This window comes from Chamaea fasciata, unplaced genomic scaffold (genome assembly GCF_029207755.1).
Source record: "Chamaea fasciata isolate MVZ Bird 193981 ecotype frontalis unplaced genomic scaffold, bChaFas1.0.hap1 SCAF_7, whole genome shotgun sequence".
Lineage (NCBI taxonomy): Eukaryota > Metazoa > Chordata > Aves > Passeriformes > Sylviidae > Chamaea > Chamaea fasciata.
In genome coordinates, this window is record NW_027094092.1 from 15,574,815 (window position 1) to 15,645,828 (window position 71,014).

Genomic DNA, 71,014 nt, shown 5'->3' on the forward strand with positions numbered 1-71,014 from the left:
TTTTTTCCCCTTGACCCTCCTGGCAGGGGTAGATATGCAGTTTGACTTTAGGTATAAATCTGTTTGATGGACCCCCAAATGCCAGGTGATGAAGGTAGCAGTAATTTTGTGCAGGGGGTGAGGGGGATGGCCTGGTGGGGAGTGGAGTGGGTTCACCAGCAGGCCTGCAGCCAGTCACGGGTTTGACGGCTCCAGCCAAAAGCCGCGAAACACACATGGCCCGTGTTTTTCCAAAACAGCCTCTGAGACTTCTCCAGAGCTCTCCCTCTTCACTCCCAGGCTCTTCCCTGCTGTCCCACACATTGTTACATCTCTCAGTGGACAGGTTTAATTCTTGCTGCCAGTCGCTCATTCTCCCAGAAGAGGAACTACACAGTTAAGAAATACACCACTTTTTGCCCCAACTGTATTTCACTAACAGAGAGAGCTGCAATGACACTTCATGTGAAAGTTGCAGGATGTGTGTGATCTAGCTATGTATTCACAGCAGCTTCTGACCTCACCTGCTGTCAGCTGTGCTGGCCAAGATCTGTGTGGGGCATCTTCCACCTCTAGAAGAGGATTATAGCCAGCTGCTTTTCCAAATGCATTACTTCTGCAACTGGTTAGAAAAACATCTGTCTGTCTACTATTACTTTCAAAAATATTTTGTGTGTCTGCAGCTTATAAACACAGCTTTACCTTGGCAGGAGTTGGCTTCCTTACACTTCAGCTCTACAAGGGTCCTCCCAGATTTGCCAGCTTCTAAGGCTTTGGAAGGACTTGCTCAGCAGTGTCTTCTCTAGGAGCACGCTGCAGGCATCAGTCCAAGCTGCATAGTGAAGGGGCTGTTGCACAAGGAAGTTGTATTTCAAGGACAGTAGGAACTCACAAACACACAGTCAAAAGGGCAGGAAATAGCAAACCAGTTGGGAGTCAAGACAACACACCACAAGGTTGAAAGATTTTCACTCTCCTCACCACCAAATCCCAGTAGAGAGTTACTGTATCACTTAACCTGTGCTTTCCACAAGTGCTCTAAGCATCATCCACTCTCATCAGAGCAGGTGCTGGGAAAGCTCCCCTGGCTCATAAGCAAGCTGTGGATAGTCCAGCCATGAGCATATGGTGAGTCCCATGTAGGGTCTCCATGGAGTTTAATGGCCCTGTTGGCAGAGCAGTGCCTGAGCAGTGCATGGGCAGTGAAAGGTGGAGAGCCGCACAGAAGGTGCTTGCTGCTGCCACAGGCTAGTGTTCCCCAGCCCTGCAGGCTTATAGGTAGCCCCAAAGGTGGCCACGCAGGCCAGGGCAACCTGGCCTTACGCTGGTCCCTCTTCCTGTGTCCTCAGATGGAGCTGGGGATTGTCTAAAGTAAAAGGAAAAAGGTAACTCATGAGCAGAAGCTAGCACATGGTCAGAGAGAGGCAGACTGCAAGTGCCCAGATGACCTTAGTGGAAATAACTGATAATTGCTGCAACTTAATTGACAAGTAGCTGGAGCCAATTCACAACTAAATATTTAACTTTGCACCTTTGGTCTGAAAATTCTATTTTTTTTTCCTCCCATATATGCCTACGTAAATAGGATTTCTTTCCTAGCAGAGTGTGAGTGTTGACATGCTTATAACAAACAGCTTCCTCTAGAGCAAACCCCAGGAAGGCTCACTGCTCTGCAGGTGTTTCCTAGTTGGGCTGCTGGCTTGCATCCCCAATGCTCAGCTCTATGCTCTTCTCAACACTGTGTAAATCTTGGCACCACTTATCAATAAGTTCTTGGGTGTCTGGGTTTTTGCTCTGGTGGCACAAGAGCTGTAATTTGCCCCTAGCTAGCAGAAAATTAGGGACTAGTAAGAGCAAAAACATTCATTGTAGGACAGGGATTTTTTGTTGGCAGAGGTGTAAAAACACTGCTTAACACTCACCCACCCCACAGGCTCCACCCAGCCACCCCTCAGCGCTGCCACTTCTACAACTGTGAACAAAATGTTAACACTGCACATTTCTGTAACAAGTTTCTAAATATCAAGGAGCTGAAAGTATCCGCTTTTCTGCTTCTGAAAATCACAGTGGGATGCCATCGCAGGGTGGCAGGAGCCCCTGCTGCTGCACACAACACAAACTCTGGGAGAAGAACATATCCAGCTGAGCATGGCTCTGTAACCTCCTTGTTGAAGGTGCTGCTCCTTGCAGGGGAGCTCCAGCAGCCAGTGAAATGGCAATAAAGCTCATGAGATGGCCAGTGGCTGGACAGGCTCTTTTCTTCTTTTCTCCTGCTTCTCTGTAATTACATCCCTCTGTAATTTTCAGGAGCAGAAAAGCAGATACCTTCACCATATAAATGCTACTCCTGTCCATAACTATGCCTTTACATTAAAAACTGACCTGGGAAGGAGGTCAGTTAGGAGCACCTAAAGCTTTAGCAGTCTTTGTGGTGATGCTTTAACAGAGATGTTCTGTACTCTTTGATGAGGCTTGAGCACGTAACCCACACCAATGACATTGACTCCACCAATTTGTCTGTGATGTTTTTTGGTATGGTAGAATATCAGCAGCTAAACAGCCAAGGCAGAGCGGTGTGCAAGACCTGACTACCTAATCCTTAAAAAAGTGGAACCATAGACATTTCTTCCATATAAATACTCTGGCCATTACAGCTTAAACATGTCCTTAAGCATTTTTTCTGCCTCTGCTTGCATTACTCCCTGAGAGATACCTGTCTGCTGTCTCATCAGCTGGCTGAGGGTGGAAAGAGTCTGATGAGCTGCTCCTTTTCCCCCAAAGGACCAATGTCATCCTCTCCCTCCAGCACACTGCTGGGACAGGCGAGCACCAGCTGCCTGGGGAGTATCTTTTCCCAGCACTGAAAGAATTACTGAGTCCCCCGATGATGTAAACCCCCAAGCAATGCAGGCAGCTTCATGCATGGCACAAAAAAGAGGAGGAATGATAGCCTTTTGCAAGAAATTAATCTTTATTGAAGCAACCATGACTCATGAGCTGCCAGCTGGCCTGAGGAGTAACAATAGCAGTGGCCTGACAGTAGCAGCTGGAGCTCACAAGAGAGATTGTCTCTTTCCAGAGATCAATGTATGTGATGATACATATACATGTATAAGTGAATACTTCCCCACTAGAAAGTGTATATGCTGGGAAGTGCATATCACATCCAATTCCCTGCCAGACTGAGGTGTGTTGGTGACTGCCAGGAGGTAGCTTGAATATTACGCTGGGGCAGTTTGAACTTCAACCTGCTTCCAGAGAAGTCAACAGTGAAGACCTGCTGGTTCCAAGGGCGTGGAATGAGAAGTGACAGCCCTCTCAGAGCCCTACAGAACAACTGTTTCCAATGCAAGTTATTTGCAGCCCAGGTTAAAATGCCAGCCAGGTGCTGTAGGCTGTACTGCTGTTCTTGTACATGCAGCAGCCCCTGCCTGAGGGCCAGAACCTGTCCCGAACACCAGCACAGGGTTGTCCATGTTTATCTCAGTAAACAATTGCTACTTACCATTTTTCATGCCTAAAAGTCACTATGTATGAGAGGAGTGAAAGCTGCTGCTGCTTCAACAGACGTTCCACACAGCTGTATAATTTACAGCAGGTGCTACATATATTGCAATGATGGATTTCAGCTCAGAAGTGACTCTGCCTCCTTGACATGAGGGAAAAGCACTCCAGGGAGCTGTTGTTTCAGCTAGACTGACAGCCTTTTACAAATTCTGTTTATTATTGATAAGGTGATGTAAAAAGGATGTAGAGTTGGACATTGTATTGTTTGACCTGGCTGGAGATCAGTCCTGTTCTCTTATGGATTTAAACTTCTGTTTGTGTGTGTAATATCAAAGTCCTTTTACCACAGAAGCACAGTGGGTTAGTAAAGCCGGATAAATATACAGCTGGGGCCAGAAGTTACAGAATCACACAATCAGCCAGGTTGGAAAAGACCTTGGAGATCACCAAGTACAACCTATGGCCTAACACCACCTTATGAGCTTAAACCATGCCACTGAATGCCATGTCCAGTCTTTTGTTAAACACCTCTAGAGACAGTGACTCCACCTTCCTGGGAAGCCCATTCCAATGCCCAATCACTTTTTCTGTGAAGAATTTTTCTCCATGTCTAGCCTAAACTTCCCCTGGTACAGCGTAAGACTCTGTCCTCTCATCCTGTCACCAGTTGCCTGGGAGAAGAGACCCACCACCTGGCTACACCCTCCTTTCAGGCAGTTGTAGAGTGATAAGGTCACCCCAAGTCTCCTATTTTCCAGGCTAAATAACCCCAGCTCCCTCAGCTGCTCTTTGCACGGCTTCTGTTCTAGACCCCTCACCAGCCTTCTGGCCCTTCTCTGAACATATTTGAGCATCTCAACATCCTTCCTAAATTGAGGGGACCAGAATTAGACACAGGCTCAAGGTGCAGCTTAACAAGCCCCTGAAATCAGTGAAATCAGTGTGGCATCAAGATTTAGGAGGCTGACTAAATCTTAAAAATTAAAAAACAAACAAACAAACAAAATCCCACGTTGTATTGCATTAGCAAGGAAGAATATCAGAGAAGTATGTCCTTCTGTTGGTCAGTCGTTTCAAAGCTCATTCACTACTTTCTGACTTTTTGTCCTGATCTCTACCAAAAGTTCTACAAATCTGGCAATGTTTGAAAATGGGAACACTAGCTGACAGTCATTTGATGCCTATGTGCCCCAGCATGATCAGAAACATGCCCAAAGTTAATCATTGCAAGTGTTCAGGCTGGGAGAGCCCATTTCCCATCATTGGTGACATACTTCCTGGAATTTATTTACTCATGCTGCAACATTGATCCTGGGCTGTGATCCTAAGCCATCTTCCTGGAAACATTGCATCTTTGGGGGTCACAGGGAACTGCTCAGGTGACAGCACGACAGAAGTTTGGTTTAATGCTGTGATTTTTGCTGGGCTTTTCTCTCCATTTGGTTGTAGAGAATCCTTGGTGTCCTTGTGGAGCCACAGCCCGTATGTCTCCCATCGAGGAAATCTGCATCTCTAAGTCCAGTAGTAGTGCAGGAAAGGGAAATGTGTGACACACATCCCACCACCTGACCCCACACAATACCTTCCCAGGGCATTTTGTGGGTGACTTCAGACATCTTCCAGTGCAAAGAGCTGGCTCTGCCTGGTAGGGATACCCAGGCATCAGGTTTCTACCTCTCTCGCAGGATGTATTTGCCTTTCCAGTACAGGTTGCTGCTGAAGTGGATGGAGAACCAGAGGAATGAAGTTAGGATCATCCCGTAAACCTAAAAGGAAATAAATGAGACAGGCATACAATTAAGTGTGTAAGTGATTATGATGCTCCATCTGTGCAAATAAGCAGTCATAAACATTGCCTGTTGTCACATTTTTCTGAAGAGAGATGGTTTTCAGTGAAGTAGTGACCACCGTTTCTGACATGGGAGATAGAAAAAAAAAAAAAGGCAACACATGGTTAAAACATCTGATTGGAATTAGCACAGCACAGCTCAAACCTGGCTCTAAAAATACCAAGAAATAAGATGAAACTAGGAAATTCAGATTTCAATCCACAGAATCTTCCTCTATGCAAACAAACAGATCTCTCTGATAAGAGCAGCCTTTTGTAAAGATAGCATAGGGAGAAAAAACCACAACACCCAAGTGTTGTTTGAAGTAAAAACCCCAACAAAATAAACAAACAGACAAACCCCTACAACAACCCCTAACAGGTATGAATGCAGAGGACAGTGTACTTCCTCTCTATTGTGATACTCTGACTGGTGTACCACACACCAGGATTAACACAGGCAACATATCCAAGGTAAGGCTGCTGTGGGAAGGATAATGAGGGCTGCGACAATATGCTAGTGCCTTTGCTTTCAGCTTGATCTGGGGATGTGTGTGCATTGTTGGCCCAGGGACAGTGACATCAGAGCAGCTATAGCCCTCTTTACATGCTTCCCTCGCATCCTGCCATCACAATAGTGAACCGTAAGGCGAGATTTCCTCTAGCACAGGCTTCAAAGACAGCTGCCTTATCTGGCTACAGCATCAAGCTGTGAAAAAAATGTATCTGTTATAAAAGTGCTCCCGCTTTTATCTGAATATAGCTGCAGTGAAATGCTCCCTATACTTGAGAAAAATTGGAAAGTGACACTAAATATTCACACATGACTTTACAATTACAGCTCCACAGCAATGCCTGATGGTTTTCCTAATTTACTGCTAGCGGTATAAAATACAAATTGTTTGTTCCTCTGGGTTTTATTTAGATGGAGAACAATCTTCAAATCCATAATTGTGCCAAGGTGGACACAAGGCATGAAACAATCTCCAAATACACTTTCAGTCAAAACAGGTCATCCCAGCTGGGGAGCAGCATGGAGAAATCACAGCAGATCAAACCTGCCTTCATGGTGGAGAAAGGAGTCTCCTGGCACATGCTCTTTTCTGGTGTGCATCAACACGTGCTCAGAGTCCTTGTGAACAGGTAATTAGCGATACACCACTGCCAAGCAGTGGATGGGCAAACAAGAAGGTTGGTTTTAATTAGTGATGCTCTCCAGCTCCAAAGAGACCATCCCCTGAGCAGCCTCTGAGTCCCCTCACCACTGAAAGACATGTTCCTCTTGCAGCACTTAATTTTCTCTTTTGTTCTCCCTCAAATTAACTGCAGAGCCTTTCTACATGAGCCATCATCTGAAGATGATTTCACCCCTCCTCTGAATGTTACTCCTTCAAAGACAGAATCTGGGAGCTCAGACAACACACTCTTCCCCTCTCTTTTGCAGCCTCTTCCTTATGAGCCACACATTTACCCACACATTGCCGGAGAGGAACCTCATCAGGTTCATTAGTGGTCATTACTAGGATGAGACCTTCCCCTTCTGCACAGCTCTCCAACTCCAGTGCTGGTGCTCAGTAGCTTTAAAGACCTTCCAGCTCTGGCTGCACAAGCAACTTCCCAGGCTGATCCAGGAGGCAGCAAGTTTCCTAAAATATGGAGGCTTTACTGCATCTCTTTTTCTACCATTGCTACTGGCTTCCTGCATAATCCACAAGCCTCTCGCTCCCAGGAGAGGTCATGCAGGCAAGCCTGAGTGGATGAAATGCAACTGCTGCTGCATCCTATTCCCCACTCCCAGATGCCATGCCTCATTAGGGCACAAAAACCATGCAGTGAGCCAATTCCTGCAGGAAAACCCCTCCACCTATCAGCCTGACTGGATTCCTGACCCTTTCCCAATTTCCATGGTGAACTCCATCACTGCTTGTTTCTCTGCTGCCAGCATCCAAAATCCTAGCTTCTGGGGGCCAATTTAGGATATTTTTCTCCTCACTGGATCCTGCCTTTCAGGGCTAAAATGTGAAAGGACAGACACTGTTACCGTGAAGCCAATGGCGATGCCCAGGAGCGAGAAGACAAAGTCCATGTGCTTCTTCAGAAAGTCCTGGATCTCTTGCAGGCAGTCCTGGGAAGAGAGAAACAGCAGCAGCTTGGTGGGGGGCTTTATCCCCACAACAGCACTTCCACAGCCTGAGAGAATAGGAGGCAAAAAAGGGGTGCAGCATTGCACAGCTGGGCAGTTCTCCCTTTTTCTGCTGCTGCTGCAGCTTGGGAAGACAAACATCTGTGGTATCTTTTCCGTTACTACAACACTCCTACGGTTTTATTGGCACGATGCATTTTGGACTGTGGGGGATGTGTGCTTAAGTGTGGTCATGCAAAAGCTTTTTTCTTTGCACCTACTGAAAAATGGAAAGAAGGAAATGGAAAGATAGAGAAGCAGAGCACACCGTGGTGCCAAATGCATTCCCCAAGGTTACTAATGAACAGCTTGATTTTGCGAGGTGCTGCAAGCATTAATAAACGTTAGCCTTAAGCATGCCAATGGCCTCACAGAAATCCCCGAGGTGTTAGCCAAGATTGCCATTTCAGAAATGCAAGAGCATGCCCTTCACTGAGGGATTTGCAGAATGAGGAAAGAGTGCTCAAAGCCAGGAGTGAATGTAATGTGGCCACCAAACTCAGCAGTTTCCTGTGTTATACAAAGCACATCCTCCCAACTCACTTCCCCGGCTCCCAAACGAGGGAATAAGTGGGAGGAATGAGTCGCCCATACGGTGCTCAGCTTTGTTCTGCTCTCCCTTCCTGCTCTTTGAGCCGAGTTCGACCCTGCCCTGGGATGTGACATTCCTGGTTCGAAACGCTGCCCGCGCGGGCTGACTGTGCCTGTGCATCACGTGTGCTGTTAGCACTTGATATCTTCCCCTGGCAACGTGCTTGTATCGCTGTAGCAGCGTGGTTTCGTTTTTCCTAGAAACAACATACGTTGATGCTGGTGGCTTTAGCTGCTCTGGTGGAAGAAAAGTCATCGTGCAACAGATTTGCTCAAAGAGTATGGAGTTGTAGCTTCAGTGCACAACGGTCTAATACTGGTGGCTTCTCCAGCAGCCTCATTGAGGGACTTGAAAGAGCTGGAATGAAGAGTACTTGAGGAAGTTACTGCTGGGCATCAACACCCTGCTTCATGAGCTTCTCATTTTAATACCTATTTAATGCCCCAGGAAAAAAGGAATTACATCAAATTCCACATTTGCTGTTACTGGAATGCATTTTACGTGTCAGAAATTAGTGTCCCGTGGGAAAGCCAAACAGCTTTTTTTGTGCTCTGATACATGCCTGTGATATCTCACATTTTCTGCAAGCACAGGAGATGACCAGGAAGCTGGAGAGAAGTGAAAGGCTGTAAACAAAAGCAATTTGAAAGCTTTCCAGAGCAGTGAAGGAAACTGCACTGTGGGTCTGAGACCTGCTGATACGCCACAGGGCTCTTCCTCCTAATTCACAGAATCATAGAATGATTTGGGTTGGAAAGACTTTTAAAGATCCCATCCAGTTCCAACCTCCCAGCCATGGGCAGGGACACCTCTCTAGACCAGATTACTCAGAGCTCCATCGTGTCTGGCCTTAAACACTGCCAGGGATGGGGAATTTGTAAATTCTCTGGCAACCTGTGTCAGTACCTCACCACCCTCACAGTAAAGATTTTTTCCCTAATATTTAATCTAAAACTACTGTCATTTCAAGACATTCCCCCTTGTCCTGTCATTACGCCCTCCTGCAAGAAGTCCCTCTCCATCTTTCTTGCATCTTTCTCCTTTTCCAGAACACAATTAGGTGACCTCCATGCTGTCTCTTTTCCAGGCTGAACAAAAGCAATCCTTTCAGCCATTCTTCGTAGGAGAGATGCACCATCCCTCGGATGATATTGGTGGCCTCCTCTGGACTTGCACCACCAGGTCAATGTCCTTCCTGTGCTGGACCCCAGAGCTGAATACACTACTCCCATACTGTGTCCAGTGTTATTGAAACAACACAACCCCAACAAAACAAATCCCAACCCATTTCAACCCCAAACCATGAAAAAACACAATTCTCATTAACACTTTAGCACCAGTGAGGTTTTGATAGCTAGAAAGTAGAGGCACAACTCCACTATGGTGTGGGAGAAACCTTTTCCTTACCTGTCCTTCCTCGTGCACTTGGCCTGGTGGGCATGTCATGTTCTCAACAATGGTTGTGTCCCCAAAAGGAGAGTGCTTCCCACAGCACAGGAACTGGAAGAGAGGGAGAAGTTTGCCAGCTGCTTTCCAGGGCTCTCCCCTTGCTACCAGCTGCTACAGCAGGAGGTGCTGACAATGGGCCCCTGCTGCCCCAGGCAGGGCTACCCAACCAGGGTGGCAAGGAGCAAAGCACGTAGGAATCAACAATGGCAGCAAATGCAGGCTAAATTCAGGGGAGGTGGGTGGATCTGGCTTAAAATGTGCTCATGCTCCTCCAGGACTGCTCTCTGGGACTGGGGCCGAGCCTTCCCTTTGTGGTCACACTAATGCTCACAGCAGCTGCTCCAGAAAGCCCTGGGATGCACAGACTCGTGTTTCCAGTGATTGTCATGGGCTGAGGGAATCCCCAGCAACACCCACCATGGAGCTGGTTTCCTGTGTGGTGCACTGGACAGTTTGGAGCTCTGGCAGAATGGAAAAAAAGAACAGGAGTAGAAAGACTGCTTCTCCATTAAGTCAAGTGGCAACTCAAGTAAGCAACTGGTGAAGCCAGGCATTGTGTCTGGTTCTCTTTGTTGAACAGGACCCTGGGAATGCTGCTCCACAACTCTGAGAGCATGCACTTCTATGTCTGGGCATGGCTCTGAGGGCCACCACCACCACTGCAAGGAGGAACATTTGCCCTCTTCTGTGTTTTGAGAAGCACAGATGGAAACAGCATTGAAAAGTACTTGTTATGATGATTTAAGAAAACATGGAAGGACACAGGGAGTTGTGTGGGAGGTGTCTGGAAACAGCTGAGCAGAGCTGACCTCCCCATCCAGCCTTGCTGTGTGCCATGAACTCACTCCCCAAACAAGCCCTGCTGTGCGAGAGAACGGCATCTCCTTTACTCAGCAGGATCTCAGGAGTTTCTCTCACTGTGGGGGACCATCCTCACTCATCTCCTATGGCTTTAGGGGCAAGTGTCCTCCCTGTGCTCTGGGTAACCACCCTTGCCTACCTGCTGAGCTGCAGAGAAGTCCCCTATTTCCACAGCATCCTGGGTAGTGGTTTTAGGGAGCCTGATAGCAGTCTCCAGCTCTGTAAGAGGCCACGTAGCCTCCAGTACTCCTCAGACACAAACTTGAGGGTAAATAGGAACAACCACTTGCAAATACTGCTGCTGGACTATGTGGAATTCCTGCCCCCTCCTCTCTACTTGACCAGGTGCATATCCACACTCTTGTACCACAGATAGGGAGCAAGTCACAGGTGCTGCTGAGACAGAAAACACTATGGCAGCTGCAGGGAGGAAGCTTTGTAGATCTTGCACCACAGTGATGCTGAGAGAGGTGACCCTTTCTTCCTGTTGATAATCTGGTTGGTCAGATCTGAGAAAGGAAGAATAGGAAGGGAGGAGCAGACTCCACAGCAGGTTGGAGGACTCAGTTCTTGAGGAAAAATGGCATTGCAGCATTCACAAGACAGAGCACAGGTGTCAGCCCCAGCCTGCCAAAATCCTCAGGAAGATACCCCAGGACAAGGTTTTCTCCTGCAGATGAAAGACAACTTACTGCTTCATGGATGGCAGTCAGCTCATGCCTCCTGAAGCTGGAGGTGTTCCTCCTCACCTCCTCATACACGAAATCATACACATCCATCATGCTGTCTTCCACCTGCAATGAAAGCAGAGGTCTGTACGTACAAAACACTGATCACAGTCGTCTCTGGGGGGAATTGTGCTCTTCTTGATTTCCACAGAAGCTCTCCCAGGTGTAGCAATACCATCAGTGCAGCTATGAAATGACCCCCAGGTAGCAGTAGGAGCTGGTGTGTGACCCACCATGCACTAAGGAGCCGGGATTCTCACCAGCTGATGGCTGGAGCTTTGGCCAGTTTTGGACTTCTTGTCAGGGAAGAGCTTAGGTGCCTGTGACCAGTGTGCCTCTGAGTCCCTCTGTCACCCAGGGCTGATGTGATTTCCCCATCCTGAAGGTGGTACTGTGAGGACAGGCACACAAGACCATGAGATGCTAGAATACAAAGGTGAGAGGACCTCAGAGGGTTGGTGTTATCTAAGCAACAGAGCCACTTCTCTGACCAGAGTCAAAAAAACAACTGGAGTGATTCAGTGGTGAGTCAGACCCTAAATATTTACCAAATCTCTGAGAACTTGAAGCCTGACAGATCCCAGCCAACTCCCACTTGGGTGTCAGAGGAAAAAAAAAAAAATGACAGTTGCCTTCAGTACGTGGAGTCAAAGCCTTATTTCTTCCTTTCATTTTCCCTTGCTTCCTCAGCAGCAGTGGTCCGAGTGGTCAGTGACTGACTGGCCTGCAGTCAGTGCTTGTCCATCAGGAGGGAGAATTGATGGGAGAGACAGGCAGAGCGGGTGGCCACACAGGGAAGTCTCTGGAATCAGAGCCATCTCGCAGTGAGGCTTTGCAGCTCAGTCTAAGGGTTCACACCTGGAAATTACTCTGAGGAATAAAACCCCAGCACTGTCTGCTCAGGGGTGAAACCAGGATCATTCAAGGTGGTTACATCTATTACTGCACTATTGCTCTGTCCTGCCCAGCTGTCCAAAACACAAGTAACAAACAGAGGGTGATAACCAGGGAGGGGGAGGTTGAGAAAATTATTTGTATCCAGATTGGCTCTGTGCCTCCAGGAATAGAGTTTGAAGGCACACATCAAAAGATTTTCTATGGCTATCAACGTGGCATAAGAGTGTCTGTCCAGTGATGGACAAAACTCAGATATTATGGGCCAAGAAAAAAATACTCCGTAGCAAAATGTGTGACACTGAGCTGTCCCACGCAGGTGAGGAAGGAGGATGCTCCTTTTGTCCCCCTGGTGTATCAGAGTGCATAAAGTGGGGTGGGTGCAACCATAAGACCAGATTTCTAGACAACTTCTGCACCAATCTTCCCCACAGCAAACCTTATAACCCAATTAAAAGGAAAACATTCAAGCCTTTCTAACTTCTTTGGGCCATGAAATAGCTTTCCCGAAGCAGCAATTAAATAAATGGATTCAATAAAAAGAACGTCCATTTCCACTGAAAGAATTCGATTAACAATAATGAAAAAAGAATAATATTTTGAGCTCCTCTTGTGGAGACAGGAACAACAGAGCAGCAGGTTTCTTAACATAAGAGATTATTACATTTTGAACATCCTGATCCCAGTCTAAGATGTAGGAATAAAAACTATTTTGTGCCGTAACAACATACATATATGTTTTGGTAAGGGAAAGAGTGCTGCATGTGCAATATTTGTCTTTTCATATTTACCATGAAGGTCAGGATGCTGAGCTTTCTTCCAAAAGGCCTAAATTTGGATGATGTTGGGGAAGATGAATCAGGGAAACCTTATAAATGATTGTTTAGCAAAAGATTCTATGAAACCTATAATTGAAATAGAAATGGAAGCTTACTTTGAGTTGTAGGATACCGAGTCTTAGTTACTATATAACTTGAAAACAATAGCCTAGCCAGCTGGAGGAGAATCCCTTTTGATTGAACAATACTTTTCTGCTGGCTAAGGGATCCAAAGGCCAATGTAGCAAAACAGAAAAGTCTAGAGAGTAGTTTTTAGAGTTTAAAATATAACATAGCATGGTAATGTAGTAGTTCTTATAGGCTATATATTGATTCTATAGGATTTTGTGTCTTGTATTGGTTGGTCACTGTAAATTAGAATAGTCATCACAAAAGAAGATATAATGCATTGTAACAAGGACCTCGCTCTCTTACTTCTTCCTCTCTATTCTTAGCACCTCTTCTGCTCTTGCTCTTACCTCTTCCCCCTGCTCTCTGACCCCTACCACCTTGCTCCCTCGCTCCTTTCTCTCTTAACTCGTGCCCCCTTGCTCTTCCTCTCGCTCTCTCTGGGACTTTCCTTCAGCTGAGGCTGGTGGCTGAAGTCAAGGCCCTTTTTACCCACGACCCATGCAATAAAACCACGTATTCTAGAATATCTCAGGTCAGCAGAATTCCTTCTCCCTGCCGTCCGCGGATGCTCCTACGGGATGACTTAAAAAACCCCCCAGAAAACAAAAAGGTTCAAGCAAGTGGCTGTTCAAGCAAGGGTTCAAGGGGTGAAAGCAATCCAGAAGTTTAACTACTTTTTAAAGGTCTCTTTAAGTCTGGGCCAGTAAATATGGGGAGAGGTAGCTGTTTGAAGGATAAGAGTGGATAGGAAAGAATTGAAGGAACAAGATACCCATAACAAAACAGTGGCTGAAAATTATTTCAGCTGTTGGAAACAATAATTGAAGGAACCACAAGCAGTCATCATTTCACAGCGAGCTCAGCTACAGCGACGGGAATGATGATGGTAATCTCCAGGTACATAATGACTACTAAAGATTTCAACTGCACCATTTCTGAGCTTGCTTGTGAGCTGACTTCTCAGTTACCTACTGATTTTTTTATTCTCATTTTGTCAAGCAGCCTCCAAGAGCTGAAAACACAAGTCATTAATGGAAAATGTTTAATAGCAATAATTTCCTTTCAGATTGTGTGTCTGGGCAAGCCTAAGAGTACAATTTGTTGATTAGTCATTCTCAGCATTTATATCTAGCAATTATATCTAGCATTTATATCCAGACATTATCTGAATAGGCTATTCAGATCCTAGTAGGGGAATATCCGACTCTAAATCTATTTTTTAAAGAGTGAATTGGTTGTAGCTGCGCCACATCATCTTTCTGATTTTTGCTAGGATCATTTGATTTTGGAGGGAAAAACTGCTGTTTTCATAAAACATAGGGGTCTGTTTTCAGAGACTACTGCAGACAGCTTTCTCATTGAAATACTTCAGAGGTAGGTAGATAGTAGGAAATCTCAGTATTTATCACTGGCTGTTTCCTTCTCTGCAGAAGACAGTGCAACAGAGCTTACAAGAGGTCTGGTTTAATAAGAGAAGACATAGGAGAGCAAAACATCACACTTAGCTGCCTGAGATGGAGTTATGTTTGTACTCAGAGCTGCAGCCAAGCTCTGAAGCATGGGTCATGCACAGCAGCATCTATCCAGCCCAAAATATTGTGCTTTCTCATGCATGCCTGATGATGTAAAAATTAAAACCTGAAAGTGCAAGGCAGTCACGAGGTAGTTTCAAGACTTATTTGCAACATTGCTACATCCAGCAGAAGTTCATCCCCACATTTTCCATTGATCCAGCTCCTAACACAGTGAAGATCTAGACTGCAGCACTGCTTGGTACTCAGTTGCCATCCTCAACAGATTCCCATCACACACTCCCCTGATGGGCAACTTTGAGTCCATTGCCTCAAGACAATTTTCTTTTTCTGTATCTTACACTGACTGTTGGGGAAAAACATATTAAAAATAATCAGGGTTCTTTCTCTCATGTTTAAGCAACAGGATGACTGTTGAGTTTGAGTGCTTACAGTGATACTGCCAATAATGTGCTTTAAGATAAAGAGCTGTGTCCCACCACTTAAACAGTACTTAGCATGCAATGGGCAGATAGAGCTGGAGAAGAGAAAGTCCATCTGTTTTTTGCAAGGCCTTTCACTCCTCCCACACATAAGCATCATAATAGTCAAGTGGATTTACCTGTTCCTAGTGACATGTTCCACTGCTGGAGGAGTTCTGCTGGACAAAGAAAGCTCTCCCTTGGAGGGAGACTGAACCCGCAGTGCTCATGAGTAAGAAACACCAAGAGCTGAAGATAAAGCATCAGCTGGGCTTTGGTTAAGAAAAATTTCCAGCTTGAGTGATATGGAGGTCATACCTTACAGTAATTCTTTTACTGGAAGAAGCTGGGTGAAATTTTCCAGCTCTAAATCAGGTAAATAATTGCTGCCTCCCACTTCTGTCTGCATTCCTTAATGAAATATTCATTTAGGAATGATGTTGATGGGTTGCTGGATAAAACGAATGGAAAATCACCACTGAAATTGATGCAGCTGACTCCAACTGACTCGGTAAGTACCATTTTTCACCTTAAGTAAAAGAAAAAAGGAATTTTGAGATTGTTTATTATCCTCTAAATCCTTTATCCCCCAAAAAGCAGAATGTATGACTGCAGGAAGACATACACTCTAAGCTATTAGAGTTCTTGCCCTTGGCTATTAGAACTAAAGCAAATTTCCACCTTACCTCCCTCTAGAGGAAAACTGACATTTTTGACTTAGGTTATTATTATTATTTATCAGGATAATTTTTTGGAACAGAAAGATGGGACAAGGTCTGCCTTCAGTTCCTGATGCCTTTTCAAGCCAAAGATGCCAATGTATCCCAATTCTGTTGCCAGTGAATGCCTGTGTCTAGGCAACCTGAAAGTGTCTCTTAGATGGAAACTAATGTAGATTTGGAGTCTTAGTGTACCACCTTTGCAACTGCTGATGGGTAAAAATCCCTCTGCAAAGCTTAAGGAGAATATAGTGAAAGGAGATGCCAGGATTGTCTCAAAGACAAACCCACCTTCCTCCTTCCCAATAAATAGGAACACTCTTGCCATGGCAGAGGAGCAAAACAAGCATGAGAAGCAGAAGGAGGATCCTCCTCTCCTGTGGGTCTTTGTGCCTTTGAGGAATCAAACTGAACAGATGAAGTGCAGGCTCAGAAGAAACTGCAACCTCAGCACTTCATGTTCTTTCAGCAATCACCACGGAGGATGCACTCACCAGCCTCACTCAGAAATGTCTCTCTAGGGGTGGCCACTGCAGACTCCCACATTCAGCTACGCACCGCAAGCTAGTCAGTTAAGAAGTGAAACTGGAACAAACTAGTGAACTCAGCCAAAACTCTTCCTTGTTTCAGGAAAAAAAACCCCACTTCTGCATTTTGCTGTCTGCAGTGCGCAGAAATGCATGCATTCACAGTGTGCCAGAAACGGGTGGAGGCAGATGCAACAGCTTGGGTTTGGGCAAAGCAATGATGCAACTGCAGTGAAACAGAGGAGAGAAAGCCACTTTGGGGGCATTAGCCAGGCTGAAGAGCAACTCCCACCACATGGATAAAACACATGGTAAGACGAGCTTCCCCCATTCATGCTTAACCAAGTCCCATCTAACACAGTCCTTGCAACTTGCTGAACATTTTTATTTTCTCCATTGCACATCAGCTCCTCTCCTTTAGAGCCTTTTCTAGCTAGTTATTCCCAGATGCAGAAAGTCAGCCACTGCTGCAAATCAGAGCAGCCTTTGAGGTCTCCCATGGAAAAATGGCACAAGATAAGAAGGTGCCGTTCTCCCTCTGACTGACAGTGATCAATGGAGACCACTGAGTCCAGAAGATCCAGATGAGAATTTTAGCCAAACAGTTCTCACCTTTTTTTTCCCCAGATCTGTATATACATACAGATTTTGTATCTATCTATACATACATACATTAAAAAAAAAAAACCCAAGCCAAATCATATGAAGTTACCCCTACTTTCTGCTGTATATACAGAAAGAGGCAGACCAAAAACTGCTGTGGAACAAAAAATTCAGGAAAAGCGAAAACTCTTTCTCTCCAGCCTCAGCACTTCCATCCCATTCTTGAACAAAACACAACATGAGAAAGTCCTGAGCTGTTACACTGCTCACCTCCTCATTTCCTATCTCCACATCCCCAAAAGAACAGCAGATTCTAGCTGTGTGGGTCCTATACATCCCTCTTGGCCCATGGGCAGGGGGACATCAGAGCCTTGTCCTCAGCCAAGCCATAAAACCCAGAGGCCACCTCTGTGCTACTCAGATGCAGCATTGCTCTGTGTCTGTGACAGAGCACCAGATGCTTTATAGAGAAGTGCAGAGAACCCAGGCAGGCAGTTAATCAATATCAACAAGGATTTTTTTCCCCTAAATCCTCCAGATCTGTGGCTGCACACCTGTGAGCATCACCAGTATATCAAGGTCCTCTTGGGTTTTTTTGGATTAGCTTTTTTATGTTTGTTGCTTTTCTGTTTAAAAAAAAAAAAAAACCATTAATTTTTTGTCCATTTTATAACAGAACTGCAAAGCCAACAGCCTGCCGAGGGCCCACACTGACCCTTTGTGTCCCGTCTTTCAAAACACACAGCCCAGCAATTTATGAACATCCCCTCCCCAAAACTGGGGTCAAATTATCCCAGCCATCCCTGTGCTTTCACCTGTAGCACTTGAAACCAGTGCCAAGCAAGACTGCTTCCCAACAGAAAGCACTGAACAGCACTGAAAAGAGTTTTGGCTTATAAACCAGTAGTGAAACACTGAAAACAGTTTTAGCTTATAAAGCAGTGGTATCAGCAATAGAGCCAGTCCCAGGGCAGCCCTGTCACCTCCGAGTGGGTGGTGGCTGTGCTGAGCATCCTACAGGTGCATGAAAGTTGGGTGTGCTGCAACGATAGCAACTCTATGAGTGGCCTCAGGTGTCAGGGCTGGAGACGGGAGCTCCGGCTCTGCCACAGAAAGCGGCAGAAACGGGGCCGGGTGGGTTCAGCGCCGGGGCAGCCATAAATTATGGAACCCGTGAGTGCAAATGCCTGTGTGGAGGCTCAGACAAAGGAGAGCAGTGTCTCGCTGGGGGGAGTGGGCAGTCGCTGGGTGGTGAGAACATAAACACTGGGAAAGAGGCACAGTATTAAAAAATATTAAGGAAGAGGGAGGGGTTTCCCTCATTTTTGTTTTTCCCATGGAGTTCAGAGACTGGGAAAAGCTTGGTGCTTTTAAAGAGATTGTGCCTCCTAGATTACCAGCAAGAGCAAGGAGCATTTCAGACAGTTCACAGCATTTTCACAGCAACATCAATAATTTTTGTAAATGTTCTTGGAAGACCCCTGTAGGGGGCTACAATCCTGATCCAGCCCCCTGAATCAAAACCCAAAAGGAACCTATCTATATGCTTCAGGTCTGGTTTCAGAAAAACACTTGAGCACACCTTCAGCTTGTGTTTAAGTCCCATTAAAATCTCTAGGATTTCAGTCTGCATTTAAGCATTTCAGTCCCTGCAAGACTTTGCCCCAACAAACACCAGAGACGGCAATGGCATACACAAACACACCCTAGGAAACCCACAGAGGAAGGACATCTACACTTAAGAAATTTACTGGGCAGTGATGGGCTGTTCCTTACATATCTGCAGAAACAAGATGCATGAGCTGGTTTTATGCATGGTAAGAGATGATTTCCCTCCTGGAGACCCAGGCAATGCTGCCTCTGGCTGTGCAAAGATGCTGCTCGGGAGAGAGACCCACAGACAGAAGACCAGAGCTGGTTCCATACGCAGAGAAGGGAGCAGGGAAGCTGATTTGCTCAAGAATAAGACCCAGGCCTGGTAATGTTTGTTATTTAACACTGCAGCTGTTAATTCCAGCCTTGTACCCCAGGCTTTCTAACAGGTTAGAAAATCGCCATCTCAAAAGGTACCACCTTGCTTGCTAACAAAGCATAGAGGACTCCATTTCCACTTCCCAGCATGATGAGGGGAAAGCAGACAAGCCCCTGTGAAGGAAGCAGAGTAAGGCTTCAGGAGAATCAGGATGTAGAGGAATGGCTTGTATTCATTCCCCACCCATAAAACGCAAAATCCTTGCATTTATACTTGAAGTACAAGCAGTACAGCACAAAGGGGCTAATGCCATTCCACTCATGTGGAGTCAAAAGTCACAGGTTAAACTCATTTTGAAAACACCCAGCAACCTGAGAAACCATTTGATAATTAAGAGATCACCATATCGTTGCATCTAGTGCAAATCCAAGCAACCTCTTTCTTCAGAGGACATGGGGAATCAGGCCTTTACAGAACTGTGGACAACTATTTGCACCAGTTTCAAATTCCTGAGTTGGGAAATTGTAATTTAATCCATTTTATGTTTTTACCTGTGAACGAATCTCTGTAATTAAAATGCTCATTAATTTGCAAAACCCCTTTTATGTTGCAGCAATTTTAGTGTCACGGACCCACCCTACCATCCCGGCTCATGAGGCCAGGGCCACTGGGTTGCTGCAAGAACTGGCTCAGCTGCTGGAGAGAAAGGGAACAGCAGAAGGTGATGTGGAATAGAAACTCTTCTGGCCTCTTTCACAGCAGGGCCCAGAACATAACCCCAAACCTCAGGTTCAGCAAGGCGAAGTGCCAGGTCCTGCACTTTGGTCAAGTGAGGTCAACACCCTCAAGCAGCACTACAGGCTTAGATGACAGTGCCTGGAAATGGGCCCAGTGGAAAAGGACCTGGGGGTGCTGGGTAAGAGCTGACAATGAACCAGCGTGGGCCCAGGTGGCCAAGAAGGCCATGGGCATCCTGGCTTGTATCAAAAATAGTGTGGCCAGCAGGGCACACTAGGGCAGTGATTGTCCCTCTGCACTGGGTACTGCTGGGGCCACACCTTGATCCCTGTGTCCAGTTCTGGGCCCCTCAATACAAGAAAGACATTGAAAGTACTGGAGCATGTCCAGAGAAGGGCAATGGAGCTGGTGAAGGGTCTGGAGAGGAAATGCAGTGAGATGGAGGTGGGGGTAGTTTAGCCTGGAGAAAAGGAGGCTCAGGGGAGACCTTATTGCTCTCTGCAACTACCTGAAAGGAGCCTATAGCATGGTGGGGGTTTGTCTCATCTCTTAGGCAACAAGTGACAGTATAAGAGCCTCAAGCTGTTCCAGGTTCAGGCTGGACATCAGGAAGAATTTCTTCACTGAAGGGCTGGTCAGGCATTGGAATGAGCTGCCGTGGAGTCACCATCCCTGGAAGTGTTCAAGAAATAAGTGGACATGGCACTAAGTGCTCTGGTCTAGCTGACAGTCAAAGGTTGGACTCAATGATCTTAAAAGTCTTTTCCAACCTTAATGATTCTGGTTTTGTGTTGGTTAGTAAGAGTACCAAATCTTCTGTATGGCAGCTGCAAGAACAGCTTTGCACCAGCCTATGCAGACAGGTTTGTAAAGCAGCAGTTAATGGGTAAGGAGAGAAAGAAGGCTGGGAAGCAGGAGGAGGAAGCAGCAGCAGCCCTTCCCACCAGCTGTGCTAGATGTAGCATATCTCTCCTACATCCCTCTCTGCATTCCACATCCCTGCTCTTTTTGGCCATGCTGTGAATGACAGAGGGACCTCACTTAGACAGCAGTTTGTGGGAAAGGAACTGCCATAAAGATAACTTTGGAAAACAAAACTCAGCTCTTTGGCTTCAGGAACCAGGACTTCCTAATGTGGCTGAAAACCATCCGTAAACCTCGTGATTTCTGTGGTTACCACAGCAGTTCCAGCAAAGACCTTGTGTAGAGGTAATCCCATCCCCTCTGCCCTCCCATGCTCGTCAGTGTCTCAGTCACTTCGATTGCGCCACTGTCCCTACTCAGACAGGTCTGCAACACTTCCCTACCAAGACCACATCTCCCACCAAGAAGAGGAACAATTGGGATGCAACCTTTTAGGATAAAGCATGATAAATCTGAGGTTCATGACTGCTGCATGTCTGGCATACATCACTTCAAGAAAACAGACTATGGTGACATCGAGTCCATCTGGAATGTGGATAACTTGAAATTAAAACATTCTACATCTGTCTGAAAGAATACTTCCAGAAGTTACAGAAGGTCATGAAAGCAGAAAAGAATGGGAAATGAGAAGATTAGTTTTGTTTACAGTGCCCAGGTCTGAGAATATCAAATATTTACAAATAACTCTTCCTTTCCTCCCTGCCCAGCTTCTCTGTAGGAAGTACTGTAAAAAAGGCCCTGAAAGAGCCACACAGGCAAAATAGGCATCTTGTTTTCATCATGTTCAAACAACATTTCTAGCTATTGTCTCTTGATAATAACCACAAAAACAATTTTTCAACTGAGTATTGGGTTTTACTGTTTCAGATGATTTTCTGTAAGAGGGGTCTGCTTTATGAGGAAAATGTAGAATTTTTTTTAATCTTTTTTTTTTTAACCTACAGGAGTAAACCACTGAAGCATCTGCCATGGATTAGTGCAGGGGAGACCTCCTATCCCCAGCTTGCAAAGGGAGGGGAGGACTATTTTCAGTGCTGCCTGTGTTCGGCACCTTGCCAGCAGGGAGGGAGAGGACAGGAACTACTGACACCAGCTCCCAGCTGGCATTTCCAAAACTAACAGCCTAATTTTCTGTCTGGCATTCCACTGGAAAGTCAATGTATTTTTCATGGGAAAAACTGAAAGTTTTGTTCTAGCCATGAACGTGGGGGCAGTACCCCTCGGTGCTCTTAGTGATTCAGGCACATGTAATGGCCATATTCATATTCAGTTTTATATCCTCAGTTCTGTTCCTTTCTTGATAGCTGTGTACATCCCATCAGGCTTACAAGACACCCACCCACTTGGCTGGGTTTGATTTTCTCCCCCCTGATTACCACAATTAACTATTTTTGAGAGTACTGACATGCAGTAGGCAGCAGAAGACACCTGCTTGAATTTGGCTCTTTATTTTGAGAAAGACAAGGGAAAAAACAGCTCTATAATGAGACTTCAGATATCTTCTCCCTACTTCATTCAATTTTCTGTATCATATGCTCGTGTCCTGGAGGGGCAGGCACATCTGCATTTCTTTCCGTCACCTGTATTTTTCTCTCACATATGCATTTCTCTCTCTAGTGAGATGGGTTACTTTCCAGTCAAAACTAAATTTCCAATGTTCTGTAAGTGACACTTCTAATTAAATCTTCCTCATTTATATTCCCTGCTTTTCCTTAGATTTTAGAAAGCAGAGAAACACAAGATGGTCTCTAATGTGGCTTTTTTTTTTTTCTCTGTTGTCAGAAACACTGCTGGTTTTCTTTGCCCAGAAAGTCAACCTTCTACAAACCCCCTAATTTTGCCTAGTGGAAGCTGTTTTGCTTACAGAATCCCAACCAATTAACAAAGCTAACCATAACCATGGGTTCATTTGTGGGCAGGGCACTCATAGCAAAAAAAAGCCCATGAAAATAATTTGAAGTAAAAACAGATGTACTGGTTCAGAGATATATACAAAGCAATACTCCTTTAAATATTTTCATCAAAATATTTTTTGCATGGCACATCCCTGTATTACATAACCCAACATACAACCTTTTTCTTGCAGTCTTTTTATGCCCTACACCATGTATGTAGATTAACAGTAAAACTAAATAAATAGTCTCTTTAGAAAACACAATTTCACAATGCCAACCAGATAGTTTCTGGTGACATTTCCTCTCTACTGACACAGCCTTTGCTTCAATCTACAATTTACAATCTGCAGAAGAAGGAGGAAACTGTGCTCCCTTCTGTGTTGGTCATGAAAACCAAATTTTTTCCATATTAAACTGTTAGAAGGAATGTAATAAACGTTGGTAGTTTTGCCTGAAACAATAAAACAAAAAATAAAGAGGCTGTAGAAAGACATTTTTTTCTTGGATGTCTCAGGTCTGACTGAATTCACTTCAGCCAGTTAAGTGTACAGATAAAAGATGCTGTTGTGCCATCAGCACTCACCCTTACTTTTCCAAAGCAGTTGGACAAATTCAGAGGAAAAACCCAAGGAGAACATTAAAGGCAAAGGCACCAGCAGGTGCCACCAGCAGACACCTGGGCCACAAGCTGCTGGCATCTGAAAAAGCATTACTTTGTGCTTGCTGGGTTTTCATGCTGCTACCTTTGCCAACAGCAGGTCAGCCAAAAATCTCCTTGGCCAACAGCTCCTACTTTGGGCAGCAACTTTAGCCTGGTCCAGTGTAGCCACCTGCACATTTCAAAGGATTTTCAACTACTGTGGGCACTGGTCAGCTCTGGGAAAACTTTCTAGAAAAGCAGGACCTTATCCCCCACCTTAACCTTGACTTCTGCTTTCAGAAGGACTGGGTTTTAATTTATGCACAGGACACTGAACTATTACAGGACAGGGCTCCTTGTGCCTGCAAAAACAATTGCCACAGTCCTAGTATGGACTGAGTCTCCGGGATTTTGATGGAGTTGTGCTCCTCCATCGAAGGAAATTTCCTCCAAGGAAATCTCAAGGCTAGCCTTCTGACACTTCACACTGGTCTTTGATCCCCCCCAATATATGTAGCCCTAAATAGATGAGCTGGCAGCATCAATCCCTAATTCACTGAGATGATGTTTCACATTACATCCTCATTGGTGCCCAGAACATTGCAGGTTATGGCACATGCCTAGGGCTGGGGAGGAGCAATAGAGAGACAAGGACTGAGCCACTGCATGAAGCATCTATCAAAGTTCCAAGCACTTTTCTGAATTATTTAGGTACTTGCCAAAAATACCGCTGTTGTGCTTTCAAAAGAAAGATGTCATGATTTTTTTACACTCCCAAGTCTCTTAAATTTTGTATTTTTTGAGTGCAGGGATGCAAAAAGGGGAATTAAGACCAACTAACCCAGCACCTGGCATCTTCCACACTGCCCATCTGCCACAGCACCAGCAAACTCTGGGTTAACAATTCAAAGCCCAACTTTCTTCCAAATTCAGCCTTCTATAATCTCCTCTTTCTAGCCCAAAATAGACAGTGACACAAAAAACCATTTTTCACTCTTGTGTTTTTTCATGTACCACTGCTACCTTTTAATAAACCCACTTCTGGGGAGTTTCTCCTGGCCACTGCCAGGAGAACAACCTGCCACTGCCTTCTAATAGAGGCTCCCAATTGACCTTAGCAGGAATTAGAACCAGCTGGAAATGACTTTTCAGAAGTCAAGCATCTCATTTAAAACAAAACAAAGCAAACATCCCCTGAAAAAAAAAATAGATTCCCAAAGCTAAAGAGACTTGCATTTTGTTTTGCCTTCAGCACAAAGCATTCACCCGGCATGAGGTTTTCCATGGGCAGCTCCCTTCAGATGATCCCATTGAAGAGGCAGCTGATGAAGGTGACCCTGTTCTTCCAAAGGACGGATGCAACAGAGCATGGATGTGACAGACCTCAGTATGGATGACTTAATTAACACCAGATGTTCCTTTTATGGGAGAAATAGTTGCTACCAAAAAAAAAATCTCTGATGAGATGCTGGTGGTATTTCCTAGCAGCCAACACTTACCTCTGTGCTGTGTGTGTATCTCCAGCAGGCAGCTGGGATCAATCCACAAAAGGCCAGAGCAAAACAGAAAAATCCCTGAGGATAAAGAGGAAAAATACCAACAGTTACAACCTGGGGAGGAAAATACCCATTTGCAAACACAATCAGGACACATTTAATATGCTTGTTTGAGCAAGTTTCATTAAAGTTTAAACATCACCTTCTTTTAATATCCCTCATAATGTCAGTTACTTAAAAGAAATTAGATGGACAATAATGTGGTTCCCCATTAGGAACCCTCTAATTACACTGTGGCCAGTTGAAGAGTTTGACGAAAAAAACAGCAGCTTTCTGCAGTGCAGTTAATCTATTCTGCCCAAATTCCTCTTAGACAAAGAGAGGGAGGTATAAAACATTATATTTACAGTAATGTTTTCCTTCTGCTGCAAAACTGTGCTCCAGAATAGCATCTCCTTCCTCCTGGGATTCAATCCCATGCATTTAAAACTTGGCTATTGGCTTCAAAGATGCTAGTCCATAAAGGAGCAAATAACTGGGATAGAGCTAGAAATCAACCTGCTCTGGAAGAGGAGCTGGACTTAGTCTGTGAGCAAGGTGGCAGCTGAGTGGCCAAGCTGCCTTCTTAGATCAGCACCATCCTAGTTAGACAACAGGATGACAGAAATATAATCAAGGCCAGAAACTGACCCTGAAGTGTCTAAACAATAACAGCAACAATGAAGGACATGGTTTGACTCTTGTCTTCTTCCCTAGGCTCGCAGAGCTGGAAGTTACATGCTTTGTGTTTTTGTTTGAACAAATCTGGACCAAAAAACCTACACACCCTGATATAAAAAGCACTTGCCTGCTGTGACAGCTGGACCAAATGATCTTGTTCACATTTAAAAAAAAAAAAAAAAAAGGAAGGGAAAATGCCAGTAAAGTGTTTGAAGGCTAAATGGGCTCATCCAATACGAATCTGCAGCTTAGTCTTGGAATGACAAAAGATGATGAATAAGCATCGGTTGAAAATTAATGCCCACACAAATTTTCCATGAAACTGTGCCTCTTTCAAAACAACATTTTGTGGGAAACTTACCCAGATGACTGCATCTTATTTTGATTTCTAATTTTTTTCTATGACTGTTTTCATTGTATGATATAGTTGAAATAGCTTGAAAAAGTTTAAATCTTTCATGAAATTTTACCGAATTCAAGCTTAAGAGAGGGAGAAGAACATTGTGTCTACCAGTTCTGCTTCACAAAAAAAAAAAAAAAAAAAGAAAAAAAAAAGAAAAAAAAAAGAAAAAGAAAAAAAAAGAAGCTCCAAACTCATGCATAAGCAGCAAGAAAGGAAAATGTGTTACTTCAAATCCTGGAAATGAAAGTGAATGTGCCAGTAAAATCCTTTTGCTGGCTCTTGTCCATCTGTTCTGTTTCTCTGCCCTACCTGGGGACTTTGCTCCTGGAACAAGACTGCCACTGGTAGTCACCACTTCTTTGGGGGCTGCCTTGTTTCAGGCTCTGCATCAGACACTGGGGAAAACCCTGGTACAGCTCTTACGAAAAATCTTAAATTATGTATGTCCAGTCTCTCCTTTCATTTATTTTTTTGGCAGCTGCCTGGCCATATAGCTGATGAGATCACTCGCTGCCTTGCTAGGAGCTGAAATGAGATCAACCAAGACCCTAAAGAAGATGAGAGGAAAAGTCTGATCAAACACTAACATGACAAGGTGGTTACAAGTCATGAAGATGTGGAAGAGCTTGCAGGGCAAGATATCTCAGACCAAAACCCAGCTGGAGTGGGGGGTTCAGCCCTGCAGGTACAGCACAAACTGGAGGGAGGAGGTGAGGTTACACAAGCATGTCAGGTTGCTCCTCAGTAGGACTACACCCTGCATTTTGCACTGCCTCCAACAACTTCCCCACCAAACAAACAGCATTTTCACCAAAATCAAGTTCAAAGACAAGAAAATTAAAAAAAAGAAATCAGTCATATAGAAAAACCAGCTTTGACAGCAATGTGACCACTCTTCTGCATATCATTCCATTAAAGTTATCATACAGGTGACCCACCATGAACCCAGAGACTGTGAGCAACAGGATGCCAGTAACAACCCAGATTTCTTACCCTGTCCTCTCTGTTCCTTTCCCCACCAGCTCCAGCACTTACAACATCTCTCTGGGGTCAGAACTCCCAGCAGATAAAAATCCTCCTTCTCATCTTCCCTTCCTCAGCTCCACCCCACATCTCAGTCCCTCAGCATCAGCTCTCCCTTTATTTCTGCCTGGTTTCTCTGGGAATACCGAGACACAGCCCTTTGGGAAGCTCCCCCCCCCATCCAGCTGGTACACAGCAATTACATGGCTCCGAGAACATCTTATAAATGAATTATAGTCTGCTTTTTCCCTTCCCAGCCAAAAGGTTTTTGGAAGAGCAACTTTCTAATCACATTAGAAGACATTTGGAGAAAAAAGAAAAAGGCAACCTGCAGTTTGCATACAAAATGTGGAAGGGTTGAGGCTGGTTCACCATCTCCCAGACCCTTGGAGCTCCTCGGAGCCAGCCACAGGCTGCCTGCTCCCTTTGCGAGAGACAGCCACATCAGCCCCGTGGAGGGCTGTCACCAGGCAGACATCAATTACTCTTTTATGAATGACCTTGCTTCCATCCTTGCTGCAAGGAACAATTTCTCTTTGACAGACTTGGCAGAATCCACAGGAACAGCACCCTGTCTGTTGGCTGATGTTTCTTTTAATTCGCCTTTCTGATGCTTCTCCTTTGGTGAAGGATGCCTGCTTTGGAAGAGGGAGGGATCCTTTAGCTCATACTGTGTCTGTAGCTGTGTTTGGCAGAAACTCCTACACTTCCAAGGAAAGAGCTGACCTCTGCCCTGCTCTGCTCCAGCTGCTTTTTGGTGCTGCTGTGGTCATTGCAAAGGCCAGTTCCCTGCCAGACTGCAGAGTCCAGGGGCAGGGAATGGAGGGGGCAAGCTTCAGATGGCATCCATCAGGTTGTGTCCCTCCCTGCCTGACCCAGTTCATCTAAAAGCACGCAATGTTTTTGCCCTTCCACAGAACAAACATAGTCAGTGACATCAGTCTGAAAGAGGAATCTGTCCTCAGCACCAGCTCTGTCACTGGCACACAGATGCCTCACTCAGAAGTGTTGCACCATGAGGGAGAACACAAGAGGCAGATTAAATTAGAAAGGAAGATGCTGAAATGTGCTGCAGTGATATTAAGGACCCTCTACACACTGGCCTACACCTGGGTATAATAAAGCAAACAGTGCTGTGTGCTGGCCCTATTAGCTCATCAATCTTGATGAAAAACTGGGTTATATTGGGCATACACTGAGGCATTTTCCACTGATTTTTTTTGGAACATCTGCTCAATCCTGGCACAAATTTTCCTCTATACTAGTCGGGTTTTCGACTGCAAAGTTCAGATGTGAGAATTTCAGCTGGGATATTATGGCTGGCATGTTGTTCCCTGATTTTTCTTTTCTTTCCCTTTCTCTGTCTGACCAGGTAACAACCAACACATGATGCTTTAAACCTCACTGGTAGCAGAGTCTTTCCTCTGTGCAAATAGCACTAGGAAAACTGCTGTTTTCCTTCCTTTTCTTCCCCTTCAATAGCGACATGGCCTCCAGGGGCTGTGAGAGCTGCAGGATATTTACATTCAGGATTGACTGCATGATGGGCAGTGGATCACCAGAAAACAGAGTTTGCCTGAGCTGGAGAAGAGTCAATAAGCCTGTTGCTATTCTCCCTGTTTAAGAGGAGCCTTAGGTGTAATATTCCTGGATTTTAGAGCCTAATTTTTTACCCTTAAGTTCTCAGTTACTTTCTTGGAACCAGCTTCCTCACAAGCAGCACTGGATGCACAGTAGCATCTCTCCAGTCTCATGATGCTGCTAATGCAACTAGAAGACAATCTCCTGAGATGCACGTGCTTAAACCAGTTTGACCTGTCCTGATTTCTAACCACTGTGCGCCCATTGCTGTTATTAGAACAGCACCAGTAAGGACTGCAAAGACCAGACACTCCTCCTCTGTAGGCACACAAACCTCCAGACAGCCAGGCAGCATGACAATACATAATCCAAACACACACACACACACACACACACAAAAAAAAAAAAAAAAAAAAAAAAAAAAAGCAAGCTCCTGTAAGCCAAATCTGCATCCTTGTCAGCTTTTCCCCAGGGTGGCTGGTTTACCAAGTGGCATTGTGGTGGACCAGCCACATCGATGCAGACACCCCCCACGTGTGGCTTGGTTTTCTGGACAGCCACAGATGTCAGGCAAATAGTCTGGTGTCTTCCCTCTTTGATTAAAGGGTGAATTAAATGTTCTTCTAAATAAGACACGCTCCATACAGGGAGGAAAACTCCTTTAAAATCAATAGCGGGGAAAGATGAAAGACTCTCTATTGCAGAAGGAGAAAAAAAGCTCCAAGCAGCAGGGCTGATCGCTCCTGTGAGCTACAGCACAGCAGGGATCAGCAGGGCTGGACAACACATCGACCAGTTTTGGAGCCCCACAGGGCCAAACCCCACTCCTGCCTACGATTGCACCTCACTGCAGCCGTCAGGGCTGGCTCTCCCTGCTCTCGCTTCTTGCTGGCAGATCAAAGATTAAATGTGTGCCTTGGGAGTGGGAACTGGGGGCAAAACAAGCAGCAACCTGGCCCTAGGTGAAAGATATCGTTGGGAGGGGGTGATTTATAGAAATAGGCAAAGCCCCCGTGTGATATAAGACGCAGATGAGCTCCTTGAACGACTTAGAGCCGAGAATACCCTTGCTAGTGGCCATCTCTTGAGTGTCTCCCAGGGTTCCAGCTAATTCCTGGGGGCTGGGGACGTGCCAGCACCCCGCCGGGGTCACGGAGGCCGCTCCCGTCCCGCGGCATGTCCCGGAGCGGGCAGGCGGCCGGCGGGCGGGCCGGCGGAGCGCGGCGCTGGAGCGGCCCCGCGCGGCTCGGCACGGAGACGGCGGAAACGGAGCTCAAAGGCACCCAAGAGGCGTCCCCTTATCCCTGCCGAGAGCAGCGTGGGATGAAGCCTCGTCGCCACAGCTGCGGGGAAGGCATCTCGCACCTTTCCTCTGCTCCCCGCAAGGCAGCGATGCCGTGACTTCCATACTAACGTGCCATCGGGGGATGCAGACGGCCACATCCCACAGAGGACCCAAACTGTGGAAGATAAAAACAAGCCAACAGGATGCACTAGGAGCCACAGAAATAAACACTTAATTTGAGGGTTCTGCCAGCCAGAGGTTGTTTTGTCGAGCAAAGTTTGACTGTGATACCCCAAAGCAGCCAGGCTGGGGGAGATGATGGGTGGCTGGAAGAAAGGATCACCCACGTTCCAACGGGAAGGGAAAGCAGCACCATGTGGCCCTTGGACAGTGCTCTTTGAACAGCAGCTCTGGAGTTCGCTCAGGATATGTTGGCTCTCTTTATTATTATTTTAACAGCCTGTTCTATGAAGTCGCATGTCCCAAACTATACCAGAGAGTAAGGCAACAAATAACTACAGAGAAGTAAACTGTAACTGTATCTTCAGGCAGCCATGACATTCTCCACGGATCTGTACATTCCCATCTGTTGGTTTATATGTGCTAACTGCAGGCACTCATTAAAGACACTTCAGCAAAAGAGAGGGGAGTTACACATATTCTGCTTAATTCATGGGATCTCAGGCCCCTTCAGGCATCTCGAACAGAGAAAGGAAGATGATGTATTGAGAAGGTGAAAACATTAATTTCAGTGGCTGCTTTGCACTGAATTTTCAGGTGTCAGCTTCTCATTTCTGCCATCAGTATCATTTCCCCCAATTACACAGATTAGATAAATCTCTTTAAAGTTAGTGTATGACAGCAATGCAATTATTTTATATTAAGCAAGATTTCATGCTCAACAACCTACCTACCTGTTAACTCTGCCCTTCACATGGGAAAACATGCAGTGAGCAGCCCTCTACCACTTATCCCTCCAGCTGCAAGGCTGGAAGTTGCTCTGTGCAGGCTAAGCCCCACATGCAGGCTCTATTTTGAAATGGAGTTTAGCTCACAGTGCAGTTTACTACTGTCAACATGGTCCAGGCCCAAACAGGCTGATGGAGAGGAGAAAGGGGGGATTTCAACTCTTATGTTATTTCTCCACCCTCTCTTTGTAGGCTGAAATTCAGGGTCCTGCCCAAATCCCCCATGCCTGCTGCCCTGCTTTGTATGGATGTTTGCAGTGAGGTGGGAAAAAAAGGGGCCAATTTTGCTGTCACAAGTCAGGGGAAGCATGTGAGACTCAAAACCACACTGCTAACGTTTCCCAACACAAACATGTGTTGACTTGATGAGGGGAAGAAATACTCTGGGAATTGTCATCACGTTAGTTGCTTGGCAGATAAACACCTTCCCTCTGAAAGCTGCATAGACAGGACCTTGGCAAAAGAAACTAGGCACAGAATGATGCAATCCACAGCTTGAAGAGCTCTGCAAGGTCGCACTTTTTGAAAAATGTCCCTTGGCAGCACAAGGTGGAACAACAGAACCTCCTTCCCCAGGCGAGCATTCTCTCAGGCATAAGGCAATGCAGCTCCCAGCACTACACATTATGGGGCCAGCCCCAAGTGACCAAAAACCCCTCCCAGCCGGTCCCTGTGGGTATGGATACGCACCATGGCTGTGAGGCACTGCGATTCCCGCACCGTGGCCGCAGAGCTCAGCAGGGCTGCCAGGATCAGGGTCATGCTCAGGCAGATGCCAAAGTAAAAAGCTGGAAGGAAAACAGACATGGGAGTTGTGGTCAGATGCCAGAGGCCTAGTGTGATGCTTAACCCAGAGAGGGGCCAAAAAAGTGCATTTTGGGGAGCTGGCCCCAAATGACCAGGTTGCAGAACTCAAATTTTTCTGTAATTTATTCCATATCCTCTGTCTCTGTATGCTTTGCTGTGTATGTCAGGCAGGGCTGTAAACCTCCGAGTGGTTCCCACAGCTCCAGCAGAGTGAAGCAGCCGAAAATGGTGTTGGTCCACCCAACAGACCAGAAGCTGCCAATCACTTCAGCATTCTGATAAGGATCCCCCCCCAAATGGGGGATGCTGGTGTGCAGCAGCTGTCCCACAGCCTCTGTCAGGACTATGGGCACTGCTAATCTGGTGCAACACTCACCCCTCTGGTTTCCTCCTGACTCAGGCAGGATCACAGCCACTACCCTGGAGCCACTACCAGCAGGGCTGTTGCTAGCCTAACCATGAAGAGGTAATGCTTGCAAACAAGGCAAGGGGAAGCATTTCTGGAGATGGGTGGCTGGTGTGGGACAGCCTGCAAGGCTGCAGTCAGTGCCAACATTTATGTGTAGGAACAGGGAAGGAATGTACCTTAGCCTTGGACTAACACAGTTTTTACACCTGCCTTGTTAAACTGAAATTGAGAATCAGGATCTCGAGAGGATATGAGTGTGTTTAAGCCCAGAGTGCAGCTTGGGAGAAGCAGCAGATGCGAGTGCAGCAGTGGTGAGCAGGGTATTTAGTATCTGGGCTACCTTTGCTCTAGCCTTGTACCTACTCAGTTTATACTTCTCCCTTGTGAAAGTGAAAATACTGCACGTTTCCTCAGAAAAGTTTGAGGTGCTGCCAAGTATTTCTCCTCCCAACCTCAATTTCCTATGTTCTGCTTCAACTCCTGTAGTTCCTCTTCCCGTGCTTCCAGTCTCCTGCCAGCCTCAGTGCAGTGACTGAGGAGTTCCTGAGTTACCACAGCACAGGGGCCAGAGAAGAGGAATAGGTGCAAATGCAGAAGCACCTAAGCACCCTGTGCACCTACAGCATCCTTTGGTTACAGGCATGCAGGTCTGATCTGGGGAAAGAAAATGCCTGTGGGACTGTGTTAGTCCTAATGCAGCCTCCAAACCCCAGCTCCTTCCTCCTGTTGAGATATCCCTGAATTTTCCTCTATTGCTGTAAGGAATTTTGCAGCTCCAGGTATCATCAAAGGTCTCACTGGGATGTGACCACAACGTACCTGTGTGGTGGATGGCCCTGTAGGCATTGCTGTCCAGGGAGACGTTGCTGATGAGTGTGAAATGGAGCCCATAATGGGTGACTGTGCTCAGCGTGGCGATGGAGAGCCCCAGCAGCTGGAAAAGAAGGGTTTCAGGAAAGGATTTACAAGGCAGCAGCTCCTGCTGGGTGCACACAAAGGTTTGAGGTATGTCTGGACACTCCTGCACCCCATGGAAATGCAGACAGCCTCATCATTCAGAGACCACCACGTGTACCCCAAAACGCACATAAAGGACAAACCCTAGACAGTTAAAGATACTAAAGCTGTTTTTCTCTCTTGCATAATGAGTACATGTGAGACTGTGCAGCCCACAGTCTCTTGGCCAGTACCTGTGGATTAAATTTCCATCACAAGAAGAAAACTGAGAGGATCGATGCTCTTGCAGCACACCTGTGCTGTGTCCCCCCACTCTGTTAAATTGTGCAAAGGTGGCTGTAAGGGCTGCCAGCTTCAAGAGGGGTTTTGAGCAGGGGTGAAGTTCTCTGCTTTGCTCTTTGCTATTACCAGTCTCATTGCCTTCTGTTGGCTCTGTTTCCTATGGTAGAGTGCAAAGATCTGAGTCCTGTACTACCCTAAGCTCTCTGGGGTGGTTTCTGTCTCTGCAAGTTGTTGCTGGTCTTTCTATTTCTGTCCCACCCCTGAGAGCACTGGTATGCTTAAGGCATGGGGTAACCACTTGCACATCACCTCTCCAGGTGATGGAGAGGGAACATTTCTGATATCACCTGGCTCTAGGGCTGTGCTCCTTGCAGCATGACTGGTGGCAGAGCTGGGACAAAGGCACCAGCAGCAAAACCAGCTCCAAATCTAGTGTAATGAGCCTGGAAAATACAAAATGTAAGGCTACTCCTAGCTCCGAAGATAAGGCTTAATCATTTTGTGCCTTTACAATACAGAAACACGAGGCAGCTATACCTGTGTCAAACATGACAGTACAATTTCAACATAATCCCCACTGTGTGACATTTTCTAAGAGCTTTTGCTGGAGGCTTACAGTCTCAAAGACTAAATCCATCCAAACCATAGCATTTTGTCTAACCTAATTTGTGGCACCCTCTGATCCTTCAGACTGTGTATTACTGCATATCTTGACCCATGCCCAGAAAAATATTAAGTCCAACACCAGTTAGCTCCGATTTCTGAGAAACACCAGTCTAAAATCCTCCCAACGGCAAGAATGTGATTATAACCATCCACAGCAGCTGTGCCTTAATGTCTCCTCTAAACCTGCTTGGTACCAATCCTCCTTTCATTTCCTCCAAGTGGCATGTTCTGTTATTTGGAAGAGAGAACCACCTTACAGCCACTGCAGTCTTGGAATGTTGAAATTTGGGAAAACTAGAAACTTCATTTGTGGCCCAAAATAAGGTATTACCTTTTAATTATACTCTTAACAAGCCACCAACCCTCTTTGAACTAAATACAGATTTTTGTTATTGCTGTTGTTATTATAATTAAGCTGGCAAGTTTTGGTGAAGTGAAAAGGCAACAAGAACATACAAGTCAAAGCATCCACAAGAAGTGTTCTCCAGTTTTCACCATTTCCCATCAGCTAGAACAGCAGATGTCCAGAAACTCCTCTTGAATTTGCTTCAAAAGCTGATAAGAAGGGTCTCTGGAATTGCTTTTGCTCTGGAGTGCTGATCCACAGGTTTCTCACCCACACTTCCACCAAAGCCTTGCAGTTTCATATCCTCACTGTTCCCACCTGCAGCTGACCACCCTCCTAGCAGCAAGCATGACTGCAGCAGGTCATCCTCTCTTGCTCCAAGGAGACAGGAGCAAATATCTTTTTGCTGAAAACCACCCATTCTGTCAGCAGCAACCTTTTCTTTCTCCTTGGAGGCAGCTGCTGAGTTGTGAAAGAGCTGCCGTGGTGTGACAGCCCTGAGAAACCAGAAGTCTATCAGAGGAGGGGGGGCGATGCTGGTGGCCAGCGATAACCGCCCATGGTGCAATGATAACTCAGGCAGTTGGCTGTGCTTGCCCTCCACCCGCGAAAAACAGAACGTGGGAAAACGATCTCCTCTCAGAGTGGGGATGGGAAAGGCAACAGCTCACCTCGGTTCTGCAGAGATCCCCCCAAACCTGCCTGCTCACCATGACACAGAGGCTGGTCACCAGCAGCTGGCACTTGGTGGTCCTCATCCCGCACCTCAGTCCCATGGCAGCTTGTCCCCAGAGAGAGCTGGCAGTTTGTCCCTCTGGCTCTTGATAAAGCCTGGGTTTCCACCAAAGGGAGGCATGGCCACAACGGGGCCTCTCAGGAAGTGGAGTCCCCACCACATGCCGATGCACCTCCTCCTGCCTGATTATTAAATCCTCTTTAGGGTAGTCACCTTCTGCACAGGCTCTCAGTCAGTTGCTGTCAGCTCCTGCACAGCCAGTTGGGAAAGAAGGAAAGGCATACAGAAAAACAACTTTTCATGGAGTTTGGAGCAAAAGCTCCTTAAAAAAAAAAATAATAATAAACTGTTCAGTCAAGAGTCAGTGTCAAAATATCCTGATTTCAACTTTCACTGGGATGCAGTTTTGCTTAATAAACATTGTCGGTAACATTTTTTTATAATCTGCATAAATTATATTTTGGAAAAACGTCAAGGAAAACAAGATTTAAAAGGAAAAAGAAAAAAAACAAAACTCACCTGTTGTTTAAAGAAGTGATCAAAACCCCCCCCCCCCCCCCCCCAAGACAGATCTGTGTAAGAGTCTTCTCTCCCCATGTAAACCCACCACATGGCAATAACCTCTGGCTGAGCCTCTATTAGAACCTGCATTTGCAGATAAGGGAAAAAAACCACATTTGGTAGTACTTTATTCAGGAAAATGGCTATATAGACATATAACCCCCTGCTCAGGAGACCCTCACTGTCCATGGACATTTTAACTCTTCCTTTTCCCTCTCCTAGCACTGAAGAGTTCATGGACCTGTGGCTGCAGAAGACTCAGGTGATTTCTGGTCTTCAAAACCAGCTGTCTCCTGAATGCATATTTCTTAAGTGTAAATCCCAAAGAAGCCTCAAGAACGATCTGGCCAAAGTGAGCCTGAATGACTGAGTGCTTTAATCATCCTTACTTTTGGAACCAGACTGGTGGAGAACAGGTGAAACAGACTAATGAAAAATAATTGCACTCTCCCCAGGTGGCAAATGTAGGGAGTAAAAAAGTTAAACCATCCCACAACAGTAGCTGCAGTAACAGGAAGATGACAAAGAAGGAGGAGGAGAGGAATGAAAAAAGGAAGGAAGATGCATTTTGCAAAGCAAAGAGAAAAGAAGAGAAAGTGAATTACACAAAGCCATGAGCATGGGGAGAAGCATGTCATGACTCTCTGACTGCATCACTAGCTTTCTTTCAAGCTTTCCTGCAGACCATCTTGGTTGCAGCCTCCCGAGACTCCAGTGAGAGCTGCCACAGCCAGTGCCAGAAAAACAGGTGTCCCCATGGCTCATGGGTCCCTGCCCTCATGCCCAGGAGGAGACACTCAGGTACCCATGTGCAAACAGAGACCTTCCTTCTCTGGCCACCAGCTGGAGACCATCCGAGGAAAGAAAGCCAATGGATAGGTAGCAGGGCAGGAGGGCAGTGGGGAGAGGACAACAGGCTGGTGAGGCAGCTGATGCCAAGCCACCCACGTTCAGCAGCAGGACCCCTAAGAACAAACCAGGTAGGGAAAATGCCTTCTAAGACACTGTCAGAGTTACGATTCCGTGGGAATTCAGAACTGTGGGGACCCATCACTTCTTCTGGTACTAGAGGACAAAGGGGGGTGTTGTCACCTGCATTTTCAAGGGGAAGAATCCCTGGTACAAAGAGACCAGAGCTGGCCCACCGGTGGAGTTACAGGTTAAATCTGGATGGGCTGCAAGAAAGTATGAGCACAGCTCTCTGTGTAACATCAAGCCACGTCAGCCCAGCCACGAGCGACAGTCACCAAGCCATGTCACCTGCCCTGAACACACCCGGAGCCTGTTTCACAGCAGCGGACAGGGAAAAAAAGATGGAGCCCATCTGTGTTTCCCCCTAGATCCCACTTCCTTCCCCAGTCCCAAACACCTGCCACAGCAGAGACCTGTGCGAAGCCAAGTCTCACACTAGAGGTCCCCACAGGCCAGCAGAACCCTTTCCCGAAGGGCGGGATGATCGACGTGGGCTTTCTGAAGAGCATTTCCCACCCCAGTTCCATTACAGTCTCCTCAGCTCCCGCAGAAGCCTCGCGCCTCACCTCAGGTCCAAAATCGTCATCTACACGCCTTGCAAGGACTGCTAGTCTTCCCACAAAATATGTCTTACCTCCTTTTGTCTCCAGCCATAAAAACGGGTACCTTCACTGACTCACGGAGCTCTGAAAGCAGGTGTGTAGCTTCAAAGAGTTGTGTTTAAACAGCTTCTTCCTCTGTTTTGGTTCAAAATTACTATTCCTGCGTAGCTTGACCATGTCTTCTGATGCTTCCCCCACCTGCAGTACTCGGTGCCCCACCTTTGTGCCCACTCCCTCTAACTGCTCTGCCTGCTGGGCTCTGGGGTGGAGGGATTTTCTCCTGTTTCTCTTTCCTCTCTCTTACCCTCTAGCCCATACAGGTATGCCTTGAAAGTTTCCTGTTTGGAGCACAGCATATGTGGATTTCTAACATCACAAAAATAACAAGAGCAAAATGAAAGTCACTCCCTCACCTAAAAGGAAGCAGGAGCATCAGTAGAGCTGGGATATTAAGATGTTGGGCTGTGATTAAGAACATGGAAGGGCACTGCTGAAGGGAGAACAGGGGACTCTGAGTACTTATCCTACCTGTGCCCATCAACAAGGCAGTCTCTGCAACACTTCACTTTCTGTGGGGTTAAGCTTCCTCTGGGTGCCCTGTTATTGGTACACACCTGCCTTAGCAGGCAAGCACCTACCCCTCTGCCCAGAAAGCACTGGTGAGAAGCAGGGTGTCCCCTCAACCTCATCCCAGTGGGAAAGAGGCAGGGCTGGTGGCATGCCAGGGAACCACCCTCACAGCCAGCACGCGGGCTGGATGGCAGCATGGCTTTTCCAGCAAGGCTCAGCCTCCTGCCCACCCTGAAAGGTTTCATCAGTTGGACCCCTTTGCAAGAGTACAACTTGCCACTCCCAAAAGCAGTGCAAAAAACACAGGTGACCGCAGCTCCTGCCTGTGGCTTCCTACCTCATCTCTGGTTATCAGTTGGAGCATGGAAAGATGGTAGTGAGTGTGAAAATACCCCAGGGAGCACAGGTGCTCTTTCTAGCCTTGTGGCAGCTTGCAGGTTTCTGTTATGAAAATATACACCAGCATCCCCAGCTGCACGGGTCTCAACGGGATGTGCCACCTAATCCAGAAGGGAAGGATTGATTTAGAAAAGGGAACAAAGCCAGATAATTTTTTTTTTTTTTTTTTTTTTTTTTTTTTTTTTTTTTTTGCAAAGCTATAACCCTCTTCTGACCTGGAGGGAAACGACACCTACTCTTGTCAGAGGGATGTTCTGAAAGAGCTGGGGGATTTGATGTGTGTGATGTTGCATGGAGTGAACTCAGGACACTAAACACAAATGGAGGAGAAGAGGTTGAATTCATGCTGGTGCTTTCTTGACATCCACTTTTCTGGCTCTCACTCAATCCGTGCAGCCACCAGTGATGGAACAGCATTACCCCAGCCTCAGATGCTTGAACTCTGTCGATGCAGCAGGGAAGAGAAACTTCCCCCTTGGCTTTGGAGCACTGCTACTCATGCTCCTGAGAAAGGATGGGCTGGAAGTAGGAAGAAGGATGTCACCAAGGAGCCAAAACTACACCCATCATCCAGGCAGGACAAACCTGTGCCAGGTCCCTGCTGTCTCTCAGAAGCCTCCTTTTCCAGCCCACACCACCATTGGGGAAAATACCTCTCCTCCACAGCAGAAAGCAGCTCCAAATGTGTCAGATTTACAAGTGTCAGTGGCTCAGCCCACTCGACCCCTCAGCTACTGCCCGTAACACGGCTGGATTCACCCTAAAGCTCGCTCGTAAATAAAACATGTCCATATCAAACCCCACTGCAGCCATAGGGATGACGTGAGGCCAGGGAGACCTCACAGCCTGTGTCTGCCTTCCCAGGCACATCACAAGGATGCATTGTAAAGGCTGCTTAGCATTCATATAGCACATACACACAATCAAAGCTAAAAATCAACTTTTAAACCCGGGGCCATCCCTTTTCAAGAAAGGAAAGAGAGAAGAAAATGGGGAGGTGCTGGGCTTTGCCAAGCTTCACATGCACCATACAACTCCACTGTGAATGGAAACAAGGCTGGCTGGAGGCTGTCTTGGAAGACACAAAACCAGAGAGAAATCATATTATTTCCAAAGCACGTCTTTACTTTTTATTGTTTTCAAAGTGGGTCTCAGAAATCCTCTAGTGATTCTCAGGCAATTTTAAATTATCATAAATGAGCAAATAAAATGTCAGAAGAGTTATTAAAAATAGTTAATCAAGCCAGAGAAACATTATATGGAAAAAGAGCTTAAGCTGAAAACAGGGAGTTCCCTGTCAAATTAACTTCTTTCTCCACTGAAAGTGAAAGAACCATACTCATAGCTCTAAAGCACACTGCTCTACTCAAATTATTTTTTCTTTTTCACATGCTATCTAATTGAGAACCATAACTGCCCAGGAGCCAGCTGTGGAGGTGATAGACCCTGAAGGCACAATGCGAGCCCTGCCCCATGTAGCCCTGCTCCTGGCAAAACCAGTGTGAGCACAGTCCAGCCTGGTAAATGGGCTCACCAAGAACAGGGTTGCTCAACTGCCCACCACCCTTTATTTCTGGCATTCATCCTCTCAAGCTTTATTGCAACAGGACCTCCATTGCTTTCCACTGAAGTCCAGAAAGTTTTGGCAAAATACCCTAAAAAGTTCATGTCAGCCAGCTGTAATGCATGGACTGACCCAGCAGCCCATCTGCAGCCTTCCTGCTGACACATGCACCAAGCCAGGGGCAGTGCTTTGCTCTCACCTTTGGCAGGTGCAAGAACTAACACGTAGTGCAGAGGCCCTTTCCAGAGGCCCTTTTTCCTTCTCCCAGAACGTCATTTGGCCAGCTTGCAGCACACTGGCTGAAGCCACATGGAGCTGCAAGGTGTCCACACCAAACATGAAATTATCATTTTTGCCTTACCTGCTCCAGGAGAGGAGAATTTCTTCTCCCCACTCTCTGGGGATGGGTAGCACATTGCTGGATGCTCTCTCTCCCCAGATTATGATCAGGAAGTTGATTGTGAACACAGACAGTGTTTAATGATGTCTTGTTCTACTGGATCCCTACATAGTCATTAACTTTATAAAGAGATTTCAAAGGAGATTGCATTTATCTGAGCACAAGATGTACCTACCTACCTTCCTGCAGACTGTTGGGGAGCCAGCTGCACTGCTAGGAAAGTGTAAGCGCTTGCTGTATATTGTGCTCAGGCTCATACCTGATGCCCACATCTGGCTGGAAACAAACGTCGTGATCAGCAGCCCTGAAGCCAATTCGGACAAGTCAAGTTCATCCCTGAGCTGAGCGTGGAATCTCTGTGGCTGGAGGCTGCATGCTCTCCCTTGAGACTGGGTTTACTGGTGTGTGTTATTAATGAAAAAATTTCCCTGTAGCTATTTTTATATTATAAAAATCCAGTTATTACTCTTGAGTGTGGCACTTCGATACAGAAGGCTTTCTCTTGAAAAGTTTCAAGGGCAGCAGCTTCCCCTTTCCTGTGAGAAAGGTTTTCAACAGAAATTAAAGACCAGGTAATAAAAGAACATCAGTATTACTCCACTGCAGTAATGCCCCTACAGACTACATCTGACAGTGAGCACAAGAGAAGCCCCCTGCTCCAGCCAGGGCAGTTTTGCAGATGCTGGAGACAAGTACATGACATGGCCTGAGCTGAGCAAGCAGTCTGTGCACTCCAACCCAGGCACAAGCAGCTCCCCTGCACTGCTGGGAATCCACCAGGAAAAACGGTCTCACCTGCGCTACATGCCTTGAGCTGCTCCTCTTGGGTCAAGTCCTTCAGAGAAGCTGTAGGGCAGCTCATTGCTTTACCCCCAGGTCTACAGCATGGCCAAGGATGTCTCAGGAGCTGCTGAATTTGGGTGCTAAGGCCCCTGCATGCTTGACTACCAGAAAATCAAAGTTCTCACAGGCTCCTTAGTGTCAGGAATTTCAGCTCAGCTGCCTGTGACACTGCAGTGGGGCTGGTTCCTTCAAGATACCGCCATTGCAACAGATCCCCAGGGAAAATATTTCTCTTTCACCATAATGGAACCTTGCTGCTCCCTAAACACCCCACTCAGGTACTAAAAAAGCCCCCTCTGTGTCACATCAAGGAATCACGGATAGCTCTTTGAACTACCATTTTTGGCTTAGATACACCTGAGGACCAGCAGCAAAGTGGTTCAGGGCAGACAGGGGAATACAGACCCTTTGATATCCAAACCATGCTGCAGAGCCTTGCTGGCACTTTCAATGTGATGACACCTCCCTGCCACCAAGTTGGCACCAGCTTGGAGCATTTTCCTGAGATGGGATTGTGTTCACCCCGAAAAAGTGAAGCCCTGTAACTGAACTGCCTCACACTGTTGGACTTGTTTATTTGGTTGGGTTTGTGTGTGTGTGTGTGTGTGGGGGGGGGGGGTGTTGGTGGTTTTTTTCTTATTTATTTTTTTTATTATTATTATTTTTAAAGGCTGGATAGGAGCAAAGCCCCAAGGACAGCACACCCTGAAGCTGTGCTGAAGCCGAGAGTGGACACAGCCCCAAGGGCAGTAGGTTCATGTAGCTCCCCCTCCATCCACCCTGTTTATTTAGCAAAATACCCTGCATGTTATTTCTTCCCACAAGTTCCCAGGACTCCAAGAGGAAGCTCCTTTGTCCTCCCCATTCCATCCAGCTACTTGAACGCACCTTACTCTGCTGCTCTTCCCACCGGAGCTGGGAGAAAGGCTTGATGGAGAGACAAGGAGGATTGCTTGGCACGGCAGAGGGAAGCCGGGCTGCAACCCCCCGAGCTACAGAAGCTTTACATTTTCCTTCTTGCCTCCATGCCTTTATCCCTGAAATTCCCATTGAAGCCCAAAAAGCTGGTCTGTGCAGAACGGCGTTGGTAAGACGACCCACGCCACTACTATAATTCTTTGTTACTATACATTTTTGGTGGGTGTAACAAAGCAGAGCCCCGGTGTGTCCCGTCTCTCTCCCAGGCAAGCACCGACCGGCAGCCAGGTGCCGGCACTCCTCGCTCCGCGGGGAAAGCCCTGGGAGCAGCGGCGCTGCCGGGCCCCCGCCTGCCCCACACCGCACCCGCGAGGTGCCCGGTTTGGGGAGGGGGCGGCTCGGTGGCCCATCTGAAGGGACAGGAGCCTCCATGGGCTTCCACCTCATCTCTAGGGCAGCGGGGACTGCGCGCTGCTCCTGAGTTCCCGCTGTGAGGTGCGCGGGAGGCGGGGCGAGAGTGGGGCCCCGCCCCCGCGTAATGATAAGAACTAAATTAAAATAAAATGTTAAAAACTGCCAGGGCAGCGGCGGCGATTTGAGGATTTGAGGGGAGGGTCGCAGCAGTGGGGCAGGGTCGCGGCCGGCGGTGTGAGTGTTTTGTTTGTGTGTGTGTGTGTGTGTGTGTGTGTGTGTGTGTGGGAAGGGGGGGGCGGCTGCCGGCGGCGCCACGCGCCGGGCGCGCGCGGGGGCGGGGGCGCGCGCGGGGGAGGGCGCGGGCGGGGGCGCGGCGGCGGCGGGCGCGCGTGGCGCGGCGTGCGCGGCGCGTGCGGCCGGCGGGGGCCCGCGAGCGGCGGCGGCGGCGCGTTGATAAGGGGCCGGCCGGCAGCGGGACTCGCCGCAGAGGCGCGGAGCGGCGGTGGGAGAACACCGGCATGGGGGTGAACTGCCCCGCGCTGCCCACCCCCGCCTCCTTTGCTTCGCTTTAAATTTCGTTTTGAATTATTTTTTTTTAATTATTTGAAAAGTTCTGGTTGTTTTTATTTTTTTTTTTCCCGCCCGCCGCCACCGTGGCCGCCCGGCGATGAACGGCGGGGCTGTGCCGCCGCTGCCTCCCGCCGCACCCCGCGGCCGCCGGCGGCCCGCCTCCCCCGAGCTGCTGCGCTGCAAGCGCCGCCTGGCCTTCGCCGCCCTGCCGGGCACCGGGGCGGCGGCGGCCGCCGTGGCCCGTCGGAACGAGCGGGAGCGCAACCGCGTGCGGCTCGTCAACCTGGGCTTCGCCGCCCTCCGCCAACACGTCCCGCACGGCGCCGCCAGCAAGAAGATGAGTAAGGTGGAGACCCTCCGCTCCGCCGTCGAGTACATCCGCGCCCTGCAGCGGCTCCTCGACGAGCACGACGCCGCCGCCTCTTTCCCCGACGGCCGCGGGCGGGTGGCCGTCGGGGAAGTTGGCGGCGGCGGCGGCTACTCCTCCGCTTCTCCCTCCTTCGCCTCCTCCGCGCCCGGCTCGCCCTGCTCCTCCGAGGAGAGCGGCTACGACGCGGCGCTCAGCCCCGAGGAGCGGGAGCTGCTGGACTTCACCAGCTGGCTGGGGAGCTACTGACACGGCGGGAGGTGAGGGGCAGCCGGAGGGGAGGGGGCACCGCTTCCTCCCCCGGCGCTCGGGGGAGCGGCGGGCACGAACCCACCGGGGCTCTCCTCACGTCTCTCCGCAGCCGCGCTCAGCCCGCAGCACGTCGGCACCCGCGGTCTCGGCGGCAGCAGCATCCCCTCGAAAGTACTGGCTTCTACCCCGGCGGGGCCCCGCTGCCCGCTTTCCTCGCCGGGTTTAGCCGTCGTCTTCTGGCTGTGGAAAGTGCACTGGGGTAGCTGACTGCGGGGTCGCGCTCCTTGCGCGGGGGCAGCGGCTCCGCCTGCCCGTCGGGAGCTGCCGACCCACGGAGAGGATGCCCGAGCGAACCTGCTTCCCCCCGCCGCTGCTGTCTGGTGTTGCTTTGGAGGGGTGGAAGAGAAAAAAAAGAAAAAAAAAAAAAGAAATTAGAAACACTTGATGCTTCCTTGTTTCTGGAGGGGGAGGGAATTTTTTATCATGTCAGATTCTATTTTATATGTAACTTGAACTGCCTATAGGGACACTGGTGTATGAAGACTTATTTTTGTACAAGAAATCTTAGAGAAAAGGGATGAGATGGTTCTATTTTTAGCAGGTCCTATCCACTCGTTCTTGAACACTACCAGCTGGAATGTTTTGGGAACATACACGGTATAGATGAAAAGGTGTTTGTTTGGTTTTTTTTTATTATTATTATTCTCTCCAAACACTTTGGTAAAAGACTGTAAAGTTATGTTGTGTTTTAACGTGATGTCTCAGTTGCCTGGTGTGAAGGTCCACCTCTCTGAAAACTGAAGTTTTTTTAAAAAAGATTATTGAAGGCATTTTTGTATGCACTTGCTAGGATTTCTTAAGTTGTACATATGCAGTTTTTAAGAGAGTATCATATTTTATGTAAATTGACTTTATAAATAAAAATCTATTTATAAATGGCTTCAGGGCTGTAAGATATGTGTTGGCCAGAATTGCCCAAGGTGACTTAACTATGGCCTGAAGGGGTGGCAGAGGGGAGTAACAAGCACTACAGCAGAGAGGCAGTTCTCCCTGGACCAGGTTTCATGTGCAGATGGGAATAAGGAGTGCTATAGCATAATCTCCAGGCTTACTTCTTTTCCTCCCATTCAAGTTTTATAAATTCAGCACTTGGAGTGGGTCCTGCAGGGAAGATGTGTGGGGAGCTGCAGATGTGAACAGGAGACAAGGCAGGCTCAGTGCTTGTAACCCCTGTCCTGAACATGCAGAAGGTGCAGCTGCAGGAGGCTGTGTTGCCCTTGCCTGGGAGGATGGGAGAGTCATGGGAAGGTAAAGAGGAAGTGGGTATCTGAAGTTTGTTTGTCCTGGCAGCAGCTCTCAGGAGGTAGGTTGGGGTGCCTTTATTCAGGGGAGCAGCACCTCTAAGAACAGTGCTATCCTTTAAAAACCACACGTAACCCACAGTGTCCCACATTGTCCTATTCCAACTTGAGCTGTGTGTACAGTCTTTATCTAAAGGCAATAAGCAAATGTGAATTACTCCTTGGAAACTAGAGTCAGACTCATAAGCTCTGTCCATTACTACATGCTGAACACCTTCTTCAGGGGAGGTGAGCCAGAGGTAAAAACTGTGTGTCTTTTAAGGTAAGAATGCTGTGAAAAAAACCACAGGGCTGATGACATGGAAAACTATGGCAGAGACTGTTAATTCCCTTAAAGAGCTCTAGTGAATGTTAGTTGAATGGAGCAAAAATGGGCTGGCCTGTAGAATACAAATGAACACAAAGCAGAAATGGTTCTTAAAATTGACCTACTTTACAGGGACCTTATGTATAATCTCTCCTGCCTTTGTGCTGAGAAGGTAAAATTTTTCAGGAGTGTCACTCAGCAATTCCAGATTCAGTTAATGCAGTGGATGATCTGTAATCGAGATCTGTAAGGGTATTCCACATACATGAGTCCATTCAAAGAGGAAAAAAAAAAACCCTCCAAAACAAGCCATGGGAAAATGAAGGCTCTAAGAGCATGCAGCACTTAGGAGCCTGCAATCAAGAGCAATAGTTATTGTGCTTCAAGTTCATTCCCTAATAGAAGTTGCTCTAATAAACAGTCCCTTTGAAAGGCACAGGGAATTCAAGTGCTTAAAAATTGGGTTGAAAAGGTTTTATACCTTTTATGGCTCTTCAGTACCCCAGGTAGGAGCAAGAGCTGTGAGCTGACCTGGGCTGTGCTTGGCAGCAGCAGGGAGGACTGGTGGAATAGGGGAGTAACGTGGTACCTTTCCCCAGGGAGAGTTTAAGGGCTTCATCCTCACAGGTGACCTCCAGAAAATTAGCCAAACATAAACTCAGAGACTCCCACATGTTTATTCTCAGCCTAAACCAACATCATGTCATCTTTTCCAAGCAGTTTAGAAATCGGGACTGCTGCATTGGTGTGCACAAGTGCCCTTTTATTGCAGAATGCATTTGTTTAAAGCATGTTACTACTGCTTGGCAGGGTGTTTGTTTTCCTTCCTTAGGTGAACTGATCGTTTTAGTATTTCCAAAAGCAGTATTTGGCTCTCAGTCAAGTAACTCCCAGCATTGTTACCATGTACATCTGATCACCCATGATACCATTGCAGCAACTTTGAAGCAGTATCAACTGTAAGCAATTTTCACTTAAGCAATACTAATATTAGGGGGGAAAAGAAGAGCTTAGTCAACATCACATTACCTTAATGCTATCAGTCAGTGCTTCAGTCAAAACTAGAGGGAAATCAGGAAGGCACAATTTTCTTTTAAAAACCCCACAGTGATCATGAGTCTTCCAAACAGTTGAAGGGGAAGAAGGTGCAGGAAAAAAAGATGTATGTGTGTTTTAGAAACACAGGATGGACAGAGGGACTCCTTTCCCCAGCCATGGTCATGATGACAAGTCATTAGCAGATTCTCACACCAACCTGCTGAAGGGTGCTCTGCTACACCAGAGAGAAGGGTACTGAATCCTTCCACCCTTTAAAGGAAGCTTTAGAGAGGATGCAAGGAAGGCTCTGTGGCAGTTGCAGCGGGTACCTTCAGCCAGCCCAGCTCACTCGTCTTCTGCACCACCTGAAGACTGCTTGAACCCCGTTGAGGAGACTTCTGACCCTAAAAACTCACACCTAGAACTCTGCTCCATTTATGTAAAATATATGATAGTTCAAACACTTGGAGATGAAAGCCCTCTGACCATGACAGTCACCTGTCAGCAACAGGGGTGACAGCAGATCTGTCTCATCCAGGTACTTCCCCTGCTTGGAGGAACCAGCTACACTTGATGATGTGACCCTCAGTGTCTGGGTTAGCTGCCATCAACCAAGAGCTGCCGTGAGGGATTCCAGGAAGCCTGGGTGCCTGCCTAAACTGCTACACGGAACTTGTGGCTGGGATTGGGAATGCCTCTGATGAGAACATAATTTCTCTTTAGATGTACAACTAGAAACTCAGCGCCTAAAATGGAAACCCCAGCTCCCAGCAAGACACGAACCCAGACCTAATGCACAGGGCTGCAGGAGAGTCAGATAGGCAGATTCAGGCAGAAGAAAATATGCTGAGGAATTCTGAGAGAAGAAAAAAAAAAAAAAAAAAGGCTGGGGATTCCAGGGGGCACAACCTTGTCAATGTGCAGCTACAGAGCACAGTTCTGTAAACCTCTCACATCTCCATCCACCGATGGTGGGTTTCCATCTTCCCAAGCAGCATTTCACATGCCACAGACATGGCTAATAAAGCAGAAACAAGTTGCAGAATGGCATCAAGATTAGCTGCCCCTATCCCCAGGCTAAAGAATCCTTCAGTTTTCAACCACGGTCCCCTCCTTGGCATTTTTTTTGTTGCTTGGACTGAAGCTTTTCTTGTTACCCAAAGCACTTAAAGCCCAGTACATGGTTAAAATAGTCCCATGCATCATTGCCCGGTAGTGTTTAAATGATGATGTTGTCCCTCCTGGGCAACCTCAGCTTCGGTCCCATGGCTAAACTCCTTCCAAATTTCTTCACATACTACTAAAAATAAATTTGAAGGAACGGCCTGTGTAGCCTGCTTGAAGGCTTGTACACCACAGGAAGACCTGGGAACAGGCAGGAGGATGCCCTGCAGCATCCCCATGGCAGAATGGCATTGCTGGTCCTCTTTGCGGGGAGAGTGGCTTCAGAAGAGCCCAGCACCACAGAAAAGAGAACATTAGGAGATAAGAGACCAGGGGAAAAGGGCTCTCTCCTGTTCCTACCACCGCAGGACATCACCAGTAAATACCCTCTTTACCACGGATCATCGTGCAGAAAATAGCCCACGATAGGTTTCAGTGTAAAACAACTCACATTTACATTAACACTTCATAAAGATCTTGTTACTGGACAGCAGGCAGCGAGGCGAGCTCCCGCGAATCAGCTTGTTGCTGCCTCCCCTCCCATCCGTGAGGAGCAGCCGCCAAGAAAATACTTGTCCTGCCAGCCTTTGGTCTGCGTAGCAAAGCTTTTCGGCTGCCACGGTTTGTGGGCAGACGGCTGTGTGCCGAGACTAGTCCCGAGGTCATTTCACTCTTTTTATGCAGGTCACAGAATAGCTTGCTAACAGCAACAATTTTCAGTCATTTCTTATCTGGATTGGATGCGGGCCAGCAGCCTGGGAGGGTGCATAGCTAGGAGTGAAAGGCAGCCCCTTGCACAGCTGACGGCAGGCAGAGCTGGCCTGGCTTTGCCCAGCTTGGGCATTGGCCAAGGAGGGTTCGATTTTCTTCCCAGAAACTGCCATGAAACAAAGCATTAGCCAAAGGCATGCCTGGGAATAATGGGACTAACAAATGAAAGCAGCACCAGGTGTAATCACAGGTTAATGTCACACCCTAAGGAGGCTATCGGGCAGTATAACAAATAACTGAGAATTCCAGGGACACCATCAACGCCCAGCTCCTTTGGAGCTTTGTGCACACTCTGGCACACAGGAACAGAGGAGCTCTGCCAGGTGCTTTCAGAGCAGCCCTGGGACTCACTGCAGGTCTCCTCAAGTCAGTCCCTGAGGCTTGCTCTTTGGAGAAGTGAGTGGATGTTCCTGTGGCTGAATCTGAGAACATGGAGGGGGTTTTACACTTACAGATTCTCAGTCTTTTTGTTGTATTTGAGTACTTTCTTCCACCGATTATTTTCCCATAATAAAGATCTACTCAGAATAATGGTAAGGCATGGTCAAGGCCCTTCTCTATAAGAGGGGCTGGTTTGCACATCTGCTGTCACCATCTTCAAGAAGGGAAGATTGAACAGGAGCATCAGCATCCTTTAGCTTAGGGAAAGTATTGCAAAAACATCAGAGACTGAGATTTCTGCTGTAAATTAAATTGGGAGTCTCTCCTGTTCTTGAGAGGCTACAGTCAGACAGAGATCATTGTTCAGATCAGGATGACTAAATTCTTGTTTTCTGCAGGTCACTGCCTGCCCCCTTACTCCTGCTGTCACCTCTCTTTTGTCACCGGGCACAACAAGGTGGCAAAAGAATAAATGAAGTGACCTTCCCAAGCCCTATCTCAGCTGTGCTACAGGTGAGGCAGGAGAGAGCTCCTCAGAGAAACCCCAGCCAGATGGTAGGCTCCAACACCACCATCCACACATGGTGAGCAGGAAAAACCCAAAACTAGACAGACATTTGTTATCTGCCAAAGCCATCACCATTGTTGTACGAGAGAGAAATAAACATGTAGAGATACAGAAATGGAAAGGAGAAGAGAGTGTAAGCAAGTGGTCAGCAGTGGAGAGCATAGTGCATTAGATCAGAGCAAGAAGCACAGAGAAATGATTCCAAATATTGGTCTGCAACACCCTTCCCTCCCCTTCCATAAATGCTTTTGTTTATGGATAGATGTTTGTAACAGCAGAAGCATAAACATCAGAAAAGGAGAAACTTGTGGTAAGGCTGCAGGGACCAGGGCAGTGCTTCAGGCTTTGACCTGTGAGCATCCACTTTGCTGCTGGAGAAGCCTCAGTTCTCTCCTTTCATCTCCTGGCCTCAGCCCCAGCACTTACAGCCTGCAGTACAACAGTCATCCAGACCCAGTAAATTGTGCTTGCTTTTTAAGTTGTTTGGTTTTGCCTTTTTTTTTTTTTTTTTAGGGGAAGAGAAACCAACAAAGAGGCATGATAGCCCCAAGGGGAATTTTCTGTTAAAGTCACTGCCAAAAGAATGACCAATTTGTAAGTGAAATGTTGACACTTTTATAACACAGCAAATATCTTTCCCTTGAATGAAGCACTTCAAGATTTTTTTTTTTTTGTAGAAAAGATGAATTTTGTCAGGATGTTAAATACTAGTAAGGAAGTGTTGCGTACTACAACACATTTTCCCTTTCACTCTGTTTCCTACGTACAATTCCTTGAAGGCTCCACAAAGGAGCCACAATCACTTTGGCAGAACCATCCACAGAAAAAGCAGGTGAAACACACTGGGAAAATAAAAGCCTAGCTTAGAAGTCTTAGTAAAAACTATCATCCCCTTACTAGCAGAGTACCTGCAAAGCCCTCTGCACAGGCTGCTGACTCCCATTCTCCTGGCACCAGCCTGCCTTCAGCATGGCCTTGTTTTTATCACAGGAAAGCCAGCTGGTATCACTGGAAGCAACTGGTCCCCTCAGTGAAACACCTGCACGTGATTCAGTGCCCAGGGTGCTCCTGTGTCTTCTTCTCCTCACCCAGGAGACACCAGAGGAAAGTGCGCAATGGAGAGGGTGAGATGTGCTTCAAGCAGCTCTAAGTTTGCAGCCCACGCTGCATTTGGGCCTGATTTGAAAGGAGGCAAGGATGGGAACTGGGTCTGGGTGAACCAGCACAGATCTGCACCATCTCCTTGCCTGATTCCCCAAACCCTCTCTCCAGCAGCTCCCAGGAGTGTCCCCCAGGCTGCATCCCTGCACCCTGCACAGACCGAGGATGCTGCTGAGATAGTTCATACCCTTTGGTCTTTGGTCTTGCTAGAGGACAGCCAGTAAAGGGAGGTGAGAGCAGAGAGGCTTTTGAAGTGGGAAGACCACAAAGCTCATTTAGGATGCATACACCACCAAAAAAACCCCAGCCACCAGACAGTAATAACTTCAAAACAGTGCTGACTGGAGTTGAAAACAGTGATGTACTGGCAGAAAAACTAGTGCCTAAGCCAAGTTCAGACGTGGTGTAAGCTGAATTTGACTGTTTATGATGCTGAAGAGTGCTAATGCTTGCCGGCAGGCAAGTCTTGCTGTTAAAGAGAAACACACAATTTGTTAAAGGGACCTCTGGGCACTCCTTCAGGCCTAGCAGAAATCATAAGCAACCTACTCTGTGCTGTAAAACCTGCTGGAGAAAGCAAGGGCAGCATCATGTTCCTTGGTGGAATCTGGGGCACAGGACACAGGATGTGTTTGTGCACTCATTGCAGAAATCATGGAAGGAGCAGAAAGCTGGAGAGAGAGGGCTTCTGGGGACTCAGACTGGGGCATGAGGCCACACAGCCTGCTGACATGATGTTTTCTTCTGGCGTGTTTGGGGGGACAGGATTTGTGACCATTCTTTGTAAAAAAGCAGATGCAGGGAATAAGAAAGATTTTAGAAGTGAAGCATTTGCTTTGGAAAACGGTCCATTCTGGGAGTTGTTGAACACAATGATTTTTCATTCCAAAATGTTGAACATTTTATTGAGAATGACAAATTTCTTCATGCTCAAAATGTACAGCAGACCGTTTGCTGAACTCTGGGTCAACTGAGTTTAAAATTTCATTTTAAGGTACCTGTGGATTATAGATACATCAAAGTGCAGTGATGACATTTGAGCTACCAAAAAAATTCTGGGCTTTGCTTCTTCCTTAACAAAGTGACAGCAAGTCAGCATGAGGAAAAGTCAGGTGGTCAGCTGAAAAACAGCAGGTTGGAAAAAGCAGAGGTACAGATGTGTGGATGTGTGTGGCAGCTTGTCCCCAAACTCCTCCAGCCATGGGGGTAGCCATGATGTTCAAAATATGCTCCTTAAAACATCTCAGAAGGCAGGATCTGTGTGGCATTAACAGCCCCGACGGCTCTCTGCCCAAGATTCAGCCCTGCTGTAGGATTTGCAGTGCACAGCTTGGGGGCCAGACGACTCTGCTGAGACACAGACGTCATGGCTTATGTACAGGGAGGGGTTCTCCTCACAGGGTCCTCCTCAGGCCCATTTTTCTCCAGTGCCTTTGGCCTGCCCCTCCCCATCTCTACTTAAAATTAACTTTGCATCAGACATCAACCCACTTTCTTTTCCAGTGCTTTCACCGTAGGAGAAACCTGGAAGTGGGAGGTGGAGCACAGGGAGCAAAGGAAAAAAAAAAGGAAAATATGGAAGAAAGTGAGATGCTGAGGAGGGAGGGGAGGAGCGGGGAGGAAGGGGTTGAAAGGGCTGGTGAGGGACAGGGGCAGGGTGGCCCCCGGCTGCCCCACATTGTGCTTGGCTCTATCCATCTAAATAAACCGACCATCCTGACTTGTGTCCCAGCTGGGAGAGGTTTTGTTGCCTTTTGGGTTTTGGTGTCGTCCCCTCCCCCTGTTTTGCTCCCCCTCCTCTCTTCCCATCCCTTCCCTCTTTCATCCAGACGGCATCAAAGTGCCCCCGTGTCTCCGACTCCTCGGGCGTTTCCACCCCCTCCCTGGAGGCACAATGTCCCCCTTTGTGGCCACCACCCAGATGACCTTTTCTACCTTCTTATCCCCATTTATCCCTGCGCCTCTGGGTAAATAAACCCCGAGGCGAGGGGTGCGTAGAAGCTGGGACGGAGAGCGCTGGCCCTGGGGCAGGTGCTTCCTTTTCCAGCCCCACTAGCGCCAGGGGAATGAGCATGAGAGAGTTATTAGGAAGTGGCTTGTGCACCAGGGTCGATCAGCCTGCCCAGAATCCCGTAGTGAGGTGGAGATGTGGATTTCACCCCAAAAGAGAGTGCATCCCTATTTCCATTTCATTTAAATGCCCATGTCAGCCAGCCCCATAGGAGCGGCAGAGCCAGGCTTGAAGTTGGGGTAGCCAAGGGCACTTGCATGTGGACACACGGGCCTTTGAAGAGCAAATGTCCATCCACAGCCTGCTCTGGGGATGTTCATAGGGGAGGAAAAAAACATTTGCTGGGCTCTGTGCATCATGAGCCTACTCACAGCCTATCCTGTTGTGCCTGGGGTCTCTCCTGGCTTTTCTCCCCCCTGCATGTTTCCCTTCAGCTCCTGCTGGTTTATCCATCTTTTTTAGTCCCTCCTCGCTTTGGCAGAGCTCAGTCACGTGCCAGGTCTCCGGTCCAGCGGGGGCTTCACCTCTGCTGTCTGCCATATTTCCCAGTGCCCCCAGCCTGGCACGTGTGCTTGAGCAATCGTAAATGCACTGTGGCTCAATACAGTGCTCCAGCTCTGAAATGCCAGTAAAAGCCTTTATCCTGCATGCCTGATGCTTTCAGGCCTTGACATACAAGCAGATGTGCCAGTGCTCCAGCTGTGCCTGAGTTCTGCTCCCGCTGTGCACACTGGAAAGGCAGGTCTAGGATGGACACATGAGCACCCCCTATTCCCCAGGGCAAACAAGGATATCAGAGTGGGCTCAGGTGGCTCATCCTGGCTGAGCATCTGGCTTGTGTTACTTCACCAGCTTTATTCAAAAAAGGGAAAGCACAGATCCACACAGTGCCCCAGGTTGTCCAAAATGGAGAACTCTTCACGCCAAAGCCCTAGTCTCCATGTATTTCAGATCCTATTTTGGCTGCCCAAGGTGATACAGTCAGATCCTAAATTAGTCCCCTATAATCTAAATTGAATTTAGACCCAGAAAATCCCCAGCTTTCAGATGTTTCTGGTTACACAATAACTCTGGCTCTTCTTCTCAGAAGAGTGAAATGGCAGGATTTTGAAATTCCTTGTTGGTTCATGTTTGCATATAAATGCTGATTTTATCTTTTCTGTACACAAAGTAAACACAAAGTTGTTTTACAATAATGTTGCCGTTGGAACATGCACCAAGGATGGCAAAACAACTTAGAGATGTTTCCAGACCCAAGGACCATGCCTCCCTTCACACAAAGAAGCCGCCTGCTCTGAGATGCCTGGCACACCCTCATCCCTGTTTATGCAGATCAACAGGCAAGTTTCATTAGGTAGTAGTAAGATCCCGAAGTAAAAGCTGGCTGGAGATGACAATGGATATGTATTCACCCAGGCTACCTAAGCTCAGGTTCCTGAATTTTTCCTTAGGTCTCCAAGAGCTGTGGACCCTGCTGGAAGTGCCCAGAATCACTGCAACTGAGAAATGATGGTTCTCACTTGAACTGGGATTTACATCTCTTATAATGCTGGTCAACACAGGGAATGTAATTCAGATTAAAATAAACGTTTAAAGTAATGCAGCTATTGATGATTCACTCTCTGAGGGGAAACTAATGCTGAGAGATGCTTTTTGTGAAAGAACTAAACGCAGTCATGGCCAGAAGCAGAGAAAGGAAGATGTGCTGCTGGGAGGAGATAGCTGTCAGAGAGTAAACTAATTCAGCATAATCCCAGATTTACAGAGCCCTGCTGGAGGATCAGAGGTGGCCACACTTAAAAAAAATGACCCTGTCCACAAGCCTGACAACCTTAGTTATGGAAAGAATAATATACAATCAACGAAAACCACATTTTCTGATGATTTCTTCTTATTTGTCGCTGGATGTTGCAGAAACTGTTTGAAAGTCCACAGCCTCTGGTGAAAGAATCGTTCTTGGGTAAAATGGGAGAGGATAAAAATCCAGCCCAAACACCTCCCTTCGGCCAGCTAGGAGTGCGGTGTCTACTTTAAGTTAGTCACTTGACTACTCATCTATTTTACCAGCCCATGAAGACCAGAGGCATTTTCTGAGAGCAATTCTTTCTGCTTGCCCTAGGATGACTGCTTGACATGGGATCAGCCGCCCCTGGGTGATGCCTGACCCTCCCAACATCCATAGGTGGGTCTGTGGTGAGGAGATGCGTCAGTGGTAGCCAGCTTTAGGTGGTCACGGGTAGAGGAGTTGCCTCTTGCCCTATATACCTGGGTGCTCATGGAGGCTGAAGCACTTCCCCCCATTCCAGAAGTCATCTCTGAACTTTCAATCCCAAAGTTCACTGAAATCCAGGTTGCAGCAGCTTCCAGTGGCCTTTGCACCACATCTGTACCCTCTGAGGCAGCATTAGAAACAGGCAGGCCTCAGTTCCCTGCTGGTGGTCACCACACCTGATGAGTATGGGACAGACTGAAAAAGCCCACAGCCTCATGAACTGGGCATCAACCCTTCATCTTGAAACATTTTGAAATGACACTAAATGCATCCAACAAAATCTGGGCAATATATTTTTCATGTCTTAGTGGTCATAGGAGTTAAATGTTACACTGGCTTTGACATTGCAAGAGCAAAACTGAAAATGTCACACCAGCTCTTTAAAGGGAAACAATTAAAAAAAGTATACTTGCAGGATATTCCTATTAAAAACCATGCTTTCCTTCTCATTGCTTTGGACAAGAGGTTAGGAGAAGGACTGGTGTGTGTACATGTTCTCAAGGCACTGACTCCTGTACCCAAAGCAAGAGGCAGCAGAAGGTGGGATGAAGAAGACAAATAAGAACTGTCACATTATTTAGTAATATGAGTTGTGCCATAGTTGTTCCATGTCAGAAGCAATTGCAGTGGGACAAGAAAATCATCCTGAGCCTCCTGGCACAGATGCCCAAGCCAGGCTCATACATCCACAGTGCAAAGCACGAGAAGCTTCTGTAATGCAACAGGTCCCATTGAAGTGTGTCAAGCTCTGCTGCTAGTCCCAGCTGTCATTTGCAGCCAGGTAGGTAACACTGCTGCACACTTCATTACTACAGGCACACCCTCAGCCTGCTTAGAAATGTGATCAACAGCTTGAGTCAGTATGAAAGAAAGAGTATATTAAATTGTCAGGAACGATAAAAAAATGCATATGCCAGTATCTTTTCTCCAAATGGAGTCACTCGCCCACACGAGCTCCTCATCTGACCTCACTTGGGTGGCTTTTACTGCCTTCACTGTTTCTGTAAAAACCTCAGAGCCATTTCAGTCAATAAAGAAGATGAAAAATCTATTATTGCCTTATGGCTGCAAGACAAGCCCACCCCTACCTTGCCCTGAGCCCTCCTCCTTGCCAGAATCCCCAATCCCTATTCCCCACTGAAAGCCAGGGGCACTTTTAAAAGGCTGGAGAGATCTTCTCCTCTCTGCCTCCACTCCTGCCCCTTGCTTTGCAGGAGGGCACGTATATATGACACGGCAAGTGACGGGGCAGATACACTTCTGTTCCTTGAAAGAAGCCCTACCATGTGTATTTCCTGTCGGTGAACAGATGTGGCCATTCTGTCTCCCAACCCGCATTGGTCTGATGTCACCAGCTCCAGTCCTGGCACCGTTTCACTGTCCCCACAGCTCCGCCACCCCCCTCCTTCCCCTGCTCCTGCCTTACCTCCAGCCTCTCTGGGCAGTGATTAATGGTGCCCATCAATCAGGCACGGCTGCGATGAATGCGGCAGCAGTTTGCGATTAACCTTGGAGAACCTTGTCCCCCTGTCCCCGGCCATCCCCCTCCAGAGCCCCCCACTGAGATTATCGGGTGAAATGAGGCGGGATGAGTTTGTACCGGGGGCTGGGCCCTGGAAAACAGTTCCCCTGCTCTTTTCATATTGAAATGGAGAGTTCTCAGCCGCTCCTTTGAACTTTGTTCGCAGGGGTAAAAAGAAACCCAAACCCCAGTGTTTTCCTTTAATAATGCAGAGGGGAATCAGGATCGGGACAGTCAGGGTTAGTGGTGCCAAAAGGAGTTGATTCACCTGCCTTGTGGGAGAAGAGAAAGTGTAAAACCATGGGGTAGTTATGCACAGAGTTTCACTTGACCTCCCTCTGTTTTCTCTCCTGCCTGTGTAGCAAACTCCAGCTTTGCTAGTGCTGTACCGACACAGGACGGAATAGAGTCCTTGCTTTCAGGAAGCGATGGCAATGATTTCTTAGTTTCTTATAATGCCTTTTCATGACTTCAACTGGGATTCAGATTATTCATCCCTGCCACTGGAGGAGAGTGGAAAGGGAAGGTGTTCCCATTTCTGCTTGCGCCAAGTGCTTATATTTGGGATTGCTTGGCTGGAGCAGGCTGACATCCTTGCAAACACCAGTGTGGCTTTCTCCACAGCAGCAGGATGCACCTCGTGCTGCGGTTTGGCTCATTGCAGCAGGCTGAGGAGGAAAAGCCAATGCCACTTTCTGAACTGCACCTGCACTTAACACACTGCCACGGTGTGGGTTGATGCTGGGTGGTTTTGATTTGGAGGTGTTCAAGGGTAAAGTTTATAGCTCTGGGTGTGAGGGTTTGCTCGTGGTGGTGGCTCATTGCTGGGGTTGGCATTTCTCAGGCAGGCAATGCTGTCAGCTTGGAGTGGTCATCCCATGGCTCACACACCTGTTGTGACAGCAGGGGAGGAGGTGAAACAGCCAGCACCTTAAGAAGAGAAAACTAGAGATCAGTCTAGGGCTTGTAATTCTAGGAGGGAAGCACTGGTGAGTGAGGTCATTCTCCAACTGGCAGGATAAGTTTCTGCTGTCCTCCTCCAAAAGTCCTTAGTGCTCCTTCATTTGCTTATAATCACCAAGAGGCTTTGTTGGTAAGAAATAAAGCTTCACATGCTCCCATTTAGAGGCCCATGGGGCCCTTTGTAGTCTTGTCCCTTGCAGATAAGTATGCAAATTAACAAACGAACTTCAATTAATAGCCAAATCCCTTTAAAGAAACAGCCTCACTCAAAGCATTTCTGAACAGGGTTTTACCCATTATTTGTCTCTCATTTGAATGGTCATTATGAACATTTTGAACTCTGATGTTCCTACATTTATATACCCACAAATACACATGCAGTCCTGCATGCATGCAAATGTTTGTGTGTCCAGCCAGTGTTTTCAAGCTCAAGAGGAAGAAACCTTGGTTTGCTCATGGATTTGGTGGGGAACTACTCGGGTTGCCATCAGTTCAGGGTCTGGCCTTCAGCATTAGCCTGTTCCATCTTCTGCAGCCATCCCATCCCTCCTCATCCTAGGCGGTGGGTGCTTGAAGGGTGCCACAGGGCAGCCCCTTGCAGGAGAGCTCTGGTGGGGAGTGGACAGACTGATTGCCCAGGATCCTGACAAAGCAAGGCTGAGCTTTGCCACAGCACTTGGGGAGGTGGGGCGAGGCAGGGAGGACACATGACTATTAAGATCTTCCTTCAAATGTTATTAAATAATGTTTTGCTGCTGCAGCACAACAGGTGTGGGGAGGCACAGGCAGGTAAACACAGCCCAGAGCAGGGCAGCCCGCCAAGTCTGTTTCCTTACATAAATCTCTCCACTTCAAGGTATGCAATTAATCCCGGCTCCAGCCTCCGTTTACCACAGACCGTCTTTGTACACATGATGTATTAATCACCAGAAAGGACTTTTGCACCTCTGCTATCATTCTCACTTTGCAGGCGGCTGCAAAGAACATTGAGAACCCACAGAGACCAAAGGACGTGGTGGCAGGGGCAGGTTGGTGATGGCACCTCACACCAGGCAGCCAGAGGACGTGTATGGGTACACACACATGTGGGGGTGTGTACCTCTGCCATACCGTGCTGTTCTGCAGCTCCTTTGAGGCTGATTTTGCCGGCAGATCCCCCACTCCACTTTCCCTGGAGACAACGGACATTAATCAGTAACAGCTCCCCACCCTGAGTTTTACAGGGCTGATTACAAGGAGTGCTCATTAAAAAGCCAGGACGACGGCAGATCCCCATCAGGAAGCCTGATCCTGCAAGAGCCTGCATGTAGCTCTTCATCCCTGGTGTACATGGGCGGCAGCAGCCCTATCTTCTGCATCTCAATGGAGAGAGAGGGCATGGCCGGCCCACGGTGCAGCCTGCCCACACCAGGCTGCCAGAGCACCCCTGTCCTGGCCCCGTTTTGGCAAGCCCAAACCATTTGTTGCTGCCCAGGCTGAGTTCTGCTGGAACATGACTCTGCAGCCACCAGTGTCCAGCTTGGACCTAGAGCCCAGTTAGGCCGGGCAGCTCAGATGTCAAGAGCCCTTACTTTTCCCTTGTACTCCCTGTTTTGCCCTCCATGATGTGCGCTCTGTGTATTTAACATCCATTTCAGAACCAGCAGCAACAAGAGCCCTGAAGTTACACACTCACCTGGATCCTGGCACCAGCTCTGATGGCCTCTCCAGTCCACACTTCCCCAAAATCCCTGCAGCAGAGCAGGGCATTTCTTGGAGCATTAGGATGATGGTAGATTGAAGCCAAGCAAGAGATATCCAAGTGCCAGCCTTGCTCATCTGTTTGTCCTGTCATCCTTTTGGTTGCTGATGCTTCCCAGGCTCCCCAGCACAGGCATCCCTCCACTGTTCTCCCCTTCTTTGCCTCCTTCCCAAGGAGCCCAGGACCTTGAATTTACCTGGCTCACTGTTGGCAGGTACGATCCCTGTAAATCTTCACTGAGACAGCAATGGCTGCAGCTCGGATTGGGTTCACTGGGGAGGGATCTGGGCTAAAGCAGAGAGAGAGGGCAGCAGATGGCCAGTGTGGTTTAACATGTACATGGAATGCTCCTATCTCCAAGGCCTCATAAAGATTACAGATGTGCTTCTTCAAAGCAGCAGAGAATGGAGCATGGGACAGGCGAACGCCCACCCTGCTCCCACCAGGGACACAGCCCAAGGGGATGCCTTTCCTCCTCATCTGCCTGCGAGGGGTCAAGGGCTGAGCCTTCAGTCCCCACGATAAGTGGGGTGGGAGGGAGCCATGAGCAAGGCTGGAGCTCACTGCCAGCTTGCAGCTGCCTCAGTGTGGCCAGTGCCGTGTCCCTGTCTGGGAACACACTTACATGAGGGGGCTGAGTCACGGAGCTCCTGCCCCAGAGACTTTACCCAAGCACTGCTCAGCACCCATCTGAAACCTGGCTGTCACCTAGGGGATGCAGGTGGGTACTCAGGACCTAATGCTTATGGCTCCCCAGCTGTACCTGAGGTTTTTTGGGTGTCGGCAGCCAGTGCCTGGTTTATGCTGAGGAGGCTCTGCAGCCTGCAGGAAACCCCCTGCTCCTGAACCTGTAGACCTGTGCTCCTTCAGGCCACATTGTCCCTTGTCCCAGGGTGCTACCAGCTCCTTACTTCAAGCCATGAGTTATTTTATGAGCCTGACCACTCAAAACCTTTCCACTTCTTGTTTTCTTATCCCTGGGTGCACTCAGACTATCCACAGCAAGGTAAAAATAGTTACTGGACTTCTCAGGCTGCTATTTCTTTGGCTGTAGCCTTACTTTCAGGTGAGATGCAGTCTGCAAGATGCTGGTTCAGAGTCATTTGGTAGGAGCTTGAGCAAAAAAGAAACTTTCCCATTTGCACAGTGAAGACTTACCTGCCCCAGCCACAGAGGGTAAGGCACAGTGTGAAGGCAGAGTGCCAACAAAGTAGCCACTGACCCCAAGATAAAGCTGCTGAAGTCTGATGTTAATTAAACAGAGAATGTTTTTGTTTCAGCATGCTTATTAATTATTATTATGACTATTTACAGTTTATGTTGCAGTAATGCCTACAGGTCTGAATTAGCAGCCTGGAGTCACTACTGTCCAGAGAGCAAGCATCCAGGTGGGCAGAGGTCAGGCCTTGAAAGTTTACCTGCAAAAACAGCAGGACCTCAAGCTAGATTTTCATCCCAACAAAACTGTCCTTTTCTGCTTGAGCTGCACTGAACGGCACTGTTTTAAGCAGCAGGGATCAGAGATGTGTCCTGAGGACCACACTGGACCACTTCTGCCATGTGGGGATTCAGAGTGGGGGGAGACCTGCAGAGCTCACAGGGTGGCTGGGAACCAGGTCTAGAAAGGACACTGCGTTGCCACATTACCTGTTTTTGTTGCAGTCAGTAACAAAGGCCTCCACAGTGCAATGTTTTCTCACTTCAGGCTATTTTTCATTGTTCTGTGATGCAGGGGTCATAGACAGGAAGAAGGTGGTAAAAAATAAAGGGAAAAATAAAAAAAAATTAAAAAAAATCAAAGAGGCATGATCTCCTAGACCCTGAAATCATTGCAAAGTCTGAGAGTCAAGGGATCCTTTTCTCTTTCCAAACAGTGCTAAGATAGGAGCAGAAAGTGAGACTGGATGTGAAGGCATCACAGCAGCGTGAGCATGGTTCTCTGCAGTGCCCCATCACCACTGGCTCCCACACAGGACAGGGCACCAAGGAGAACCCTGCAGGTGAGAAAATGGTGATGTGGGTGCCTTGCAGAGTAGGATGCTTTTTGGTTTCTTCTCAGATTAGGAAGGAGAATACAGCTGTCCCTGTGCCCTGGCTTTTGGACAACATCCCTGCGACGGGGGCACTGCTGAGGATGGAATGGATACTGCATGCATTGTTATCTGGGATCTCCAGAGGAGAAGGTCAGGCAGTAGCCCCCAGGTTCCCTGGGCACAGGGCTGCTGAGCAGCTCTGTGCTCACTCATTGCCCATCTCTGCATCCCCATGTGCCCCTGTGAGATAGAGCTGATCTCAGAGAGGGGCACCCACTGAGATCTGCAGCTGGGCACCCCAGGAACCAGCAGAGTAAAAGAGTATCCCTGTCCTTGCTTTCATTTACTTCCCTTTGTCATGCTTATGAAGAATTAATTTATTCTTTTGAAGTCTCCCTCCTCCAGCCCCAAATGAGCTGCCTCATCACCTTGCCCCCCTCTCCCACCACCTGAGCTTTTCAAGCATGGCTTCCTGAACCATGGCTGGCTCTGGCTCTATATCACCAGCCAGGAGCTCGAGGATCCCTCCTGCTGCCTCCTTTGCACTTCTATCAGGTTCAACCTGTTCAATTAGTGGTGCCCCAGGCACTGTGGGTTCCAGCTTTCTCTTTCTGCTTCATTTAATTTGAACACACGAACCTCTCCCTCCCTTCTCCTCCCTGCTCACTTCAAGGCCCCAGGCTCTGCACTGTGAAAGGCACAAGGCAGGGCATCACTTACACACCTGGAATATGTTGCAACAAGCCCAGCAGCCTTTTACAAGGAAGTCTTGGGCCCAGACGGTGAGTTAGAAAGTCCTTTTGCAAAGCCGCCTTTCTTGGGTAACAAAATGCACAGCTAAAACCCATTCACTGATTTCCAGTGCTCCTTGGGGGATTGGTTTTCTGATCTTCTTTCTTCTTTTTTTGGGGGGGTTTAGCATTGCCCTGTGTACACGTGGAGAGCCAACCAGCCGTGTACACAGGCAACATACACAAAGAGGAAAGGATTAGCTGAAACTGCCCGCTGGCTTTTATTCTGGTTTCAAAAGGAAGCCGCTTTTGGAACACTTCAGGTGCTTGCCTCGTCGTGGAGAGCATTGTAATGGACACCTCTCTTGCCCCATCCTGACGCTGGCATGGGGATGCCTGAAGAAGATGCAGGATGGCAGATCCCATGTTGTGGGCAGGGTCCCTGCTGCTGTTGCACTGTCACATAGGGTATGGAGGAGGCCAAGTCTCATTTTCCTCTGTGTGTGTGTGGGCAACACTGGCTCTGGCACAGGGATGGATGCTGTGCCTGTGCACAGTGTGTTGGAGTGATGCTCTTCCTGCCAGGGGAAATGTGGTGGCAATGGGGACAAGCTCTGGGTGCTTTGTGTGAGCAACATGACCTGACAAGCAGCGCGCTGCTGCTGGGGACTTGGCTCTGCCACGGGGACCTTTGGGGGCACTTGGAGCATCTGAGCTGTGCAGCAATCCCCCACAAAGGCACAGCTTGCAGTGCTCCAGGGTGGGTAGGAAATGAAACTTAAAGCTAAAAATAAAGAAAACAATCTGATCTGTGAAATTGCACATTCAGGTGCTGTTGTGTTGGCAGGGAAGAACTGCAGCTCCAGGAACGTGATGGTGGCTTTGGAGCTCCCTCACTGCCTGCAAGCCCAGCTGAGTGCCTCAGCCAAGCAGAGGAGTGCTTTGCAGTTTCCTGGGCAGCTCTTTACTGGCTGCATTTGCTGCTGGGCAGCTGCCCAGGGGCTCATGGAGCATTTGTCCTCACTGCCTGGCTGCTTGGAATATCTCTGCCCTGACAAATCTGCCAGAGGTGTTGATCCCAGTTCAGTAGGATGAATGGGACAAAGAACTATCAAAATCGACACAGTTAGACTTATTTTTGTCAGCTGAAATGCTGACTGCTGTGTGAGGACTAGTAGCAGCAGCAGAGAAAACAACATGACGATAACAAAGTGACAGAAAGTCATTTGGCCTGTCATTTCGAGATGAAGATTTAAACATCTCTCTTACTAAAGAACCAGCTGGAAATACTACACCAGTCTGTGTTAAATCTCTTCTCTGCTGCCACTACACTCAGCTATCCCACTCACGTGTTGGCTGTACACTGCAAAGCATAAAACCTTGCATGTCTCATTTTGTGTTGGACAGTTTCTCCACGTGGTTTCTTAATGCCTCGGGAGTTTATTCTGCAATATGCCATTTTTTTTTCCTGCCACCAATCAACTTAAATGGTTGCTTGTTTGCTTATTTTACAGGCAAAGAAATATTTGGCCGAGCTGTACTGCTGCAACAGTTTAACCAGAGCATTCATCATTGTTTACCAAAACTCAGTAGCTGGGTAGAACAAGAGTTCAGCCTGACCACTGCTGCTTGGGAGCCCAGAGGAGGTGCTTAGTGCATGCAGATGCCATGCAAGGTCACCTTCTTCCTCTGAGTGAATGTTAGAGATGCTCACTCAGCATTTAGTGATGGACACCTTCACTGGGGAGCTACTGGAAGCCCCCCTCAGCCCTGCAGGGGGGATGACAGGCTGCTGCTGAGTAGAACCATCCCCAGCATATGGAGCAAAATTTTGGTGGGGATGAAATCAATGGGAATGGGGATTTTAATGACAGATTTCAGTGTCAGTTTTCATTAAAAAAACCCAAAACCAAATATTTAAAAAATGACTGCACTGTTGTCTTTTGTCTCAGTCTTTTGCAACCTTCAAACGCTGCCTCAAACCTGTTTCAGCCACTTTCTGTTTTGAAATGGTGAGAAGATGACCATAAAGCTCTCGATAGACTGTCTGTCTCACCAGGGTGACTCACTCCAAAATGGCACAGCTCCCTGACAGTGACTCTGTGGTCCCTGAGTGGGATTTAGAGTGAGGACCAGCCAGGGGTGGATGGGAGTGTGGAGTGCCCCTGAAGCCTCACCTCCATCTGCCTCGGGCCTCGCAGGGGTGATGGGTACAAATGTGCACCCAAGTGAGTGGATTTGAAAGGCAATAAAGATGTTTAATGCAGGAACTTGTGTGATTCTTTGTTTGTAAATCCCTGGGTTTGCTGTACCTATCTCTCAGGAAGGTGATACACCCAGCTATCTAATTTTTCATGCATTTTACTGTTAAAAGGGCATGCTTTCAAGAGGGCTGGAAGAAAAGAGGCCGTACTTATTCCATTGACCCCGTGCTATCTCTTTATAAACATGGCTGAAGGATTTCTATGGCTGAGATGGGTAACAAAAGGCTCTGCAGAGCCACAGCTGGGATTTTTCATGCTCCAAGGAGAGACGAGCATCTTGCATCCCACCGAGGGCTTTGGCTGGAGCTGCCGCAATTGTTCCCACCCCTTTCCCCTCTCTTTCACCCGGGACAACTTGCACGGGTGCTCCCCGAGCTGGAGGAGAAGGGGGAGAGAATGAGGATGCTGGGCACGGAGCGAGGGGGAGCAGGAAGAAGAGGAGAGGAGGAAGGACAGGAGGGGCGAGGAAGGACAGGCAGCCTGAGCGCACCGCGAGGGAGAAAGGTGGAAGGAGGGGGTTCGCGGCGAGGCGAGGGCACGGGGGCTGCCCCTTTCCCTTGAAAGCGGCTTTTCAGATGGAAATGGCGGGGTCAGCAGCAGCCCTTGGACAATGGCCCCCTTCGCTCCGCTCGCCGCTGGCACAAAGAAGCGGGAGGGCGCTGCCGGGGAGCCCCGCTCCGCTCCCCCCGGCCCCGCCGCGCCTTCCGCCGCTACTCGGGCGCAGCCGGGCCGCTCGCCCGGGGCCCGCGGGGCACCAAAACTGGCTGGAAGAATGCTAACAAGGTGCGGGGAGGGGAAAGGAAAAAAAAAAAAAGACGGAGAGAGAGAAAAGCTGAAAGATTTCAACACAAATAATCTTCAAGGAGTGTTCTGTAAACAGAACGGAGGGCAGGGCGCCAGGAGCACCTGCCTCTCCGCATTGAGATTAATTGTTTGGGGAAGAAGGGAAAAAAGCCCTCCTCTTGCCGCGGGTGTGCTCGTGGTGTGCCCGTGCCCGAGTGGCTGGGGACGCGGTGGGTGATGCCTGACAGCGGTGGGTGCTGCAGTAAAGCCAGCTATCGCACCCCAACCCCGCATCTGCTCTGCCTTCCCGTGCCGCTCCACTCCTCAGTGATGCCTGAGATCCGAATGCTCGCTAAAGCCATCGGTGGTTTAAACCTCTTAGTGTCTTATATCACCCTTGGTTCCTGCTATTGTTTTCTCTCCCTGTACCGTGTGTAATCCCTTGCCGGGCGCTGCCAGGCTCCTGACCTCGCAGCTCCCCTGCATCGCCGAGTTCCTCAGGCACAAGTTTTGTCCTGTTCTGGGGGTGGGTATAAAGGAGCTCGAAGGCTCCTGCACCCACACAAGCAGTGGAGAAGGATTAGACCGTGCACGAACAAGTCCCTAATCATCCAGTTTGGCAATCTCACGGTAAGCCACCTCACCCCTCCCAGCAGGGAGTTAATCTCCGGGTCTCGAGTGTGTGGCACCTCCCGCAAAGCAGCATCAGTGTTTGCAGGGGCTCAGGGCAGGATGTTGCTGTGGGAGCTCTGGTGCCATTTCCCTCTACCCCTTTCCAGCCTGCAACCTGTGCCAGCCTCAGCTGAAGAGCTCTCTGCCTCTCATGAACGCAGCTCCAAGGACCTAAAGCATCGACACACAAATACATTTTAGGTTGAGATCTTAAGGGTACCCATTATGCACAGCCCCTCCAAACAATAACCTGAGAGCTGCTTCTTCCCTTTTAGCCATGAAGGACATCAAGGCACACAGGGTTATTCGATAGTGGTGGGGATGTGGGTGGGCTGGGCATGATGCAAATGCAGATGGGACACCAGGCTGGATCCTTGTTTGGTGCTTGGATTGTAACTGAGGCTGCCAGAGCTGCCTCCGGGGCACCTCCTGTCTCCCTGCTTAAACAAATAATGCTTGCCTGAGGCACACAGCAGGCCCAAGCAAAGCAATCCAGAAATCATCCGCTGGTGCTGATGGATTTGTTAGCTGGTGTAAAGGGTATACTGGTTTCATCTGAACACCGCAAGGCTGATTACAACTTGCTAAAGAGCTTTCCTGACTGTTGCGTTCAAACACTTTCCTACAGATGCAGCTAATATCAGCAAAGGCTAATGTTTGTTTGCTGCTCTGCCTTGGAGCTAGATGGCGCGACCAAATTTTGCAGGCATTACTCAATTACCATGAAACAGCATGTCAAAACTTCTGCATTTGCTCACCTTATGCATGCAGAAGAGTCTGGATAGCACTGTCACCTGAGGTGACTCTTCAGTTCAGCAACACAAGCTGGAAAATGACCAGCCAAGGCTCTGTGTTGGGAAGCAGTTCATACAGTGCTTCCTCAAGGGAGAGAAATCTGCAGCAAAGTTGTGTTTGCCGTAGCATCACTCACTTTAAATGAGGGTTATGTGGGTGTAGAGCAGTGGGAACAATGCAGTGTTCTGTTGGTGCTGCATTACTCCAAGGTTTTGGCATTGACCATGTCTCCAAAGCTGGAGGAGATCTGCTGGAGGAAAGCACTAGTGAAGTCAAGTATCTGCTGTTCCTTGCTTTTAACTAGGCTTTGATATTTGATGCCCAAGCTTTCATTTTTCTGTCTCCAGCTTCCTTCTCTTGAGAGTCAACATTCCTTGCAAGGGACACTCTTAAACCTCACTGTTCTGGCTTCAGACTGACTTAACTTTTTTCTGTCCTGCCTAATGTCCTCCTCAGTACATCCTAAAAGTACCTTTCTCTGCCCCATCACTCCTGTTTTGGCGATGGTCATCCCATCTTAGATCCTGGCCCTGGATGCTTCCCAGTGAATCACACGTCCCCAAGCAATCAGACCATGCTTGGTGTCCCCAGCTGACATCATGGAGTTTTGAGCCCCCACAACAGATGGAGAAACCTGCAGGTTTTGGGGGAGAAAAAGAAGGAGGCTGCTGGTGGCCAATGCCTCTTTCCCCCCATCCTGCCCCCTCCCAGTTTAACCATTAACAGGCTGGCTGGTCCAGCCGAGACAATGGTCTGTTTGTTTAGCATGGGGGGAGCTCATATCAGGGGCCTGGCAGATTTATCAAAGCGGAGTGATTAACTCTATTAGAGAAGGGATTTGTGTAAACAAAAAGACAGGTGCAAAGAGACGATTCCAGCTGGCAAGGGCTTCACAGAGCATGAAGCATTTCAGTGGCAATAAAACTTCTTGCAGGAAACAAGAGTCAGACTGGAGAGAGCATGTGTGGTTTAAACGTATTTGACTGCCCCTCCTGACCACCGACCCTCCCAGCCATTCATCCTCTCTGCCCCAGGCAAGGGGATGTGGCCTTTGGTGTGCCCATGTCTCTCACTGCTGTCCTGAATTTCCTCCTGTGGATGGTTTGCAGTGTTGGCACGTGGTGCTGGAAGCTGTCCTTTGGGGATGTGCCACTTGTCACCCCTGAGCCATATAATGGACTCCAATTCACAGTGGGAAGGCTAAACCCTATCCTGCCATCCCAGTGGTCTTCCTTCCTTCAGTATTTGTCCTGCTGGAGTGATGCTGGACCACCGTGGTCCCACCAATTGTCAGCAAAAGTGTTTGTCATTTGCCAACAGATGTGGCTTGGTGCAAGCCTGATGCCAACCTCTGCAAGTAGAGACAAAGGCTGAATCCCCAAAATGCCCAGACTTTGACCTATTTTGAGAGCTTTCTTTGGAAACAGAAGAGGAAAGCCCTGCTGACAGCGCACATACCATAATCTACTTATTCAAAACACCTCTGTTCACTGAATTTACAAGTTTATCCTAATAGCTGCTTTGTGAAATTATTATTCAGTTTAAACTACACCAAGACCAGAATAAGCATGATTTCCACCCTACTGCCAGAGTGATAAGGCTTTGTCACAAGAAACACTTTTAAAGCAGAGCACACAGCTCTCCCAGCCTGTCTCTTCAGAGCATTGCTAAGCAGATGTTGAAGTTTTGATTGGGAAAGGTCACGTGAGTGAAGCAAATCAAGGAAACAGAAGGAAGCTCACCATGGGCTGTGGTTTAGTTTTGCTAATTTGAGATCTTGCCAAATGTGACCCAGGAAAAGAGAAAATTTTCACCCCCAGGTGCAGTTCATTGCCACAGCAGAGGACTGGTAGTGGTAATCTGTCATTTTTTTTTCCTTCTGCAATAACCTTTCCTGGAATAGCAGGTATGTTTTCTACTTCCCTTGCTACCTGTGTCCTTAAATGATCTCTTCAAAGGAGCTATACTGATGGTGTAACATTTTACTGAATGTAACATTCATTAAACTGTTTCTTCAGACATGTTATATTGGCCAAGAATGTATTAGCAATGCTGGCTGAGGGCTGGGGTTTGTAGATGATTCAGGCCCATGAGGCACCTAAGCACCTACTGAGCTTTTCAGAAGCATTCTAGATTATAGTCTGCAATTCTAGATTCTGACTTGTTTGTGTCCTTAGGTACCCATCAACTCTTGACTTATTTCTCTCTGTTATTATTTTAATTTTATTACAATTTAGTATTATTACTGTTATATTTTGGTTCAATTATTAAGCTGCTCTTATTCTAACCCATGAGATTTCTCACTTTACCCTTCCAGTTCTCTTCCTCCCATCCCACTGGTTGGGGGAGTAAGTGAGCAGCTCTGTAGTGCTCATGTCCCAGCTGAGGTTAAACAACAACAGGTGCCCAGGGAAAAATCCAGTCCTCTGGGTGGCTCCTGAGACCTCTTTTGTGCACAGGTCACTGGTGTACCCAAAGTGCCACTGCACACCACTGATTTCTGCACAGCCTATGGAACTTCAGTCCACCTTGCCCTGCCTTGGCTTTTTTTTAATATACCAACAGAGATGATAAGGTTGGTCTCTGTTTGCAAAGTATGAAAGATTTCATGAGCTATTGCTCTGCTTGCAGCTGGCCACGTGTGTAACTGCATTCTTTGACTGCTTGGATGTACTGGTTATCACTGAAGGTAGCTATAAAATTAAGCCCTCGGGCTATGTCTTCAGAAACAGGTGCCTCAAATGTGGGCCCAAAATATGAGGAGCGCTGTGCAGCGAGGCCTGGGCCCTGTGCACACACTATCCATGTTTCTTGAACAGTACATATTTCAACTGCCCAAAGTCTGGTGCCACTGAAAGTTATCCTTTGAAGTCCAGCTTTGTATAGTTTTGAGCTGAGAAATCCAGTGGCTCACTCACTGCATCTGTGTCTTTGCTGCACTTGCTGTGGGGATGATTTGTGTGTCTGGTCCCTGGATGAGGATGATTGTCATTTGTCCTGCTATGTTCCCTCCCACCCTGCAACTGTGACCTGCTAGCATTCTGCTCCATGCTGTTTCTCTGCTTGTGGGACACGTGGATCTAATAATGACACACATGCTACAATCAGCTCTCTAAGCCTGAACAGGTCCCAGCATGTGAGCTCCTTTTTATCAGGTTTGTGGTGGTGCCTTTTGCACCTTCCTTCATGCTGACACTGTTTCACCACCAGGAGTGTGCGTGTCCTCTCTCCTTCTCCCTTGCTGTCTTGCTGGTTTGACCATTTGCTGTTGTTCATCTCAGCTGAAAACAAAAGAGCAAGAAAAAGATGTGTGTGTGTGTGCATGTGAAATCAGGAGTTCAGTGAGAGCAGAGCTGGTGTCAAACCACCGCAGGACCTAAGTAGAGCCCTAAGCACTACACCTGATTTCTCATATTCATGCTTTCCTCACAGCAAACAAGCCTCTGTGCTGCTTAGAGCGAAAACCTTTCTGGTTGAAGTGTTCCTGTTTTACCAGTATCACATAATTTGCATTGAGGGTCAGTTCCACTTTCTCTTGGCATTTTGTAGCTATTGAAAGGAGAAAGCTCAGAGGCTCTGCTCTTGCCTCAGACTTCAAGGAACAGAGCATATTTCACCCCATTAATGTGAAAGCATCAATTCCCTTGTGCATTCAAATGGCAAAATAGATCCATCAGTGTGACAGAACTGTCTGAAGGATCTTCATTTATGCCTTTTCCCCAAGGGTCAAACAGTGGACACAGGCTAGAGTGGAAAGAAAACTGGGCTCATGAAAATTCATGCAATCATTTCTTGACAAGTCATCACTACCATTTTGCTTTTGGGTCAGGAGGGTGTAGAAATGCTGGTGGCTGGGCAGAGATCCTGTGAACCTGGCACTGCCTGCTGCCTTGCACACCCCAAGGAGCCTGAAGACAGCACACTGCAGTGAAGAAATGGTAAACCTGTGATTTCCCCTGCTTTGTGCTCCTCTTGGGCTGTGCTTTGCCAAGGGTGCCTTTTGCCGCACCATCACTCAAATTTAGTTTGCACACAGGCAGGAAGTGAACAAGAGGAGAGGCAAATGAGATGTTCTGCCCCTGACTTCTTAACAGAAAGGCTCCAGTCTACTTTGCCACGTAATCAAATCCATGCAAATGCTGGGTGTCAGCAGTGTCTAATGGTGGCTGTTTCAGGGAAGGACAAGGCAGTGGTGTTCACTGAAACCTGTGACAACACCTGTGTGTTGTGACCAACAGATGACCTGCTGACAGCCCCAAAAATTGCAGTGCATGTACAGAAGGTGTCTTTTGGATTGCCTGGATGTCACCGATCCCAGCACCTTGAGGAAAGGACAGTGGGAGTGCTGCATGTGAGTCACAGCTGACATTTCTCTGGTGGACCTGGGCTGGCTGAGAAGGTGCCAGAGGCCCTGTGCAGCCTGTGCCTGCTACCAAGCAATGTAACACACTGGTTGGTCACTTATTGTCCAGCTAGAGAGACAGGGCTAGACACCCATCACTCTCACTGGAGTCAGAGAGCTTCCAGCTCAGGACACCCTTTGTCTCAGTCAGCTCTGCTGCCATGTGTTATGCATTTCATGCCCCCAGTGCCAGGCAGCAGCCAAGATTGGCACTGTTTCTAGGAATGGAGGAGTGTAAACCTATAGATGCCTTATTTCTGGGTGCCCTATTTGTATTTTAGCCCTCCTCAGGGAAGGGCAAACAACAGAGCTGGAAATGAGCCTGATGCAGCCTCTGTCCTTGAAACCTGTCCCAGTGCTTCCCAGCAGCACGGAAATGCAGCAAGACTCCTGCACACCTCTTGTGTAGAATATATACTTGTATGGAGAGGTACAAGTGCTTCCTATTTGGTAAGTGCTCTTAAGAGCTGTTTACATCTTGCAGACACCAGCAGAAATCCCTGGGAGGATGGAAAGAGAGCTACCACCCCAACCCCTTCTACTTGGGATTAATTCGTGCTTCGCAGCATGTTTCCCTGATGGAGCAGCAGTGGCCCCAGGGGTTATTCCTGTGCTAACCAACCCAATGGCTGGCCCCAGCCCCACTCCTGCTGCAGGCAGCACTGCTTCTCAACAGAAGGTCTTGCCCCAGGTTGCTCCATGGCCCCCAGTCCTGGGTTTCCATCAGAAAGGATCATCTGTGATGTGTGGGCTGCAGGCAGGCAGCACAGAAAATTAATACCCTTTTCTTCACTAGCTCAGAGGAGGGAGAGTTTCCTGCCATCCAAATTGTGCCATCAGGATCTGCTATAAGAAAACAAAACTAATAATACCAACAGCAACAAAAGCCAGGGCATGTGTAAAGGAGACTTGACAACGAGGCTCATGTATTATGACAGCTCTCAAGGACAGCCCTAGATGCCAACCATCTCTGGGGACATTC

General features: G+C 47.8%; 2 protein-coding genes across 2 annotated transcripts; one reads left to right on the forward strand and one right to left on the reverse strand.

Annotated features, from left to right (window-relative positions):
- Positions 1-2,971: 2,971 nt before the first annotated feature.
- On the reverse strand, positions 2,972-34,700 carry TSPAN32 (tetraspanin 32). The gene is made up of 8 exons (XM_066186867.1): positions 34,635-34,700; positions 32,493-32,607; positions 31,148-31,245; positions 24,481-24,555; positions 11,091-11,192; positions 9,496-9,588; positions 7,356-7,439; positions 2,972-5,252 (listed from the first exon to the last, which is right to left on the reverse strand). Exons 1-8 carry the CDS (start codon positions 34,698-34,700, stop codon positions 5,157-5,159), a joined length of 729 nt encoding a protein of 242 aa, XP_066042964.1. The 3' UTR covers positions 2,972-5,156.
- A 7,702-nt stretch (positions 34,701-42,402) lies between these two features.
- Positions 42,403-43,996, forward strand: ASCL2 (achaete-scute family bHLH transcription factor 2). The gene is made up of 2 exons (XM_066186868.1): positions 42,403-43,100; positions 43,202-43,996. Exon 1 carries the CDS (start codon positions 42,571-42,573, stop codon positions 43,087-43,089), a length of 519 nt encoding a protein of 172 aa, XP_066042965.1. The 5' UTR covers positions 42,403-42,570; the 3' UTR covers positions 43,090-43,100; positions 43,202-43,996.
- Positions 43,997-71,014: the final 27,018 nt, after the last annotated feature.

Coding starts and splice junctions, on each gene's coding strand:
- TSPAN32 (XM_066186867.1), bottom strand. CDS start 34,700: ATGGGACTGAGGTGCGGGATGAGGACCACCAAGTGCCAGCTGCTGGTG. Junction 24,556..31,147: donor CGCAGTGCCTCACAGCCATG/GTGCGTATCCAT, acceptor CTTTATCCTCAG/GGATTTTTCTGTTTTGCTCT. Junction 5,253..7,355: donor GCATCGCCATTGGCTTCACG/GTAACAGTGTCT, acceptor ATTTCCTTTTAG/GTTTACGGGATGATCCTAAC.
- ASCL2 (XM_066186868.1), top strand. CDS start 42,571: ATGAACGGCGGGGCTGTGCCGCCGCTGCCTCCCGCCGCACCCCGCGGC.